The 72089-nt window shown below is 37.0% G+C and overlaps 2 protein-coding genes and 1 non-coding gene across 6 annotated transcripts; 1 reads left to right on the top strand and 2 right to left on the bottom strand.

The window, feature by feature from the left end:
* Positions 1–13712: 13712 nt before the first annotated feature.
* Positions 13713–36479, top strand: LOC147515593 (ubiquitin thioesterase otubain-like protein). Its single transcript, XM_086588473.1, has 9 exons — positions 13713–14264; positions 16608–16673; positions 16767–16850; positions 16997–17119; positions 21080–21132; positions 21239–21288; positions 21363–21463; positions 22978–23259; positions 36305–36479. Exons 1-8 carry the CDS (start codon positions 14100–14102, stop codon positions 23242–23244), a joined length of 909 nt encoding a protein of 302 aa, XP_086444599.1. The 5' UTR covers positions 13713–14099; the 3' UTR covers positions 23245–23259; positions 36305–36479.
* A 1881-nt stretch (positions 36480–38360) lies between these two features.
* On the bottom strand, positions 38361–38476 carry LOC147515592 (U5 spliceosomal RNA). The gene has a single exon (XR_015214704.1). It is a non-coding gene; the product is annotated as a U5 spliceosomal RNA (small nuclear RNA).
* Positions 38477–41525: 3049 nt separating this feature from the next.
* LOC147515591 (protein MEI2-like 4) lies at positions 41526–50636 on the bottom strand. Of its 4 annotated transcripts, none has more exons than XM_086588463.1 (15): positions 50126–50636; positions 49648–49827; positions 49498–49543; positions 47732–48085; positions 46707–47134; positions 46444–46602; positions 45994–46110; positions 45737–45885; positions 45073–45170; positions 44519–44956; positions 43514–44168; positions 42943–43027; positions 42752–42820; positions 42472–42651; positions 41526–42266 (listed from the first exon to the last, which is right to left on the bottom strand). In XM_086588463.1, the coding sequence occupies exons 2-15, from the start codon at positions 49723–49725 to the stop codon at positions 42105–42107; spliced, it is 3018 nt and encodes a 1005-aa protein (XP_086444589.1). In that variant the 5' UTR covers positions 49726–49827; positions 50126–50636; the 3' UTR covers positions 41526–42104. The 4 variants fall into 4 exon arrangements, with proteins under 4 accessions (XP_086444589.1, XP_086444569.1, XP_086444581.1 ...); XM_086588443.1 differs by having other exon boundaries at positions 45734–45885; positions 50126–50615; XM_086588455.1 differs by having other exon boundaries at positions 45734–45885; positions 50391–50514.
* Positions 50637–72089: the final 21453 nt, after the last annotated feature.

Here is a 72089-nt window from a genome sequence, read left to right as displayed (position 1 = left end):
TTCCTCCCACGTGAATTATCAAACCACATTGATTCATTTTTATCTACCACATTAAAACAAAGTGACACCTTGCCTTTTTTCACTATTAACACCTAATCTAATTTATTACATGCAAGGTGTCAACTTTGCACCAATAATTTGTTATCTTTGTCTTGACATGCTCCATGATTGATGACTCATCCATCTTGTGGCCCCACATAGTGTGGGTCCATGTGCAATCCATGGCGGTCCCAGATTTTTGGGCGTTGTTACAATTTCCGCCTATCGCGTAGAGTTCATCGCCTACGATTGTCCGAAATCATCTCGTGGTCGTGATTCGAGTCCCGGGTTCGAGAGGTAGGAGCTTTGGAAGTTTGATGCTTCGTGTGGATTTGGGAGAATTCAGTGATATCGCCGTCGCGGCTTTATTTCGTGTTTAACCAATATTTCCATGTTTACTGCAAATACCTGCAAAAGTATGAAAACATATTTATTTCATGATTATTAAACACATAATTAACCAAATTTATATGTCTCAATGGGGTTTCATAATACACTTTTGGGTGCTTATCACGAGTCAACGGTGGTCGCGGGCGTGGCTTGATCTTCTCCAGCAGCTCCAAGTTTCCATCGAGTACTTTTGGTGCTCCTCCTTGTTCTGATGGTGGGCTCTGTTTCAACAAACCTGTACTGAAGACATGAAAAGAAACATTAATACATGATATTTAAAATGAAAACATGAAATAAATTAAAATAAAAGAAGAAAAATGAAAAGAAGAGATTAGGAGTTGGTGTTTGAATCCATATTCCTCTCCAAGCTTAGATCCATGACGGCGCTGCCATTTGAAGTTGTTGTAATGGTTGAGCTATTGTGGGTTGTCATTGTTCATCTTAAATCTTATGTTTGAGAGAATGGTTTGATGGCTAAAAACAAAAACTTATCTAAAACTTCTCCTATTCATCTTTCTAATCTCTAAAAGGGATTGAAAGCAAGTTGTCTAAAATGTTAGGAAGATAAAAACATTAAAAGTTAGTTGCTTTGAATTAAAAACTTGAAATAACAAGGGAAGAAAAAGAAATAACTTGGTTAACAAGTCACACTCATTTGATTAATTCAAATGAGTGTAACATGCTTCTATTGATTGAAATGACAAAAGGAAAGTGTAGAAAACAAGTTGCTTGATAACAAGATTGAAAGACAAGTATTTAAATGCAAGGAAAGACTTTAAAGTAAAGAAATCATAAAGCTTGCACAATGGAAAATAACAAAACAAGAAATAAAACTTGAAATAAAATAAATTGATCTATCTATTTTTTACTCCTAGTTATTTCCTAAAAGCATGAGTAATGATATCAACCCGTGGTATGTCAAGCTAAGAATTGGATAATTATTTCTCTCTACACTTTTTGTTTATATACCCCTACTTTTATATTTATAGATTTGCCCTCCTCCTCTAGATGTAGGACACCTCTTACAATTGATTTTCCTTTTCCTTTTTGTTATATATTTTATGTTTTATCTTTTTTTCTTGAGCAAGCTACAACAAGCAAGAGCAAGCTAAGACCACTTTTGAGACAAGGACATCATCTTCAGTCTTTTAAGCTAAGGACAGAATCTTCATATTTTGGGTTTGAGTCTTTAACCGTTGACTTTGACCTTGACTTTTAAGTACTTTCTCATATAAGCTCGAGTCTTCCTACGCAGCGTTAATAGAGCTCCTTTTAGCGCTAAAGTGCATGTTTTACGATAAGTAGTCTGAAATGGCCTATAACCTGCAAATGATAGTAAAAGCTACGAGTTGTTTATTTATTATGTGTAAAAATGGCTGTAATGCAGTAATGTAAGGGGATAAAAATACACATTTGAGGTATGATCAGTCGCCAATGCAAATTTGTATTACATATATAAATACAAATACAAATTCACATATGCAAATACAAAATCACATATGATGACATCATCCAGTTTGTCCTTAGACCGAAATTATTAATGATAGTTGCTGACATCAACCCGTTTTTTGTCATAAAACCAAAATTACTGTTCACCCCATACTGTAGTTGAAATTCCTATTCAATTTATGTGTCTGGGCCTAAATTTGTGTTTATTCTTCATTAATCTTGTCATTTTTCCATGGTTTTCTCCTAACAATCTCCTTAGTAAGGGTGTGCATGGGTATCCAAATACCGGAAACCGAACCGAACCCGAATACCCTGGTTTTGGGTACTTAAATGCTATACCTAATTGATCAGTCCCCAAATGTGTGTTTAATTACATTTACAATGCTTCAAATATACCCTTCTTATGCTTAATGAACAGACAACTCATAGCTTTTGCTATATTTTGCAGGATACAGGCTATTTAGGACTTATACTCCTAATGCATGCATTTCGGCGCAAAAAGGAGTGCTATTGATGCTGCTTGGGAAGATTCTAGCTTAGGAGAAAAAGTGCCAAAAAGTCAAAGTCAAACTCGATGGTCAACAGTTAGGGACTCAAAATCAAAAGACGGAAGATTATGTCCTTAACCCAAAAGACCAAAGATTATGTCCTCAACTCAAAAGTGGGCATCCTTAGCAAGCTTGTTCAAGAAGGTACCTAAAGCATAAAATAACCCTAATGAGGTGTCTTATTTCTAAAAGACGAGGGCAAAGTTGTAAAAGTGTAAAAGGTGTAGTATATAAGCCAAAGTGAGAGGAGAGAGAACTTATCCTATAATTAATCTTTGGTCATTAGGAATAATTTAATATGTTTTAAATTAATAGTTTAATTGTTATTAACCTTGGTTTCCATTTTCATTACATAAAACTTGAAGCTTTGTTGAATCTTGTTGCTTTTCTTTCATTTAAGTTGTGTTATCTTGTTTTTTATAACAATAGTTCTTCAAAACATCTTTTATATTATTCATTCACCCAACCAAAGTTGGTTATACTCATTTGAATCAAATGAGTATAACTTTAACCAAGTTACCTTGTTTATATAAAGTTCATCATATTTTTCATTATCAAACAACTCTTATTTTCATGTTTTCATTGTCAAAACAATAATAGTTAGTTCTTAACATCATTAATTATACATAAAAAACCAACCCAAAAACAATAGAGAAATCAAGAAATAGGTGAGGTTTTCTCCATCACCATTCTTCCCACTTAGATCTAAGATGAACAACAAAAACCCCAAACCCCACGATCTCAACATGTCACCAATAAAAGTGGGTCTAAAGAACCGAACCATTTAAGAACTGAAACTGATGGGTAAATACCTGGTGATTTCATGGGTACCCGATGAGTAACTGGAAAAAATACACATATTTCTCAACCAATTTGGTTATTTGTCTGGGTCAAACAAATTTTCAGACATGGTGATTGATCATCAAAGGCCCATTCGTATTGGCCCATTAGTAGTGAAAAGCTATAGGCGGGAGTACAATAATACTTTGGCGGGAAAGTGCATAGCCAAAACAGAAGTAATCATAAAAAGGTTAAAAAGCTATAGGCGGGATTGCATGAATACATACAAATATATAATATTCTGGGCGGGAGAGATGAGCGCCAAAATAAAATTAACATAACCTTAGATAAGTGACTCTGACAGAACATTAAATACATTTGGGTTTTCATGGGTTGCCTTGCTAGTGACTATGAGCAACAAACTATCCAAATCTAAATATTCTTGCAAGCCCTTTTGAGCTTTGAGGTAAATTCCTTCACCTCTCTCTCTTTCTCGATCATCTTTGTTAATGTATGTATAAACTATAAAGTAAGGGCAAGTTTCTGATTTTGATTTTTTATAGCAAGGAGTGAACTTTTTAAAGAATGGTAGCAAGGTTAGAAATTTACGAGTGGTCCTTCGAATGGGTTAAATGGTTCGTTTAAATATTTCCGTGAAATGAATGTATATCAATTATCGAACATAGCGAAAGAATGATGAATTTTCAATGAAATTGAGTATAGTTTACAATCTCTATTGTGTACTTGTGTTTTAGTTTTAACCGTTATTGTTTAACTATCTTTGGGCAACTGAAAGAACAAGTTTACTTGATTTAAGGTAATTATTAGGATGAAAAGCTAATGATTATTGGAACTTATCTATCAGGTCATACCAACTCATCTTGGTCGTCGAAATTAAACCCTCAATTCGACGTTGACCTCAATTTGACGCCGACCAATTGTCGAATTTCACCTAAGTGTCTTTTAATGCTCTGGTTTTACACTACCTGCTTCACTTCCTGAAGGGTTTGGGACAAAGTTTTGTTTTCACTCAAAGTGCTTTGACCTTAAATCTTGTTTACGATAATGAAGCTATTGGTGAACATCTTTCTTTTTCACAAAACTCTTAAGTTCTCGTAAACTATAATCTAGTCTGTGAAGGGGAATTAATTCATTTCAATCTCACTTTCTTAGTTAAGTGTTTCGGTAGTAAACTGCTTCAACACAACGAGAGCAATGGTAAAGAACGCACTAAGAAACAGAGAAATTTGATGTTAGGGAAGATGAAACTGAACCAAGATAATGGCTGCCTACGTACCTAAGATCTATTCTCTAGGGATCAAGTTTCAACATAGGTCCTTATGAAAAATAGTTTTGTATTTATATAGGTAGAGTAGAGAGTCCTTGTAGCTCAAGTAATCTTGTAGCTTAAGTAATTGTGTTAGACTATAACTCTCAACTGATAATTATCTCTTTGATAAGAAACGAATCTGGACATAAATTAATGTACAGCTAAGGTTCAGCCTTAGACACATGAGTTGATGGGCCTGTACATTAATCCATGGTATTGCAAATTGGGCTTTAGCTCTGTTGATTAAACGAATAAAGTGGAGACTCCTACCAATTGACGTTTGCCATGTAGGTGGGGGTCGAAACATTAAGTACACAACCTTTGCTTTTGATCGTTAATAATTCCTTTGCTTTTGATCGTTAATAATTCCTTTGCTTTTGATGATGAGTCAGACTTGTAACTTGCTTTGTATCGCCATGATCATGTAGAATGTCTAAATCTTACGTTTTTTTTTCCATGATCATGTAGAATGTCTAAATCTTACATTTTTTTTTTCCATGATCATGTAGAATGCCTAAGCAAAAAAATGCTAGCGATTCAGCTGAGGGTGATCCAAAGTGCAGAAAAACTTCTCTTGTCAGGAATGAATATGAAGAAATTGAAAATGATGGAAAAGTTATTTCAGCTTAGTGTAAGCATTGCAAAAGGATTTAAGTGCAATTACTACAAATGGGACTAGTAGCCTGAAAAAACCACTTTCCTCGATCATGTAAGGAGTTCAAATCCAAACAAGGGGGATACCAGACGACCTCAAATATAGATGATGAACAAGGAGGGGTGAGTTACCAAAACTTTTAGTTTGACCAATCTGTAACTCGTGAATCAATTACCAAGATGATTGTTTTGCATGAATACCCTTTTTCAATGGTTGAACATGTGGGGTAGAAAGGTTCTGAAGTCAATGTAGCCAACATTCCAGTTGTACAAGAGGACCACAGCTAGAAGGGATTGTATGAAGTTGTACGAAAAAGAAAAGAAGAATCTTTCTGTGAGTTTGGGAAAGCTCCAATGCAGAATCAGTTTCACAACTGATTTCTAGACATCAGGTCAGAATATCAGTTATATGGCTTTAACCGCACACTACATAAATAACAAATGGAAGCTACAAAAAAGGATTTTATGTTTTTGCACTGTGAAAGGTCGACATACGTTACATGAGAAAATATTGGAAATGTTGTGTTGGAAAAATTGTATGACTGGAATTTAGACAAGAAGTTGTCAACTATTACGCTGGACAATGCAGATTCAAATGACGGTGTAGTGCGTGAGATTTTTTGGAAACTTCAACCTCAGGGGACACTTTTTTTGGATGGTCAATTACTTCAAGTGCGTTGTTGTGCACACATTTTGAATTTGATTGTTCAAGAGGGATTGAAAGAAATAGAGGGGAAGCTTGAAAAAACTCGATCTACTATCAAGTTCATCATAGGCTCACCTCAAAGACAACAAAAGTTTGAAGGTGTCTGTGCCCAAGCTCAAGTCCCAACTAAAAGGTTCATTCAAGATGTTGATCTGCACTAGATGGAATTCAACATATGAGATGCTTGATGAAGTAGCACTCCAACTGAAAGATGCATTAAAATGTTATGCCGAAGTTGAACTAGATTTTAAGTGTGGTCCTTCCGAAATGGATTGGGAGAATGCAGAACTTGTTGCAGATTGCTTGAATGTATTTTTTCATGACACTCGAATTTTATCTGGGAGTTCCTATACTACTGTGAATCAGTATTTTGATATGTCGTGTGACATCTATTTGCAACTCTTGGACTGGTGTGCTTCCGGGGATCATTACATTTGGGCCATGGGCATAAGGATGAAAGAAAAGTTTGTGAAGTATTGGAACATCACAAACGTGGTCTTCTCATTATCGTCAATATTAGATCCACGCATCAAGATGAAGTCAATCTCTTTTTACTTTCCTTTGATATATGGCATTGAACTTTCTTCGGAGAAGATAACAGATGTTAGTGATACTTACAAGTTTGTACAACGAGTATGCAGCTCGGTCTTCTATGCCAAGTCAACCATCCCCATGGAACACTAAGACTAATAGCAAGGCTCCTGGCAGTAAGAGGGATATTGGCGGTGCTAATGCAAGCAAAACTTCTAGGCCAAAGCTAAGGCGTTTTGAAGCATTCCTTGAAGATAGTTCAGTGGGTGTAGGCTTGAAGAGTGAGTTGGAGATATATTTGGAAGAATCTGTCCCCCTATTGCAGAAAAGGATAGGCTTGGATGACAAGAATTTCAATATTTTAAGCTGGTGGCAATATAATTCTCCAAAGTATCCTATCATGGGTAAAATAGCTCATGATATTTTAATTAGCAATTCCTGCATCATCAGTTGTATCTGAATCTGTATTTTCTACTGGTGGTAGAGTAGTTAATCGATACCGATCGACTATGCGATCACGTACTATTGAAGCATTGATATGTACTCAGGATTGGATTAGAAAGAAGTTGGAAGGTAATAATATTTTTTTTATATATGATAGGGTGTTAATAGTATTAGATGTATATGGTAAGGTGTTAATCTTTTCACTACTAGTGATTCTTTTTGTGAAGACTATTGTAACAAGCAACCATACTTGGAGAGGGTATTCTCTTTGCTTGACAATGCTTTATTTGCATGTACATAGTGCATGTAAGGCTTTTGCTATATATGTAAGGTTTTGCTAAACAGGTGGTGTTTAAATGAAATTAGAAAATTAAAGCTTTATTAGTATTTAATGTTTAATTTGCATATGTATCTATCTTTTATTTATGGAGATGTAGCTTTTGCCTTTTTGGGAGGCAGGCTTTGGTTAATTGTTTCATGGAGCTACATGAATGTAATTCTCATTCTTTTACCATTATGTAGTACTCTATTCTTGTATGCAACTTTTGGCTTCTGAAGCAAATATATGTTATTACTCTATTCTTGTAAGTGCATATTTATGCCACCTGGTATAAGGAACTTACCTGATTATCCGGTGGTTCTAAGCGGTTTTGGTTTTGGTTTTTGTAAATATAATAATAAACCCGATAGAATCGGAACCGATGACGTCAGACCCAAACCCAAAACCGGTAGAAATCGAATCGGACTATACCCATGGGCACCCCTACTCCTTAGTTTATTTTCCATGTATAATTTATTTTATTTCAACATTTATTCAACTCCAAATGAATATACAAAACACAAGTAAATAGTAATAAAAAATAATTGGCCCAAACATAGTAATCAAAGACCATTAATACTGAGTAGTTGAGAATGCTCCCAGTGACCCACGTCAGCCCCCTTTTTTTCTCTCAGACTGACACATCAGATTTTACATAAAAAAAAAGAATTCTACGCCTGATTTCAATTGTTCGTAGCCCAAAATGGTTAAAAACTTCTTTCTCTACTATTTTTTTAATTCTACAAAACACTCCCAACTTTCAAAAAAAAAATTCATCTCTTCAAACCCTCTCTCTTATTCTTCTCTTCTTCCAACAGGAGATGACATTCTAGGTCATCGACTCATCACTCTTTCCAGATTGCAAAACTCGGGTTTAAGTCTATTGCTCATTATCTCAAACCAAACCCGGCCTTGAGACAAATTTAGATTCAACTAAGAAATTGTTCAGACAAATTCTGGTTTTCTTTTTCACTTTCTGTAATTTCCCTTCCCTTTTTCCTATACTTAATATACAATTCTCAGCTCACTTAGCAAAAAAAAAAAAAAAAAAATCAGATGATAGAGTGATATCAAAAGTACAGAAGAAGATGTTGTTCTCTGGCAACACCTCTCAAATCCCTCTGTACCGAATTTCATTTTTGTTGAAGGTATGATTCAAATGACTTGCACAAAGAAAAAAGAAAACCCCACATTCTAATCTAATTCTAATCTAATGAAAGATTATGGTTTAAACACCGAACAAGCTTCTCCTTTTGGTCGCCTCTATCTCTCGCCCTTATTCTAAATGATTTCTCCTTGAAGCCCAACTAAATTACTTTTATTTGTTTTAAGTTCATCAAAACCTTACTTTATGACTTTTATCATTTTCAATTCTTTTCATGTAAACAAAACTATGTTGTGCTGATGTGAAATTTTTTATGTGGGTGTTATTGAATTGGAATTGGTTTCTGTCTGATGTATGTGTGACAGAAATTCGTTATGTATGTGTTTCCCAATTCACAAAGTTATCCTTAAAAAAAAACGAGGATTAGTTTGAAATGAGTTTCTGTTATGTATGTGTGACCTGAGTTTCAGCATTGGCAATTCCATGTTGGAAGAAAATTGGCGCGACATGAGCGTAAAAACGCCGACTTGAGGAGCCGTTGAGTTTAAGCCATTCGGAAGTTGATGAGTTCGGGAAATGTTTAGTTGCCCAAATGGCATTGTCTACTTCCATAGAACTTAATCTGAATCAGTTACTTACGCTCACTTCTTTTTTCACCTTAAAATCTCAAGTAGCAAAAAGTAATTGGTACGAGTTACTGAAGGTTTTTTTATTCTTCGTTTTTTTCCTTTATATTTAACCTTAGCTTACCAAAAAAAAAAATTTGCGGTGATGATATTTTTAAGTGCTCATGGAGTGCCACTTGCTTATGTGGAAGAAGCATGTGACCCTTACAAAGCAGAGATGGAAGAATGTGTGGATTTGATAATGGAAGAATTAGAGAAGAGAGGAAAAACTAATCCTTTTACTCTTGCTTATCAGGTACCCGCTCAATTTTATTTTATTTAGAAATATGGATGGATTCTCAGTTTGGTGACTCTTTATTGGAAGTCTCTGGTGATGCTATATAGTTACTCGAGGATGAAAAAGAAGTCTATTTGTAATTCTATGAAAAAAAGTAGTCTCAACTCTCAACTCTCAACGTCCATACTATTCCATACTTCACAGTTTATTCTTTTCAGATTATGAAGAATACGGAAGTTTTTCTATCCTTAATTAAACATTGCTTTTGATAGCTCTACTTGAACATTTATTTTTTCTTTTCCTTCTTTGTATCTGCTTGAGTGCTTGATATAAGAAACATCTTTTTTTTTTGAAACAGCATGAGGAATATGTCGATAGCACCATGTCTGAAATTCACAATACGTAAGATCTATATATGATCACACAGTGTTTTCTGATCCCTTCGTTGACCTAGACACAAAAATAAAGTAGGGGAATGCAATCATGAGAATTCTAATAAACCAAACCAAATATACTGAGAGTTTTTTACATTATGTATGTGTGACCTGAGTTTCAGCATTGGCAATTCCACGTTGGAAGAAAATTGGCGCAGCATGAGCGAAAACGCGACGGAAGCCGTTGAGTTTCGCCATTCGGAAGTTGATGAGTTCGGGAAATGTACTCCTCACGCTTTTTTCTGAATTTGGAAGTAAGATAATGGATTGAGACGTGCGATTAGTGGATTATAGAAATGTGTATGTTAAGACTTAAGAAAGTGTACCTGATAAAAGAGAACCGAAGCCACTGATGGAAATATAGCCGTCGGATGAAAGTAGAGATGCGAAATCAGATTCGTTGTTGAGTTGGGTCCAAGTTTTGGTAATTGAAATTGATTGTGCATTGTCGGATGATCCATGCTGATGGTGGGGTGTGCTGATTTTTTGAATTTCAGAAGAAAGAAAATTCTTTGGGTGGTTGGAGTAGAGGGAAAGAAAGGGAGTTTGGAAGGAATTGGTGGTTTGTGGCACATGTGTTGAGCATGTGATATATTTGAAGGAAGTGGTCAGAGAGAATTGGCATGGATCATTCTTTTCTCTATTGGTTGCAGCTTCAGGGAGTGAATTTTAGTAGTTACCATTTCAAAGCTGCTGCTCATATAGTCATATTCTCATATGTAGCGAGTAGCTAGGTGGCAAAGAAGTGAGAATTACGTTCTTGGAATTTTGTAGAACCCAGGTCCTCTAAAACTTCCGATAAAATTAGGCACTTTTCAAGGATGGTAGATATTTCAAACAATTTTCAAGTGAATCTGTCCAATGTGTATTCGCTTATGCTCTTTTCTTCCGTAAAAGGTACTGCCCATTTCTTTATTTGCAAAATCAAATGCTTTTAATGAATTGCTTCCTTTAAAATCGATGTATGAGGATTAGGTTCAAATGGCTTATGCATCAAGGTATAATAACTCTCTTTCTTTCTCTTGGTGTTTAAATATTTGAATATTTGGATAAAAATGATTGCTTTTTGTTGTGGGTTTGAGTTGTTAGCTACATTTGGATAGAAATGAGGAGACCCGTATTAAATCTAGATGTATTATGAGCTTTGGAACTGTTTTTAGATTTTAAAGTTGATTGGGCATGTGATATTGTTACTTTGATTTTGAAGTTGTTATTATAGGAAAGCTTAAATTGGACTTTTGTATGATTTGTTGTAGATAATGGTATTAAGTTCTAGGGTGTTTATTAGTTATTGGTACTGGAGTAGATATGTTACTCCTTGAAAAATGTTTATCCTTTGTGACTTTTTAAATTATATATTAAAGCTGTTATTATAGGAAGTTAGAACTTCGAAAAATATTGATATTTTTGGTATGAGATTGAGTTGTACAGTAAAAAAAATTTGATTGAATGGACTGTTGTCTTTTTTACTGGAGTACGTGTTTTGTGTAGAATTGGGCAGTCTTTTTAATTAATCAGTATATAAGTGTATTGGTATGAAGTACATAATAATCTATGTAATGTCAGCGATAGGATTTGATCATAGTAAGCATTACTTTGAATTCAAGCATTTGAAGTTTTAATGGATTAAAAAGAAAGGATGACCAAGGTTCCTAGCCGTATCAAAATGAATAGTGGTTTAAGTAGCTCCATTCTTTAAGCAAAACTAATGAATATGCTACCCGGCTCTTATTGTTAAGTAAAACCGGTGAATGTCTTTGAAAGTAACTAGCTCTATCACTAAAGCAAAACAGATAAGTGTGCTAACCGGCTCTATCGTTAAGCAAAACTGATGAATGTGCAGCTGGCCTTTTCGTAATTACCATAATGTTTGGCACTATATTGATTTCTGAATCATTTGTGCAAAATGCAACTGGAAATTTTTCTTCGGGTGCCATTGCAAATCTAATTGATGAGGTTGGAGGTGCTGTAGTTCATATTGAGGGTCTTCCAGTTAATGTTTCAGTGGACATGTCAATCTCCTTCCTGTCAACTGCCAAGATCTATATAAGATAGACATTCCTTGACTCTTTCAATGTTCTTTCTTTTTCTTCAAGAAGTTAATGACGTAATATATAAAGTTGGAAATCAAGAGCACCACCGGACATAGATCATGTGTTCCTTCTAGCAATCTCATCTGAACTACGTTGTATGAAATGAATTATGACCAAGCTTTTTTCCTATTTCTATGGAAAATTTCGTAAGTAGGGCATGTAACGTACACGTGGTTATACTAACATTGCTCTTGAAATGGCAGGATGAGTTGGAGATAATAACAGCCCACCAAAACTTTTGTTTTAACAGAAAAAAAATGGATGAATTCATTTATGTGCTTTCCAAGACGAACTACTGAGAAAGTACACAGCTCCTTTCTAAGATGGACCACGAGAAAAGTACACATCCCTATTAAGGCCCAAATCTTTGAAGGACTTGCATAGGATTTTGGGTTGGTGTATTTCTTCACGACCTTTGTATCTGTTTAGAGTTAAGTGTGAAGACTTAGCCCTTGCAATGTACTAACGCTTAATCTAACACTTCTAAAATATTACAAGGCATGCATTACTTATGCTATTTTATACTTTTTTTTTCCAGAAATTATTGTTAGTTGTTAACTCAAACTATGATATGTCCCAAACTCCCAATGATGTTGTCTTAACATACATGCAGGCAAGCTATTCATACTAAGATCATGCAATGAGGCTACACTGAGTTTGGTAGCCTCCCTCATCTTCATTCGCTTGAAATTTGCGGAAATTCATTAGATGCTTTTCTAATGCAATTGCTGCGAAACCTTACTTCTGTACATACTTTGGTGATCAAGGACTGCGAAGAACTAATAAGTCTACGTAGGGAATAAAATGTCTCCACAAAGACTAACGTGGATGTACATCAAAGCGTTGTGGATAGTTGGATTCTTTTCGGAGGGATTAGAAAAGCTCGAGCGGTAACATAGCTAATGATTGAGGGATTACCGATGCTAACATCTCGCTTGATCCACCCCCACATTTAACAGCCCTCCGAGTCGAGACATTAGAACTCAAAGATCGGTCCGAGATTGGAAATATCAGCCCACGCAATTTCAGCATCTCATTTCTTTATACAAAAGTTTTCTTTTTCAGATGATTTTTTTTCAATAGATATACAAAAGTCTTCTGATTTATACAAAATCACAAAGCTAGCTATTGATCAATCATATGATTGTTATAACGTGGATTTGTGATGATATTTTCATGGTGTGTTTTCTGCCAATTTGATTTTCGCACTGCAATTTGTCAATTCTTTTTGGTATTCTAAGAGTATTCTCGAAAGAAAAAAATAAAGTATATGTATGTAAACTGTTGAACCGGTATGGCGATCGATATCTTAGACGACCTTTACCTTTCCTCTGTTCTAACCGACCTAAAGTTAGACTGATGGGGGTGACTTCTTTCAAATAATTAACTTAAAGGGGTTCAAGGCGATAATGGGATCTAAAGACAACAACAATGCGATAGTGGCAATCCAAATTGACCTATATACCGTCTTAACGAGTGTGATAGTATAGTGTTGACTTTAATTCCTACTTCTCTCTATTTGTGTAGGGAAGTCATGCAATTAAAAGGTGTAGAGGAAGGCTTTTTGCCCCTTTGCAAATGAACTAGAAGTGCCTCGGGTTTGGTTGCCATTTGATTATGCCCCTAGATTAGCAACCAGAAGGGCCTTCGGAGATTTTTGTTTGAAAGATTACAAGGTGATCTCTATACTTGAATTTTCTTATAGGCTACTAACAGAGAGGGATCAATTCATTGTTCTTGCATTTGATGGGGTAAGTATTACTTACCAAAAAAATATTTACATATTTACATTTTTTTTTGGGTGTTGTATTCATAGACGATTCCAAAAGTAACCCTAAAACAAGAAGTGCAACAACACATTCGACAAGTGGTGTAATTGTCTTTTTTCTAAAAGCATTTGTGTTTGCCCAAAAATAATTATGTCTCAGACGTCTAATTCTTTCCCCAAGCAATTATAAAGACCAACATTCCCAACTAATTTTAAAGCCCAACACACTAGAATAATAGGCTTGAACTTTTTCTTTTAAAACATTGAATAGTTAATTAGTTTATCATCAAAACAATAGCACAATATACAATTATAATAGCCCAGAGTAAATCAACTATTAATATAGTAAGCCGGCCACAGGCCGGCATATTGGCTAGTGATAATAATATTTGAGTTATAAAAAAAATAATCATAAGCGGTTTAGTTGTGCAAAAGGGCATTACCAGCTTTATTATTTATGGTGCACTAGTCCGTAGAGGACCACATGAGTCGAGTAGGAGTGGGTCAAAATTGAAGGGGCAAGTCAAGTCTCGTGGAAATTCAACAGCCGGTTGGCCAAAAAGCAAGTAAACCCTAGACCCTACTACTACTTGTTGTCTGGAGAGAATGATGAATAAGGGGGCGGAGAAAGAAGATGGAGCTGGGGAGGAGTTGAAAACAGAAACATTAATTGAGGAGGATTGGGGTAATTATAGAGATGATGATGTCATGCAACAACACAATGCTATTCAAGCTGAGGAAGCTCACAAAGTTATCTACGTTGCTGACAAGGCAAGTCCCCCACTACTTTTATTTATTAATTAATTATAATGCATTTCTATATAATATTAATTGACATCTACTATAAAGGGCCTTCTTTGTAGATTTGAGAAGCGTTTATTTTGAATATTTAGTGGCGAGATTGGGGAATATTATCTTGATTGGTGGGTTTGTACAGTCTTTGAGGATGCCTTCTTCCTTTTATTGTAATTTTAGTAACATGGACACGCCATATTTCAAACATTAACGGAAAGGCAGTCTATGGGGGAAGACAATGGAACAAGGAGAAGAATTTAAGGACAAAAACAGAGTATAGAGAAAAGGAAAATGGTACTATCTAAACTATTATTTGTCTCTTGTGTGGGGAAGAACTTAACAAAAGAGGCAAAATAACCAGTAACAGATGTGTAATGTCGAATACATCCGTTGTGAGGAAACTATGAGCTCTATTTATCTTTTCCTTACGCGCCAAACCATCTTTGTTGGGAGTATTCTAGAAGTTTTGAGTTGTTGGTCATGGTCTAAATTTTCATCTACTGGAAGAGAGAAATGCTAAGGTTCTACTCCTCTAAAGTGGTAAAATGGTTATACCCCAGTAATGGACAAAAGAAGTAGCTAGGCAAGTTGTTTAGCCACTTGAAAAAATTAAAACAGAAAAAGAAAAAGAATAATTAAAATAGAAAATCTGTTCAACTTCTTCTTCCTTTCTCCTTCCTCAATGTTCATTCGTTGTACATGCGAATGGATGTCTATGCCATAAGGTGTCAAACATCTTCAATGTTAGATCTTAATGTGTATTTCACTAAGTTACATTGACACGGATACGTGTGTCTAACACAACGAAATATAAAAAATTAAGGTATATCACTTACAGTGTGTGTCCGACACGGACACACGGATACGTATCCGACACGGACACATGATGCAACTCTCTTAGCATTGATTCAATTTCGTTGCTAATAATAATAACAAAGTCTCTTAGCAAAACCAAAAATTCTTTTTCTCGTGTAAGTATTTTCTACCAAATGTCAAATATTAGGTGGAAGAGAAGGGATAAGGATGAAAGGTAAAATTACATGACCTGATTCCGGAGGGTGGTTGTCAATGGTTGTGGTTATAACTCAATAACTAATCCACTATATAAATTTAACACTTTTGCATCAGTTTAAGAAAAGGAGTGAAGGATCTTGAATGATTAGATGGGCATTGGAAGAAATGAGAGCAAGTCAACTTTGCTGATTTTACTCCGTTTTTCTTTAGGTATATAGAAATTTGTTTAAAAGGTTATTAGGTGACTTATTTTGTCAGTTAGCAGGTCAGAACTATTCTACCCCCTTAAGGGGGATGCTAGCAATCCTCACTTGCAGATTGTTTTGGAAAACCTTGTTTCATGTGATCATGTGGAAAATATGGCCTCAAGGAAATTGTTGCATCTCTGAAGACAAACTTGCGGCAGTCGATCAAGTTGTGGTTTATGCCGAAGGTGTTATTTGGGGTTGGGTTTCACATCTGCCTAATTTTATTGGTCTCCAGTTGATGACCTTCTCTTGACATGGGAAAGTATTGTACTACCTCCGTGTTGCCCGCCAATTCCTTGTACTCGTGTTTGTAGTGTGACCTACTTCATCACACTATTGTGTTTTGGTGAGAAAGAAGATAATATTTTTTAATTGTGTGATCTTCTTCGGTGCATGAACAATGGCAAACATCCTTTGCTTTGCTACCATTGTTATGAGCATCCCCTTTTTCTTTTACTGATCAACCAATAAGCACAATTAGCCGCACAATTAGTCACTTGCATAACCTATTAGGTACAGTTTCAGCTAATCGGTTGTAAGTGACTAATTCTGCTTATTGGTTGATTAGTATTTTACTATTGTTTGTTCAGTAGCGGAAACGCAATGAATATTCATCAAATAGTAGTAATCCAAATTTAATTGCATAGATTCTTATCTCCAGGCCGAATATTTTAATGGACATGGAAATTTTTTCATGCACCTTAGATCCTATCCTATCACTCGCCCCATTATTAATTTTCTTCTCAAACATTCCCATGTTATCGATCACTGCCTGATGGAAATTTGCAATTCTGTTGTGGCTGTCATTTTAACTTATTTAGAGTCTCAAGGAGAAAAAAGATGTTGGAAAAAATGGTTTGGTTACTGGATTTAGAATTGACAGTCGGTTGTATGATAGTTCAGATATCCTTTTGCCATCAGAAGTCCAGTCCTTCACCCAGCTTTGATTTCATTACACAAAATATAGAGTATACTCTGTATATACTCTGGATATCTTGCCTATTCCTGCATATTGTTTTGTTAGTCTGAACACTGATATATTTTTTTTAAGCTGCAGGATCCTCTCTCTGCACTAGCAGCCGAGTATCAATCTGGAAGCCCTGTCATTCAGGAAAAGATAAAGGTTCAGTTTGTGTTCTTGACGGCATTTTCTTCTAACAGTTCTGAGATAAGCAGTTCTTGGAATTAACAACACAATTTTGGGTCACCATTGCAGATCTTAGGTGAAACATTTGCTGCCATTAGACGAACACGGGGAGATGGAAACTGCTTCTTTCGATGCTTTATGTTTGCATACCTGGTATTATCCTAATGCATTAATCTCTATTCTTGAAACTTCTTTTCTGTAATAGTTTGGGCATCTACCCTCCAACATGCTGTTGGAGGAATGTTAATATGCTGCTGTGGTTTTGGCTACTAAAAGAAATTGTGAGATTGCGAAATTAGGAGCATATTCTGGAATCACAAGACAAAGCGGAAGTTGATCGTATTAAAGCAAATGTTGAACAATGCAAGAAGACTCTACAGAACCTAGGATATGCGGATTTCACATTCGAGGATTTCTTTGCGGTAATTTTTTTATCTTCAAAGTAGCTTCCGTGTCAAAATATATATAATTTCAGCTTCCGCTTCTTTACGCTTTTGTTTGTGGGCTGAAAGTGAAAAGTAACTGTTCCTTAACAGTTATCTTAAGCGTTTGGTAAGGTATCCCTGAATTGAGTCCCAACATTATCCACTCTGTCTATAACGAATCCATGTCTATTGAAAATTGGAATGATGAATGACTTGCAATTGTATTTCTGAAGTTTAGGAGTGATTTTGTTGATGTATTATTATGTGTCACTTTAAGCATGATTTAATATGACCACAGAAATGATTGCAATTGTTTTCTTTTGCACTATCCTCTTGTTAATTCCCTGTAAGCTCAACTTTCTAACCTAAGTATCACACATATTTCACTTTCCTCTCACTGGGATGTTGAGTTTATGTCTGTTGTTGATTGGTGATTTCCTTCCGGTCTTTGTGTAGTCTTGTCAAGTTTCACAGTGATAAACTTTATATATTGTATATATATTATATTCATATATTGATACATGGTCTCTTAGTAGTGAGAGGGAAGATCATTTTATGAAATCCGTTATTCGAAAATTTATCCATTATCTTTATCAGCATTCAATTGTGAAGATGCTTATTTGTTACTCGTGTTGAGATAGAGTTGAAACTTGTCCGGAATTAGGAGGTTTGTGTGGTTCTAAAAGGATTGCCTTGTTTCCCTCGTATGTGTTTCCGGATACTTTTTTGGTGGATTTTACCAATACCTCTGATATAACTTATAAGCATGGACCAAAATATTGCCGATATATATCAGTATTTTGGTACACCGACATCGATGTTTCCAATATATATCCACCGAATATAGAACCCTTTTTTTCCCGATATATATTGGAATTTCCGATATAAAACTTTATATCACCGAGATAATCGATATATCCGATATTTACGATATATATCGTTTGACTTTTTGACCATTTTTTAATATAAATCCGATATTTCCGATATATCCGATATTTCTGATATTTTAAATAGTTTGGACTGGTCACAAAAAAAAATGGATATATCTGATATATCCGATATATATCGGTTTTTGGGTACACCGATATATTAACCGATATCGATATTTTGGTCCTTGCTTATAAGTAGTTTACCAAAGCATAGTTTTGAACCTTAAAAACTTGTAACCTGTAATAACTTTTGTACTGTGATTTCAAAGGTCTGATAAGCTGGGATTGCATCTCATAACTATGCTGTTCAGCTATACAGTGATGGAGAAATTGTTATGAATTGCAATTTTAATTGCCGAAAGTTGAATCTGGTGGGGAACAATTTAAATTAGGAAGAACATGACATCTCAAATAATAGCACCAGGTTGTATGCAATTTATTGATTAATCCCAAATCGCAATTCAAACCAAAACTTTGGTGGTTCAGCACACTTGCGGGGTAAACTAGAAGGATAGGTGAGAAAACTCTAACCCATTTGCAAGCCTATTATGTCCTTGTCGGAACATACGATATTTGGAAAATGTTTTGGGACTGCACACACCAAAATAAAAAATCGAAATAAAAAAGAACAAAAAGGGCTCTTCTTTAGATCTTGGAGTCTTGGGTTTTTATGCAATATGGTGTTTCCAAACCCTTAATTTGATTCCCAGATTAGCTTTTAGGGATCTTTGAGAAGTGGTTCTACTATGACTTCTAGGTTATGTAGGATAGTTTTAATTTTAGGCTCATTTTAATTCAGAGTTTCGTTACTATTAATATCCTTTCTCATTCAGTATTGGGTTTCTGAATTGTAAGCCATCTGAGGACTGAGGCTATATATATAAAACCTTGTAAGCCTTTGGCTAAATTGGGTGGTTGATTATTTATGTAGTTTTGTTATGTTAGAGTGTGTATACGTTCGGACGTTCCCTTGACACTTTCCAGGGAGATTACAAGGAAGACCGTATCATCCCTTCATCAAGATTGTGAGTTTTAAGTCTGATAATTAATTTTCCTCATAAAAGGATTTCGGTTTCTTCAATCCCCCACCGAGTGGCTTTCTTCTCTTGGTCAGCAATCTAGGGCGCATCCAAACGGTCAGACAAGCTTAATGGAAGAGGTATGGATTTAGATAATGTTTGCCCACTTTGTAAGGAAGTGGAGGAGGAAGTGTATCATCTTCTTCTTCTTTTTCCAGATACTCCAGTAGAAAAGTGAGTGTGGAAACATAGGCGCACGCCTATGTCTTCACAGCAACTAACTCATGTTCTACATCAGTTTTTCTTGTCCCTCAATGGATTTTCGAATCTTCTGGGGAATGTAGTGGAGGCTCTTGGTGGTGACATTGTCATTAAGGACCTTGGTCCTAAAGGTAGATTGGAGAGCTTCTTCCTAAGGCTAGTGTGGGGGATCTGGAATTAGAGTAATCGGAGAGTTTTGGAGAACATGGAGAAGGAAGTTCATAAGATATTGTGATGAGAATTGCATCGTGATTCTTGTAGCAGGCAATATGTAGTTATTTTACTATTTTCAGTTCTATTTAGATTCTTGCTGATCAAGTTAGGTTATTAGGCAGGATTTAGTTTTCTTGTTTGATAAGAAAGAATGTGAATAGAATTGGAAATGGTAAAAATAACTAAATATTGCTGGCAACACGAGTCACTATACAATTCTCATCATATTGGGGGACATAAAGGAGCTTTTGTATGATTGGTCAAGGAGTGTCAATTTTTTTAGGGAACTTTGATTTCACGATTTCATGTATAATTGGGATACTTTAGTATTATAAGCCACTGTTCCGGGGTTGTTACCTGCTAACATTTGCTTCTTGCTAAGGTCGCTACTTTTGTAACAATTCTATGGAATGAATATTCTTCTTATTGATGAAAAAATTGTGTTGCATTTATATCCTTTAATTGCAAGCAAGCACATCAATTGGGTGTCTGACAACGTTTGTCTTTGTCTCCCCATCACCACTTGCAGTAGCCACTGTCAACACCACATGACCACAACAAACCATATTCTCCTTTTTGCAGCAGTCCCTATTGTCTTCACTCTAAACTACCAGTGACTAGCATACAAGCTATTGCAATAATTGTCAATCTGTTGAGTTTAAAAAGTATCTAATTTGGCATTTGTGCCGAAACCCCTTTCACTTGGTTAGGATTTTGTGCATAATATATGGAGTTGGCTGATATATCATGTTCATCTAGCCGTCTATTATTTTCCTCCTACCATTAGCTATCCCACTTTCCTCGTATAGAGAGACTTGTGTGTGTAAGAGAATAACAAAAGGAGTAAGCAAGGATGACTTTTGACACAACACACGCGTGTTAATCACTTAATTTATTATGGCAACTATTGGCATTGAGTAGGGCGGTGACCTAAATTGCACTTATCAAGTCCTTGCCTTCTTTTATTACCAACTATCTAGTGCCTGCTTTTAGTTGCTCTGATCGATATTATTTTAAATCCTTTATAACTGTGTTATTAACTGCTTCAGTCAATATCAACTTAACTGGAAAAGTTGTTTCACATTGTATTTACTATGTATCTTGAGTGAGTTACATGTCCTCCATAATAGATATCATAACATGTTGGCAAGTTAATTCAAGAAAAACCAGAATTATATAAACTTGATTATCGGAATTAAGCCATATAGATAAGCTGGTCAATGTATGTTGGTCATGTAAGATCTTCATGATAACACATAGGTCTCCATGCATCTAGCAAAATTCACAATATTTTACAGTTTTTATTCCGTCTTTTACATCTGAGGAACAATTACTTACCATCTGCTTTTCTTTAGTCCAAGTAGAACGGTCTTTCTTTTTATTTTTATTTTTTTTTGATAATATTGAATGGGTCTTATTTTGGCAAAAGTTGAAGATCAGTTGTATTAATCTTCATGATAGTATTTGGGTCTTTGTGATTTCTTTCATTTCACTGTCATGAATTATGTATCTAATTAGTGATAGGATTGGTTCAGTTATTCATTGAGCAGCTGGAAAGTGTTATGCAAGGAAACGAAACGTCCATAAGGTGATATAACTTGGCCTATTTATTTAAGTATGAAGAGAGTTCACTATGTTAGTAAATGGCCAAATTTGTAGACAAGTGAAATGAACACAATCTGTCATTGTTTCAGTCATGATGAACTTGTGAGCAGAAGTCGGGATCAATCAGTTTCTGACTATGGTGAGAGATGTTCATTACATGGAAATAATGATATGTCTTATATTTTATTTCTCCTAATAAAGCTTGTTGTCCAGTGGTAATGTTCTTCAGATTTGTAACCTCTGGAGAAATACGAAGGAGGGCTGAGTTTTTTGAACCATTCATTCTGGGCTTATCAAATATGACCGTGGAAAAGGTTTCTCTTTCTCCCTTATAGTCTTATATGTTGTTGTTATTGTTACACAGTAGTTGCGTCATATTAATTGTCTGTGCATGTCTGTTGAGCTTCTTACTGGCTTGGAGACATCTGTTTAATTTTCTCTGTACTGTCCCCTTGTTTTTCTTGCTCCATTATTGATGTAGAAAGCTTGTGTGCTTATGCTTCTGATATCAAACGTTTTGTTTTTGAGATAGAGAATTAAGATAGAAACCTCAGTGTCTTATTTATCCATTTAATTTAAATTTGATGCCTGGGAACTTTGTAGTTTAGACAGTTGATTCTTTTTAAACTTTTAGGGGGTGTTTGGCAACATGTCTAAAAGCCACTTTGTGGTTTCCCATGAGGATAAAAGCCAAAAGCTTGTTTGGTATTCTCCCAAAAAATTCACATAAGCATAAAGCTAAAAAGACAACTTTTTTAGAAGACCGAAAGTCACTTTCTATGTAGCCTATGTTTTTGCTATTTCCTTTGGCCTTGTGGTTTTTTATACATGAGGATTTTGGTAGGGGAAGTCAAGGATCTTCTATTTGATTGGGCACTTGCTACTCTATTGTTTATGGGTGTAAAATTTGTTGATTGTGATGAGATGTGCAATCTTTTGTAATTGGGGATTTGGGGAGGTTGAGTGTGGTTGATTAGCTCCTTGCTTCTTGGATCCTTGAACGTTGTAGTATTTATTATCTTTCTGTGAGTACAAAGTGAATTTTACTGATTTTTTCTTTTCTTGCAAAAAAAATAAAATAGAAAAAAATCATATCTTATGAAGTAGAGATTGACCAGTTTATATTAGGTGGCTCAACCTAAAACGCATGCTCAACTTACAAAATATAATTATTATGTGGTGACATGTGCCTTCTGCCTCGCCGCGTCTTCTGTGTGCCAAAGGAGGTCGTGCCGCTAGCGTTATTTGGCTCTCCTACGAAGGCTATGTCTTCAAAACAGTGATTTAGTCCATGAAGACCATAGCTTTCGAGTTAGACACACTTTGCCTCATCTATGAAGAATAAAAAAGCATTCACTTTTTGAAGTAAGAAACAAAAAAGAAGTAAAGTTTGGACAGCCTGGTTCATCGGAAAAGTCTCTTCAAAAGTGTTCCATACTTTTATATATGTAGATTTTGTTGAAAACGGACTCATGGATCAAAAGCATCCTTTCTCTGCCACATGTAGCATTAACTCCTTGCCACTTGTCACATGTTTTATTCCTTTATCTCTTAATATTTCATTGCCTTTCAAAACCATTGCACTTAAATTTGTGCAGTTTCTTGGTAGTAACTAGTAAGCCATAAATTGACTTGAGAAAATTAAGGGTGAGGGTTTTGAGCTTATTAGAAGAGAATTGAATATAGACTCTTGGATCATTGGTGCTTAGGTATCCACATTAAATGCCAAAAGCTCCATATGATATAGATCTAATCTGATTTGAAGTGATTTATTTTGTACTCTCTCTCTCTCTCTCATGGCATTTTTTGTTTAATTTTTATGTAACAGTTCTGTAAGGCTTCAGTGGAACCCATGGGGGAAGAGAGTGACCATGTTCACATTACTGCTTTGTCCGATGCACTAGGTGTACCTGTCCGCGTGATGTATCTCGACCGCAGCTCCTGTGATACGGGGGGTATTAGTGTAAACCATCATGATTTCATACCTTCTTCCAGTGAGTCTCTGGATGCAACCAAAAACAGCTCGGACTCTGTGAAACCGGTCATGACATTACTGTATCGACCAGGGCACTATGATATTCTCTACCCCAAGTGATCTACTCCCAATCAGGTATGCTCTTGAAACAATTAGCAGTTGTTATCACACATACACATACATAGGATAGCGTCAGGCTCCGGGAGTAAACTTGTATACCACAATCTTTAGGCATTCAATGAAATCATTTACACTTTGTGTGCATCTAACATATGTAGCAAGCAATTATATGTAAAGTGATAACTTGTTTCTGACTTCAAGTTTAGATGCTGTAAGGCTTGGACCGAGCTAAGTCCCACCACCTTTTCTATCTCTGTACAAGTTTACAAGATACAAGATAAAAATGCATTTTCAGTGGATGAACTGACAGGTCTTACTCAGACTATCAAGAGAAAGAAATCTTTTTCTTTTGAAAAATCTGTCTTTTCTGTGTTCTTTCTGCTGAAGCAGGGTAGAGAAGAACAGAAATAATCTTGGTAAAGAAATTGTTAAAGATCCTACGGTATCATGTCCAGATTTTACCTAATATATGTTACCATATGTATATTTTGAGATGTTTTCAGTGGGGTGTTAATATTTTCTCCGCATATATCAATATGCTCCTCCCCCAAAACTCCACTTTGCCCTCTCTCCACCACCAACTCCAATTACCAACACCACTTCCTCACGTCTCTTTTTTTCTCTTCACTTCGATAGAGTTGAATGGCCTCTAAAATACTTAGTCCTGGTCGTCTCTCCAACATGGTAATACACGCATGCGATATCTTATATGTTAAGATTCTGCAACTGAAAACCATATGCTGTTGATAATGAAAAGTTAATTGAATCCCGTCTTTATCCTCATTTGTTAAAGTCTTTCAGTATCCTTAGCAATCAAAAGATGGCTAAGTTTTTGAGTTCATTGAACTTTTAATTCAATGACATTCATTAGTTGAGGTGTAATCAAAAAGTTCAAAACCAAAGGACTTTGCCCCCATTGCTTCAGAACTTGAATTGATTTTAGTTGGACTAAAATTAGGTTAGATTCCTTTTATTTGTGTCTGAACTGTCTCATACCAGTAAGCAAGAGTGAGTGGGGAAGAATTAAAAAACAAATTATTTTTAAGAGAAACATAGACGGAACATGAGAGAGGGTTGGTGGTGATAATAAGGAAAGGGGGTGGAGAAAGGGTATGATAGGCAATATGTAGTTTCAAGGGTGAGCTTGTAGAGGTGTTACAATGAAAATATTTGCACCCTTTCACTATGGTGTAATTTTGGTTAGGGAAATCTTTCTTAAAGTGTAGACATGAAATCTTTTTTGAATTGTGCAAGAAGCCATGTATAAAAGCATATTGTATTTTGATTATAAATTAATTTATACTACATTTCTTCACATGGTATCTCTTAAACTTTAGGAGCATACTAACTGTTCTGTACCATTTGTTATGAGTGAGCAGCCCCAGGAACTATATGTTGTAGTGCAAGGCTTTAAATTCCCAGTGTGGGATTAAACATCTCAACACTGACCCATGTGGCGTTACTTGAGCCTATCAAGTGGACCATGATTATGAATGGAGTGGTCCCATGAACTATATACTCCAGTGCAAGGCTTTAAACTCCCAATGTGGGATTAAACATCTCAACATGCCCCTTCACGTATGGTGTTCCTTGACCTTTAACACATGGACGACCATCATTGGGTGACGTGGAGCAAACGGCCCGCCCAAATACCAACAACATCAAATCGCCAGTTACTCTAAAAGCTCAAACTTGTAGAAATGACAAATTTTATAAATATTAGGAAGAGGCTCAGAATTGAACATAGGTGGGACACACCTAGAAATGTGGTGTAATAACCTCTAACAATATCAAGAGCTTTAGGTTTCTCTTTTTGTTTTGATGCTTTGTTTAAATATTTTTAGTAAATTGGAATTATAATAGTTGTTTCATTATGCACGACATGTCTTTCGTTTATATATTAGTTTTATGGTTTCCCTATTGTATGCCAAATGGACCAACACCCAGGGTACTCTGCTGCTATCTGCCACCGATGGTACCCCATCCTCCATCCGTAGGTACTGTTTTCACACTATCAACTTGCTAGCCGACACTATCAACAATATGATTCGAAGTGATATCTTGACATTGGAGTTGCTCACCACATAACTGTTAAAGCTGGTCATATGAGCCAACAATCTCCCTATGAGAGGCACCATTGCCAATAAGACTTGGTCAAAGTCAACGTATGGAGATCGTTGGCGTATACGACCAACGTCAATTGTCATGTGGGGAGCAACTCCAGTGTCAGGATACCACCTAGAATCATGTTGTTGATAGTGTCTCTACCAAGTTGATAGTGTAAAAGGCACTACCAGTGGATGGAGGGGGGTACCATTGGTGGTAGATAGTAGTAGAGAATGCCCTAGAAATAAGTCGTTGGTGGCGGAGGGTACCAATGTCAATAAGACTTGTTATCCGGAAAAAGTTTAATCAAAACAAAAAGAGAAACCTAAAGCTCTTGATATTGTTAGAGAATATTACACCCCATTTCTAGGTGTCCCACCTATGTTCTATCATGAGTCTCCTCTTTATATTTATTGAACATGTCATTTCTACAAGTTTGAGCTTTTAAAGTAATTGGCAATTTGATGTTGTTTGGCCTGGCCATTTGCTCCACGTCACCCAATGATGGTCATCCACGTCGTAGACTCATGTAACGCCACACGTGAGGGGGCATATTGAAATGTTTAATCCGACATTGGGATTTTAAAGCTTTGCACTCCTGGGCCGTTCCATTCGTAGCCAATTGGTTTTTAGTTGGATGGCCAAATATAATAGGTTTAGTAGAGGTGCTCTCTCATGGGGAGAGAGTAGCAACTCGAGAAAAGATGTGTGGTTTTGTTATTGGAGATCAGTGGCAGTGATACGTCGTGGTTTCTTGTTTGATCATCATGTGTGCCGATCTGCAAGAACCTCAACACATTGTGAACTCAGGATTCTACTAGATCGTCCTACTTGTGTTTAAAGGTATTTATACTTGAATCACAACCGATTTAGTCTCGTCCTTCCACTTGCTTCTTCACCTTTTCTTATCTAAATGTCCAAGATTGGGTGCTAGATCTACAGATCCACTAAGGGTTTTTAGTGGAGATGGGGATAGCGATTAGAAGAAAGGTCTTTGACTTGGAATCGAGTGGTATTGCTGGCCCAGTGCAATCTCCATCATGGAACAGATGATTGGGGTGTTGTGAAGGGGTTATTCTTGTTTTTTTTTGCTCGGTAAAAGTGTATTTATTAAAATTAAAATAAAAAAAGATGAGATGTCCTTATGCGTACAAACAAAAATGGTGAAAAGAACCAAAGGGGAAAGAAACCAAAGAAAAAGAAACAAAACGAAAAACCTCTATGGGAGTCCTCATAGCATAATGGACTCCCATCTACAGACATAACTCTCAAAAGGTATCGTCCGGAACTCATCATAAATGCGAAGCCAGAAGCAAAGTAACGCCTTGATGGTCAACACCACCTTCTCCCTAGGCAAAGACACCCTATGATGCACGGATACTCCTAAAATGTCATTGCACTCATATCGATCGGCTACGATACCGATACGGGTACTGGATACTTCTAGGATACTTCCAGGGTATTGGAATCCCTGAAATAGACCTGATCCGACAGTTCTACTCCATTGAAATGTAAATTGTTCTTGAGGCTTCAAGTTGTATTGACTTTGACATGTGTTATAATAGTTTTTCACATGTTCCTGACTAACTTTACTCAAAAAACTACTAACATAATTTTCAAAATTAAAATATTTATATTAATTAGTACCCATAGGCTGTACCCGTATCCTAATATTTCAAAAAAGCCATATCGTACACCATACCGGTGTCGTCGTATCTGTACCCGTACCCGCATCCGTGCATCATAGAAGACCCCCTCAAAAATGCGGTTATTCCTCTCTAGCCATAAACCCCATAAGATAGCAAAAGGTAGTATATTCCATGTGTGTCTCCCTTTACGAGAATAGACATCCAAGTGCCAAGATGCTAGTAAAGCCTTCACCGACTTAGGGCATACCCACGAAACACCTATTCCAAGACAAAGAAACACCAAATACTCCAAGAAAAAGGACATCTAAGAAGGATATGATCGACTCACCTCCCTTCAAACACGTATGAAAATTAATAAGCATCTCTTTAATACGCCTTTTCCTAAGATTATCCATAGTCAGAATCTTGCCTAGAGATGCACACTATACAAAGAAAGCAATTTTCAAAGGGACTTTAGAACACCATATAATATGACTCGGGAAATCATGCAACACTCTCGTACCTAGACATTGAAGCGTTGAATGAATGATGGAATAAAATGATCTACAAGAAAAAATTCCCTTCTTGTCGATGAGCTACAGTCTTTTATCTCTATCCGGTCTCACATTAGGAATGAGTTCCAACTTTCCTATAAGTGCAGCCACACTAGCAATGTCCCTGTCACAGAGAGCCCCATATATCCTAAGGTTCCAAGCCATTGAACCATTATCTTCCCGCATGAACCAGCGATCTGGTTTATTCTTTGAGTCAGATAGAGCATATAACCGAGGTAACGCCATCATCAGAGTTCTCTCCTCCAACCACACATCCTCCCAAAAGCGGATACTATCCTTACTACCTAGGTTGTAGCCAATGTTCTTGAGAAAAAATCTCCTGACCTTCTGAATCCTTTTCCATATTCCGCATCCATAAGCAGTATGAACAGGCCCGCTCTCCCAGCCCCCATTTCTTTCCCCAAACTGAGACACAATAACTCTTCTCCAGAGACTCTATCCTCCCAAACCTCCAGAGCCACTTACCAAGAAGCGCTTGATTAAACTGCTCTAGACTTTTGATACCCAGTCCTCCATCATCTTTTGGCTTGCAGGCCCTGTCCCATCGCACGAGGTGAAATCTGTGTCTATTATCGTTGTCGTCCCACAGAAAATCTCTCATGATCGATTCCAATATGTTGACAACAGTGGATGGCATATAGAATAGAGACATATAGTACAACGGAAGACCCGAAAAGATGCTCTTGATAAGGATGACCCGATCACCCGTGGACAAAAAACAACCCTTCCATCCTGACAATCTCCTGCTAAACCGATCTAGAAGCCTGTTTCAGATGGATACAGATCTGTAAGAAGCCCCGAGAGGTAAGCCCAAATATTTGGATGGGAGATAACCCATGTTACACCTCACGGAGGAAGCCATAAAGGTCAGGTCCTCCTTTCCCGTTGCTCTAAAAATGGTGCTTTTCCCTATATTAACTTTGAGACTCGACACCGCCTCAAAACAACACAGAATGCCCCGAAGATACCTCAACTGCTCTAAACTATACCCCGTAAACACCACGGAATCCACGAACTGGAGGTGCGATATCAAAACCTGATTTCTGCCCACCCTGAATCCTTCCAACACCCCTAGACAATTTGCTTTGTCCACCATCCTGCCAAACACCTCAGCCACCATGATAAAGAGAAGAGGGGATAAAAGATCCCTTTGTCTTATACCTCTGGAGCTCTTAAAAAAACCCGTTGGCGTTCCGTTTATGAGAATGGAAAAAGATGCGGAAGAAACACATCTCCGATTCCATCCCCTCCATCTTGCCCCAAACCCCATCATCCTCATGATGTTATCAAAGAAAGTTCCAATGCACATGGTCATAAGCCTTAGCCAGATCAATCTTACATACCATCCCCGGCCTATCCATCTTCCTTTGATCGTTTATGGCCTTGTTAGCAATCAAAACTCCGCCCATAATCTGACGTCTAAAGACAAAAGCCCATTGTTCCTGAGCTATGACCTTCGACAACACTTTCTTCAATCTGATGGATAAGACCTTAGAAATGATTTTATACGCACTACCAATGAGGCTAATGGGACGTAAATCAGATATGTCTTCCACTCCATACTTCTTAGGAATCAACTTGATGAACGTGTTGTTAAGACTGTGAGCTAAGAAACTTGTCTCATAGAAGTCCCGAACCATTTCCATAAAGTCCAGTCTAACCACTTCCCAAACTGTTCTGAAGAACTCAATCGGAAAACCGTCCGTATCTAGAGATCTATCATTTTTCAAACTCTTCATAGCCTCCCAAGCCTCTTTTTCCTCCATAGGAGTCTCAAACTCGTTCTGTTCTTCTTCAGAAATGCCTACCAAATCCAAATTATCCGCCCGAGGTCTATAATTATGTGGCTCTCTATACATATTCGAATAATACTCGACCACCCTCTCTCTAAGACTGTCATCCCCCCTCACCTCTTCCCCCTCTAATCAACTTATCAAAAAAATTCTCTCTGTTCCTAGCTTTCGCACACTGATAGAAGAATTTAGTATTAAATTGTGTCTCATTTAACCACCTCTCTCTCCTGACGTGCGTCTCCATGATGTTTCCTCCATTCTAGCCACGCTCTCAAAATCTGCCTTAAGGTTTATCCGTTTGTTCCACTCTTCCCCTGAAAGATTGTGGTCCTCCTCTTTCATATCCAAGTCCTTGATGTTTCTCATTAACGATTCTTTTCATTTTTCCACTCTCCCAAATACTGTTTTGTTCCACATCTTGATCTTATCCTTGACAAACTTGAGTTTCTTGGCGAAGATAATACTCGGTCGGTCTCCTTCTTGATTCTCTATCCACCACCCCTTAAAACTATCCATGAAGGTAGGGTCAGAAAACCACATGAGCTCAAAGCGAAAAGGTGATGGTCTTCCTACCCCTGCCTGTTTTACCAAACAAATAGGATGATGATCCGACGACATGCTTGGGACCACGAGCTGAATCAAACGTGGCCACTTTAACTCCCACTCAACTGAAACCAGAATTTTGTCCAAAGTAGTCAAAATAGGGTCATCTTGCTATAGACCTTAAGGCAGCAAAATAGGGTCCCCTAGCTCGCGAGTTGTGGAACTGGATAGCAGCAAAATTTCATGTCGCAACAGATTTCTGGAACTTCACTGATGCTATAGACAAAGGGAAGAGCTCCAATTCTTTAATTTGTAACATTTGGATGGCGGCTATACTAGGGGGTATGGTGGCGTTGTGGAAAAACAGAAACAAAATTTTTCATGAGAACTCTCAAAGTAGTCTCAGTTTTTGCAAGAGTTTTGTAAGAAAGTAGATTCTCACAACTGCCTCTCTTTCCAAAAGCTTCAGCAAGCCACAAGACAAGGACGTTCTCCATAACTGGGGAATTGATGGTAAAACAAGAAATGCTCCACGCATTATGCCATGTAGATGGATTTTGCCTAATGCAAATGTGACTAAGGTCAATACAGATGGAGTTGCAAAGAAGAATCCTGGAGAAGCTAGTGTTGGTGCTGTTGGTAGAAACTCAAATGGTGAGTTTATCTTTGTCTACAGTAGAAACATTGGCATTGCAACAAACTACATGGCCGAGTGTACTGCTATACTTGAAGGCATGGAGATTGCAGTCAGTAAAGGTCGAACATCCATTTGGGTCGAATCCGATTCAAGGGCAGCAGTAACAGCATTCAACTCTGGTAAAATTCCATGGCAGTTGAAGCAAAGATGGAGAGAATTGCAGACCAAATTGACCTTTTGTACTATCACTAGTACTTGGCGAGAGGTGAATTTTACTGCTGATAAAGCCGCAAATTTTGGAGTAGAATTAGGTACCAGTACCAGTAACACTTACATATGTGATGGTAGATCCCCATGGGTCTATAAATGGGAGGTACCAGACGAAATCTACTATAGATTTACTTGAGTGTGCACTGGTGATGTAGGAGTTTAGCACCCCCTTACTCTCCAACACTGTACATTTTTTTTCTTTTCTGTTTTTCTCATTAATGAATTTCAATCCTATTTAGCAAAAAAAAAAAAAAGGGTCATCTTGCTTATTTGACCACGTGAACTTGCCTCCAGTTAGAGGGATGTCGACATGCTCACATCTCCTCACCCAATCATCAAAACAGGTCATACTAGGGGTAATGCGGCTACCCCTTTTTTTCTCATGCGAAAATCTAATCACATTAAAATCTCCGCCCACGCACCATGGTAATCCTCTACTGAAAGCAAAAACATCATCCAATTCACCCCAGAAAAGGGCCGGAGACTCCCTATTCGAAGGCCCATAGACTGCAGTAACTAAATAAGATTCAAATTCCCCACCAAACTTACACACAGCAGACATAAAAATAAAAAAACTGCCAATCAAACTGTCAGAAACCTCCACTTTGTCCTTATCCCAGAGAACACAGATGCTGCCCTTTGGTGTGGCTCCCACCGCCGGAAACTCAACCCACTCTATGTTATTCTTGCCCCAAACCTCCCTGGCATACCTAACAGAAAAGCTTTGTAGTTTAGTCTCTTGAAGGAGCGTCGCTCTTTCTCTATCACCTCCTTTATGCTTGGCCTTTTTCTATCATCTCCCAATCCCCACACATTCCAATTCAGAATTTTGTGATCCATTAAAACAAACCTTTTTTCCCCCTTCTACTACTTCCCTCTATGATGTCCTCGCCATAATGAATGGTTGACGTAAGTCTAAGTAACTCCTTTGTCATCCTTTTTCCTTGTTTAACCCCTGAAGGAGAAGCCTCTCTGTCCTTATTGCTCTTCCGAACTCCCGACCCTTTAGATTTTGTCCCATGCCCTGACGATATATGGATAGAACTGTAAATAGATTTTAGCATCTCCAGAACCTCCGTCTCTTTTCCTTCACACGACAACCCCAAAACCCTGATTAGGTCTTCCGTATGCTTAGCAAACCATGATGACGAAGACTCTTCTATCGCATGCTGATTCGGATCTATCATGTTAAGCGGTAGCGGTTCCCATACCCTCCATCAAACTATCACCTCCCTGAGACTCGCCCTCATTCTCCTCTGCCCCCCTTCTATCACCGCTGATATCAAAGAACCCCACATTATTTGCTCCACCCAACTCGCTGAAGGCCAACCCAGATTCATCCTTTTCCTGAGAAAGGATAATGATGCTATTACCGTGCTCCCATTCAATATCCGGTCTCTCTGTTAGGGGCCAGGAGCTAGGTGGTGCTACCATGCGTGAGAAGTTGGGCCCATTCCTATCAATGAGACCCTGATCTTTATAAAAGCCTTCGGTCGCATCAGCAGAAGGTACCTGATGAAAAACACATCCAAAATCAGAAGAGACAAGACTACCAAGACTAATACGATGAGAAAAAGGACTCCCGACACTAAGAATGAGAAGCAACAGATAAAGGTAGCGCAGGGAAAGAAACTCCTGTTTTAAGACTCATAAATGCGACCGCATCCCTTGGTGAAGGTTTACTAGCCTCGAGGCATTCTCTCTTCTTTTCTCCTTCAGGCTGTCCAACTGTATGCATAAAACGATCCTCTATATTTTCTTGTACTTTCGCCCATATTCGATCAGCTAAATCATTCATCTCCTCCATAAACTTTCCTAACACGTCCGACTTACAATCCGTACACCCATTATCCTTTTGATTCGAAACATTCCTGTAAGCCTCTGCGGTACTGCATACATATCGCAAACTAGCCGGTTTAGCCTTTGTGTGCATTGAGATTATTGCCCGAGCCTCATCCCTGTATAGAGCACTTTGTGGGGAGTCAGGAAGTTCTAAATCTGACTGACTCTGCGCACCCACCCCCTCATATTCCGGATAGAGATCTCTCCTCAAACCCATGAAACTCCTAATCTCCTCCGATTCAAACTCCTCTCCCCCCACACCCTGCTGTCTCTCGGCACAGGCAAAATCCTCCTCCACATCTTCGTCAAGAACTTCCACAGAGTTATACAAAGATTCCCTCCTCTCTTCATGCTGAGACTGATCCTTTGAAAAGGGGGGACGAGAAACTAGATTGTTTACTGGAGGTGACCAGCCACTATCACCAACCTCGTCATTTTGCTGGTGGTCTCTCTGTTATCTCGGGTAGATCTTAATGATCAGGAGACCCGGAGGATTTGTATTCATTCGCCTCCCCCTGCTCACAGGCCCGCTGCTCTTCCTCTTTCCCTGAAGCGAGGTCAAAACTGTTGTAGGAGAGACCTTCCTCTTGGGCTTCGTGAGTCTCAGCACCCAAACCCCTGCCTTGGGCCGCATGGGCCTTATGAAAGAAACACTCTGCTGGATCTTGTTGCCTGATATTTGTCACTGGGCTTTGCCCAGCATATGGATCCAAATCTATTGCAGTGGGCTGAGCCTGAAAGTCTTTTACCGAGTCAGGTCCACTGTCCCTTAAGGGAGAACCGATATCCACGTGTTCCCCATGTGCTAGCACGTGTGCACCTGTTATTTCCCCCTGCTCGACACGCGCATCCTCCAGATCACCTCTTCTGGGGTTTGTTGTTCCTCCCTCTTCTTCAACCTCTAAAACAGCCGCCGCCGCCACCACCAGACTTGTACTCCCTGCCCAGTTTAAAAGGTGCTCCAGTGGATCCAGATCAATGAAAGCCTTCACGATGGTACCGTCGCTCTACACCATCACAGATCTGGGCATATCTTTCCCCCTTGTCTCCACCTCCACAATAATACCCTCTTGATCAGAGACAATGCAAATAACTCTCTTTGCACTCGGAATGTCTTTCCTCAAACTCTCAAAGGTTTTATGATTCCACAAATTTGAATGCAGACCACAAACCGCCACGTATTTAGTGATTGACTCAGTTCCAGAACAAGCACTTGTTGGAGCAGTCTGCCTACCTCGAACCATATCAGCGAAAGTCACTTCCTTTGTAACTTTGGTTAAAGCCAGATTTTGATCCATCCCTCTATCCTGTTCTCCTCCTCTGCAAGAAGGCCCTGCAGTTGTTTTGGCCAGTCCCACAGCAAAAGATGCCCAGTCATACCTCTCTCTCCCTTCCGGCACGACAAGATGCTTTGCTTTACCTACCTGGAAATAAGCCGAAATCAGCACATACTTTCCAGCCTTGTTTTCCTTGCCAAAACATGTGATGGTCCTTCCGTTGAACGTGTTCTTGAACCATGATCCTCTGTCAAAACCCGACTCGCCTAAAGCCCTGAAAACCTGGACAATCCACACTGCTTCATCCAGCTTAAAAACGGCACTTGTCTTCCATTTTCTCCCTATCTCTGAGATTTTGAATGAGTTGGACCTCACCACAGTCTCAAAGGCAAAACTCTTTGAATCAATGCTGATGGTGGTCATAATGATCTTCAGACTTTTAGTACTAATCACACAAACTAATCACATAACATTGTTTCACATAATTAGGCAGACTTCTCACTATCTCCTCGTTATGAGTTTAAGTTGACATCATTTTGAGTTCAACACTAACAACAAAGACAATTACAGAAGACTTTAACAAACTAAGGTTTCACCATCCCAACAGACAGCAATTATATTTTGAGAGAACGGGGTGTAGTTAGCTAAGAAAGTGGAGTCATGCTATGAAGCCAGAAAAGGGATAGACTTGGTGGTTAAGGATAAATGGAGAGACCATCAAGGGGCAATTTTGCTGTCTTTAGAATAATATAATCAAGGGAGGTACTTGAAGAGTTGTGGAAGGTAAATTAGAAGCCATTTGCTTGCCTGAAGAGGTAGGAGGGCAATAGTGGTTTCTGCTTGGAAAGGTCTGAAGGAGCTCATCTCTTCTGGAAGTGGAGAATGAGTAGATCGCGGTCCCCAATAAGCAAGGTTCATCAATGCATGCAGCTTCAGTGATCATTTATAAAGAGGTGTGAGGTAAACAGGTGGGGGAGAGAGCAACAAGATGCAAGGTGAGGGGAGGCAGTGACTATTAGAATTGAATTAGTGTAGACTAGAGGTCAGTACTCCAGTCTCGGCAAGATTTGTGGAGCAGGGCGGTGGTCTGTGTGATATCTTGACCAATCAAAGGATGGATGTGGGTCGTGGAATGTCATCAAAATGTTTTATTTCTATATTGAACCAAGGATTCTCCTTTTTTGAGAATGGCGAAGTGAACATCATTGTAGATGGTCCAATGATCAAGGATGTGATGTGGGAAGTTAGGGAAGTGCAAGCATGAAGGTTTGGTTTGCTGTTTGGTGAATGCTGGCGAGAGGTGAGCCTGCTCCTTGACAAGTGGTTCGTAAGAAAGAGGAGATTTCTCACACTGTCATTGCAGACCCACCAGAGACACTGATCTCCTCTTTAAAATCTCCTCTAAACAACAAGATTTCTCACACTGCCATTGCAGCTTCCAAGCTTTCAATAGAAATAGATCATTACTTAAGTGGCTAGTGTTCATAAGAAAGTGGAGATCGGTGTATCTTGTTGTTGAAAAATTGTGTTAAGAGTGGGCAATTTCCTTCTCTCTGCGACACTAGTTAACCCCTCTTCAAATCACTTCAAGTTTCAGAAACTGATCACAATTTATATACCAAGCCAATGTCACTATCTAAAGTAGAATTTTTATATCACTGCTTTACCACCTAGACACTGCCAAGGACACATAATGATAACGCCCCGTCCTTTCTTTCTCTTGGTCCCATATGTATATTATACTATATGAATACTGAGTATAATAGTATAATTGTCCTGATATACCGATATTTCAAATATGTCCTCCCCGAAATCTAGGCAGATATAGTCAATATTTAGCCCTCTTTGTACGATGGTTTAAATTTTTTTACAGAACAATCAACTGTCTTGGAAATATTTCTCAATTACAGGATGCTGATTTCAACAAATCGGTATATATCGGGAAATAGCATGATATATTTTGTGTCATGTTGTTTTATGCAACAAGTATCAAGGAATTCATGGAGTTCTAGCATTATGTGGCAATATCTCCCAATGACATAAATAATGATAAATTTGTAAAGTTGTGTGGTTTGAATCACTTGAGAAGAGTTTTGCTTGAAGGCACAAAAGGTCAAGTGTCTTTGTTACCATGTCAGTAAAACTGCAACTCTTGGATGTGCATTTTTTGGACAATGTCGTAGTGTGGAATTTTCTGTTTAAATGAATATTTTATGATCATGCTAACAAGCTAAATTTTGGTTGAAATTGCTTTTTGTGCAATGTAGATGTGAGCATCAAAATTACCATGGGATTTCAAAGCTTAGTCACGCATTCTAATTAATTAATTGTTTACTTGTTTATCGTATGTAATATATCCTTATATACTTTTTTCCCTTCTGCCTCACAGGCAATGAAAAGTTCAACTTTGTGACTAGCAAAATTGGTCTTCACAAATGTCCGTAAGGTTTCAGCTCCAGTGCCCTGTAATGACTTGTGCAAACTCTTGTATGTTTGTCTTCAAAATGAGACAGCATAGATAAAGAACAATACATTTAACTTCTAATGTAAGAGGGCATTCATCATGTTCTAGTGGGCTTCTGCTTCTTATACCCTTCTGCTTTTCATTTAAGTAAAAGTGCATATATACATGTGGGTTGTTGACAGGCAAAGCAATCTAATTAACTGGACCTTCAGTTTCTGTTCATATTGCTTGTCCTTCTTGTGGACTCGAGATTTTGGTTTGTGAATCACAGTTTTATTAAAATGATCTACAGAAATCTATGTTTACTGAAGTATTCCAGTCATTCAGTACGTGAAGCAGGTGGAATGAAAGACTGCATGTGATATTTTCCTTGGTCAGGTCATTAGCTGCCTTTTCCAAATTTACTACTTTGACTAAGTTGAAATGATCTGTTTGAAATTTATGACCTGTGATTTTGGAGGATTGGGATTTGTAAAATCTAATTTCACCTTGGAATTCAATGGAAAATTTCTGCATCTCAGTTTATCTGTCTTGATTTCATCAAATTGATGATGAAATGCCACAAGTATGAAAAGCTATAATTTCTGAGACTGCGTTCTCTGTAATTTTTACTTCCTGTAATTCTTAGAGCCGGAAGATCAGGAGGAAGAGTTGGATGGTTTCACATGTAAGGTTGTATCAACAATGTAATAAAAGAAAAAAAATGGTTTTCCACATCTGACTCGAACATCAGGAGGGAGAGTTGGATGGCATAACGAACACAGGTTGCAGGTGCCTCGAAGATCTGGAGTTGCGAACATAGTTAGATAATGTAGGTTAACATGATGTAAGAAAAGGAATTGGAGAACAGAGATGCATTGAGATTTGAGAGACGAGAGTACATTCAATCTGCATACCATATCTGGAAATTGCGTATGTCTCAGAGACCCAGATGCTCGTCAGCTGACCTTTTTCTCATCGAATATCGTAGTATTCATGGTCCGACTCTTGGATTTTCAGTTCTCGTTAAACCAACGTGTTTCCAAATTACTTAAAAAGTCATTGTATGGCCTGAAGCAGGCACCAAGAGCACGCTGTTCTGAGTTACTATCTGGCTTACTTGAGGTGGCTTTTTAACTTCCGAAGGTACAATCAATAAATCCAAGCTCAGCAGCAGATTTCCAATGAAAGCACTTGGGAGAATTGCACTTCTTTCAAATGACACGTTAAGGTTTACTTTTCAGTCTCTCCAAGTAAAGTTGTTGTCCTTCTACATAGAGACAACGTGGACAGAATTGTGCTAAACGACGCACAGATCTGTTCACGCTACTTTCCAGTCTCCTTCATGGTATATTTCACAGAAGGGTCTGGCAATCTCACTGCTTATTGTTGCTGGTTGAAGTGGAAACAGGAGAGCTACTCGCAGTTATTGTTATATTGTATTTAGATGGGCAATAATCCTATTTCTTGGTCAGCAAAGAATCAACTAAGTGTTTACTAGCTCCGACTGCAAAATGAACTTGGACTTGCATCCGACTCATCAGCTTACATATGCAACTTAAGGACGTACTTTACCGTCAGAATACTAGTGCTCTTGATTTAGCATTGAATACTACAGAGTTAGTGACATACTGACATACACGCTTCTTCAAATCAAGTATCTTTGTTCTCAAAATCAGGTTGCTGACATCTTTATATTCAGGATTTGGCTCTTACTAGTGTCGTGGATGTACTCATCCTAATTCAGCGGAGTTGCACTGTACATACATACAACTATGCTGAGCAGTTTGTTATAAATCATTTTCACATTGTAAATAATGGAAGTAGAGCTGAGATTGTTAGTTGTGTAATATGTAACCTACTCAAAGCCATCACGTTGCAAAACTTGTGCAAATGTAGCAACCTTTTACTTCTTAATATAATAGCATGCATTCTCATCACACACGATCAAGAACCCAAAAGGCTAACAATTGTTTGAGCAAATTTGTAAAATGGAATTGTGGGATTCCCTTTCGGAAGACCCTTCAAAAATAGGAGTATGCCGCTTTATGCAACGAGCACACGGTGTTCTTTAGTAAAAGGCGAAAGAATAGTTCGCTCTGTGCTTATTGCACGGCTGCTTGAGTTTTCAACAATATGCTTGCTCCCATTTTATATCATTTCTCCTGGGCACATATTTTCATCTGGTCCATATGGGACTAAACAAGCATTACTTCTTTGATAAAAATTTTAGCGTTGATTAAAAAATAAGGTTAAATTGAGATTTAAAATCTGGCGGAAGCCCTACGAGTGAAGTTGTGATAGTGTGGGTGTATTGGACATAGATTGAGCTATTCACATGGTGGGAGGCATAGTCCACAGGCTTAGTGTTAGTGGGACTTGCCTGCTCAGAGAAGCACCCTAATGAATTATGCAACAGCTAGAGTGGACAAGATTGGTGAGTTGATTCCTTACCTGGGTTGAGTTCAGAGGGCGGATTGGCTAATTGCCTTAAGAGTTGAGGATATTCATAGTTTGGCGGTTGGAACACAAATTTGCTTTTGAGGCCTAACCCTGTGGTGTACGTGACGACTTGCAAATTTGGTCAATGCAAATTGCGAAGGTTGGTTCACGGCGGACTTGCTGGCCAAACAGGGAGTATCTTTGACGGAGAATGAGGAGTGTATCACTGTTGGTAGGCCAATCTGGCTGCACAAGTGGGAAGCTCCATTCCAAAAAAAATTCCGATTTGTATGAGTTTGTAATAGGTTATGATATAGACATGACTTGTAAAGAATGAAATAGGGGGGCAGCATGTCGCCCACCCTATACACCATCCCCTTTTGTACTTCCGTTACAGTTTTAATGAATTCAAACTTACCAAGCAAAAAAAAAAAAAAAAAAAAGGTTGGTTCACTTACTCAACAGGACACTCAACATATGGCCGCATGGTGATTTGATTGTTTCGGCTAGAAAACTTGAAGCGTGATGTTTATTAAGCGAAGATATTCACAACTTGGAATCCTAGTGTTTCACATTAAAGAAATTCGAAATCAAGCAACAAGATTGACTTCATCAGGAGCAGGAGGAACCACAAATAATCTCATCATGCATCCATGCACGCTCCTTCAGGAACAGGTGCACGTTGACCCACACACACAGCTCCACGCCTCCACAACTGCAGGTGCTATGCCATAATGCGTCTTTCACATCGGGTTCATTGTTCCCTAATCCCTACTGTGTTTTGCAGAAAAATGGACATGGACTGAAACAAGTTTGGGGAATTACACGACAAGGTCAGCTTATAAAGCTATCAGGAGGCGAGAACACAGTGGGATGGAGTAATCTCTTATGGGGAAAATGCACTCTGCCAAGACACAGCTTCATCATGTGGCAAGTACTCTCGGGAGACCTTTTAACTCGAAACAAGCTGGTGCAACTTAAGATTATAAACTCTTTAAGTTGTATCTTCTGCAAGTCCGATAGGGAAGGAACTCACCACCTATTCGTTAACTGTGAATACACAAAGAAGATATGGGTGGAGATCACCAGACTCATGGGATTTCAAAGAGCGGTTCTAAGAGCACGAGCAGAATGGGATTGGATATTAAACATAGTCATGAAGAAGAACCAATTGTCTGGAGTTTTTAAAGCTTGCTTGGGAGCAACCATTTACTGGATTTGGAGAGAGAAGAACTATAGAAGATTCAGAAAGCAAGCTTGTAGTGGGAATATTTTGCTACAAGGCTGATAAGAAGAATTCTGCAGAACAAGATGGGAAGAGTAGTTGATACACCAAGATTCAGGGCTCTAACAGACAACATGAAGATCAAAGTAACATATAAGAGGCACCAACAAACGCTCACTAATATGGGAACCACCTAATCCAGGTGATCGAACTTAAGCTAAATACTGATGGAAGTCTACAACTAGACAGAACACGAGTAGCAGGCATCATAAGGGATCACAGAGGACATCCTGTTCTTTGTTACACAGCAGGAGGAGAAAAAGCCGTGTTGAATCAGGAATTGATAGCCATTGTTCATGGCTTAAAAATATGTGTTCTTGAGGGATTCAACAAGGTGAAGATTGCCACGGATTCAAAACGAACAGCCCAGATAATAAACAAGAAGGAAACATTGCCATGGGCAGTGGAAAATGAGGTGCTAGAGGCCTGGGACTTGATGCAGCAACTTCACCAGATACAAGTAGTTCATGTCTATAGGGAGGCCAACAGAACAGCTGATGACGTACTTGAAGGTCCCAAAAGCTGCATTATGAGCACAAATCCACTAGAGGAGAGATTGGAAATGTCTATAGGGAGGCAACAGAACAGCTGATTACGTACTTGAAGGTCCCAAAAGCTGCATTATGAGCACAAATCCACTAGAAGAAATGATATTGAAGGATGATAGGAATGCTAGAATATATGTAAGACTGAGAGAGAGCAGTTGTAAACCATTCTTTTTTTCAATATAAAATAGGAAAATATACCGCTTGCATTAAAAAAAAAAAAAAAAAAAAAGAATAGGTCCTATAAACTCATATGATCTAGCTTTTTGCAAGCATGTAATCCATTATCCATACCACTGATGCTTTGAACTGTTTGAAGCTCCACACACATTCTTCAACTTCCAGACAGTAATCACAAAGTCTACACCTGATACTTCTAAATTAGTTTTTACCTCCCGGCCACATCTCAAACCAACATTTCAATACCTTACTAGCAATTCAGAACCGATTCTGTTTTTATCATCGTTCAGCTCAAATTGAGAATCTTCATCTTCTGTATATCTGATTCCAAATAGACAAACCTTCCTTCGATACAGTAAACAGGACTGGTTCTTCAATTTCTTTGATCATTTCAGGCCAGCATGTATACGGAGAGCTCTACAATTGCTCGAACTGTAGGAATTGTGCATTGTTCGTCATGTGGAACTCGGCGACTTCCAACCCAATCAAGGAAGCAAAAGCATTCATGAAAGAAGACAACCTCAGTTCCTCCTTTGTATCAGAATAGTGCTTACGTTCCATACATACATAGCCTCTCAGAGAGGAAGACGTATGGAGCACAAAATTCATACGCCAATAATAAAGAGTTGGCAAATTATTATTTTTTTAACAATAAAATACACTACAAAAGTAAACACTAGGAATTTGCATGAAATCACGAGTAAAGTAAACAACATAAAAAGAAGTATCAGAAATTATCGGAAATTAAGTGTTATTGAGTACATCTCATGACTTGGCCTCAGGATGAAAAAAGTACATTTCCTGAACGGCGCTGACAATAATACAAGTACAACACACAGTATCCGCACCACAAAAAATTTCACAACAACAGACTCTCTCTCTCTCTACAAACTTCTGTTTAATCTAAAGACAGAAGCCATGGGATACAAACCCAGAAGCTGTTAACAAGGTAAGAAAGAAACAAATACAAAATAAAAAGGTGGAAACACAAAAAGGAAAGATTAAAATGAAAGCCAAGGGATATCTTCCAATCTCAGCTACGCTCAAAACTTTTTTTTTTCACACTCATACAAAATCTCGAAGCCACTTTCTCCAATTATCTGTTCCAAACTTGGTTGGCTTCAAATTGAAAATTAAAATCCCAAGAAAAATTTACAGTCTCTTACTCCGCTTATGATCAAGCACTCCAGTTCCCAGTATTGGAATATGGAAGCTTGCAGCCAACTTAGAGATTGGGATGGATGGAATTATTATACAGTTTTAGTTATAAGGTTAGGGGGGCCCAACTGATGCATCAGTCCAAGTCCTTCACAGAACTACACAACGGGTCAATTCCAATCGATGATTCCTCCCAAATCGCAGAGGTCGACGGGCTTCCTGGACTATTCTCCTCATAACTACTAGTCCTGGGTTTGCCTGCTCTAGACCGTATATTTGCACCCATTGGGAAGGGCTCCTGCAAAGACAACATTAAGATTTCCTGATGGTTATAATATTTCCTTCCATAAAAAACAAATTGTTTCAATCATGCTAGACGCATTGTAAAAATCAATGAAATCTATAAAGAAAAAAGTTTTAGTAATCTTTGGGAAGAAGAGAACCGCAAATAGCATTAAAGATAATTTTGAAGAGCTTTGCAGTATTAGTTTGGCCCTTTATACCTGGTCACCAGCATTTGGACCATCAGAGTGAAAGAGAATAGGGCGGCATCTTTTATCCTCATTCATCAAGCTGGAGTTTTGGAAATGAGCTACAAGAGCAGATTTTCCCTGGATACGAGCATATGCAAGTGATGCCACCTTCTCGCTATTAAACTTCTCCCACTTTTTCCCATTGAATGCCTGCATGTAGATTTTTCTTGCCTTTAAGCTTTTCTTTCCATCTCAAAAATTTATAAGTATGGGAGGATGGTAAAAGATCCAATGAAAATAAGACACGAACCTGATAAAATGGAATGATCTGGTGAGGATCGATCATATTGATGAATGCATAGCCAACATTGCACTTGTTCTGTAAAGAGGTAAAAAGGAACAAATAGAGCTGAGTTAGCATAATTGCAGATCGAACTCGTAAGGTAAATGGATGAATTCCTCCAAAACTAGAGTTATTTAGTTAGTCACGAATTTGCTTGCCTTAAAGTCTATTGGCAAATAAATAAAATCATAGGTTCCTCGATGGCGTTCATCAATTGCAGCCAAAAGCATCTTTGAAGTGTACCTGTGTATATTATCAAGTCAAGTCAAAAGCAGCTCAACATAAGATGAAGAAAATCAATTACTGGCTTATTTTTCCTTGTGCAACAATATAAAATAATTCATAATATTCAATAACACAAGGAGAACATGCAAGAAACCCATGCGTCCTCCTCATCAGTCAAACATGCGAAAAGACTCTGGTACTATGCATGCCAAAGTTATGCCTAGCTAACAAGCATTGCGATGATTTATAACCAAGAGAATGGTCATTCTTGGAGACGGAACTACTCTGTTCCCTGTTTTGTGTCACATAGTCAGTTTTCTACTTTAGTGGTCCAAGAATATAGAACATTGTTGTCAAACAGTTCAAAACAAAAATGCAAACATTAACATGATAGCCAATAACTATATGAATGATGACGATGCCATAATAACAAAACTCATTAAGAAGATGACAGAGTATGGTCAATTTTAGGGGAGTAATCTTGAAAAGAAAAATCATGCATACTTGTTTGGAATGTTCTTTATCATGAGTGTCGTCCGGAGGTCATCACCACGTAATATGCGGTCGATGTCAAGTTCAAACAGTTTTTTGTTGTCGACCTGACTTGAAGCAGCTTCGCCCCTACGGCTTCGAACCCGTTCAGTAGGCCCATCAAATGAATTCGGCATAGAGATAATTGAGTTTCTGCTAGGGAACATGTGAAACCTCTGTTGAGGTGAGTTCAGTCCAATATTTGATGAAACTGAAGGATCGATACAGTTACCACCAATACGTTGAAATATATCATGCGAAGGAAGTCCCAAGGAATGCAATGGAGAACTTCCAGAAAGTCCTAAGTTCCCAAAAGAACCTGCCTGGAACCCAGATGCTTCTGGCGAATCCCTTGCATAAGCTTGGCGCCTGTCCCAGAGAGACGGATTAACAGCTGGTGCTGATCCTACATGGTGATGGTGTATAGGTGCACCTGTGTTCATCATTTGAGATGGCGCTCTGGGAATTCCATGCACTTGAGGTGGGGGGTGAGCATGAACACCCACAAATGATGGAGAATGAGGCAACATCATAGGGTTTGGCTGAGGAGGGAGATATGAACTTGAGTTGCTCCACATAAATTGCTGTCCATGAAGAGGGCAGCTTCCATTTCCAGCAGAGCCCAAAACTACAGAACCATGATCAGTCATTAAAATGCAACACAAGGAGAAATGTGCAAACATATTCAGGTCAAAATTCGAGCAAAGGATTAGCTTATTCTTCTCTATTTTCTTTTGATGTGTGCACTTGTGCACATCTTTCATCAAACACCAAAACAACTAGAAGAAACATATGTACATTAAAGTGCAGTCTAGTTGTGCACGGTATGAGCAGTGCTGCTCAAATGATCTAAATCACAACTTCAATCATTTGTGCATGTGTTTCGAACCATTAAATATAAGGGGATTAGTTGCTAAAATGTCAACGACTTGATATTTGATGAAGCAAATAAAAACCAGGAAGGTATGGACATTGTACCCAGTGATTCATTGTAGCTTCCAACTTCATTACGTTCTCTAGGGTGCCCACTTGCACCAAGCCTCCGCATGTACTTAATATCAAGTCCTTCAGACGGCCCAAAACTAATGCTTCTGGACATAGTTGTCATGGTGCCAGGAGAGTTATATGGCACACCATTGGAAAAAAATTCATGGTGCTCAGGAAGCGAATGAGGATGATAATTAGGAGCAGACTGAAATCCAAACTTCATTTCACCAAGGGAGTGACTGGGCTCACAAGATCCAGATTGGTTGCTAGCTGATGCCACCCTCATTGGAGAGGTTAAACTGTGAGGAATTGCAGAAGAGATATTGTGACGAAATCCATTTTCAATAGGTGGCCCAGTTGCAGGGTGTAGCTCGTGGAAAGACCCCATCTCCACGCAATCAGATGTGATTTCCTTATGTAAAACTGATTCTGGAGGGAAAAAATAAATAAATGGTCAGAGAGCACAACTTTTTAAAACAACTGTTTTTGTGCTTGTGTACGATAAACAAAAGGTCGCACTAAAACTATATGAAGTGAGGCTGTACCAAAGCATACTGATGGTGAGTTATTAGGGGGGCTTCCTTGTTGCTGAAACACACCAGATTCCTCTTGCTCCAATTCGGGGGAAAATTGTTGGAGCATACTGCAAAAAAGTAAGATTCAGCTAAAACAATTAATGCTAATGCCGAAATGCACAGATGGTATACGATAATAAGAAACATGCAACAAAGGAAAAAATGAAGTACAACCCCAAAAGACAAGTGGCAAGCAGGTTTACTCAACAGAAGTCAGAAACGATTGGAAAGGAAATCAAACTGGAAGAACAATGTTTGCTTGGCATATAGAATTTTGAAAATTGGTTGTTCATGAAGGGTTGGAGAAAGAGAGTGGTCTAAAGACCATTAAAGCATTAAGCGTCTACACCCATTATCTATGTTATATGGACACCATATCAGAAAACTAATCCGTGTCGGATACATATCCACGTGTCTGTGTGGGACACAACACGGACACATATTGTATGTGATATACCTCAATTTTTATATTTTGCTGTGTTGGATACAGTCCGTGTCAATGTAACTTAGCCCATTATAAATTTACTTTAATTTATATACCCAAGATACAATGTGCAACCTACAAAGATTAGACTCGAGAAGGAAAAAAGGAGAAAATTACTAAAGAAAATAAAAAAGGTTTGGACAATACCACCGTCTTGCACCCCCAGGGCGGCTTGGTTCAAGCTTGATCCGCTTGCCTCCAATATCAGTGCGGTTCAATGAACGGAGAGCGGTTTCTGCAGCTCTAACATCATAAAACTCTATGAATTTGTGATGACGCTTGTGAGGAGTTTCACGGATCTGCAACCAGAAAGTAAGTTTATATCATCTCTTTTGTCCCCAATTATCCTGTAAGACGTCAAAAGTTTCTCATAGCTTTTCTGTGATACACAAAAAGATCCAACACACCTCCTTTATTTCTCCATAATCACCAAAAATCTGGCGGAGATCATCATTAGAAACAGAAGAATCAAGATTGAAGACCACAAGTGTGCCCTGGTTAACATCTCTATCCGAAGGATTATCCTGATGAAAAAGTAGCAAAGAGTCAGATACTAACCTAACAAAGAAGATACAGGGTAACATGTAATATTAATGATGCACATAAAAACTGGACGAAGGCAGAGGTCAGGGATACAGAGGGATAAGGAGATGTCAAAGAAAATCATACTTTCTGACCAAACACCACAAAAGCTGAGACACTGATGACAGTTAATGACGATGCTGATGGTGTTGAATGTTCATGATGAGGATGAGCAAAAACAACACAACAACTCCAACTAAAAAAAAACAACACAACAATAATGCCTGCACCATAAAGCCATAGGAAAATACTAAATTACCATCTTAGTATCATACCTTTGGGATTGAATAGTGGATGTCAAGCTTTCTACGCCTTAATGGCTTATTTTGGAGTGCTCTCATTGCATTCCGCGCTGCTCTTATATCATAATATGCAATCATAACAAATCCACGATGCTTGCATGATGTATAAAGAGCACGTATATCTCCATATTGCTGAGGCCACAGAACACCAGAGTCAGTATGATAATATGACTCAACACCAAAACCTATAAATGATCTAGAAACTGGCACTGAAAATAAGTTCAACCAATGTTTACCTCGAAAAGAAGCTTCAGTTCTGAATCTTCAACATTGCTATTGATATTTCTCACAAAAAGTGTTCTAGAGGGGTGTTCACCAAAAGGGTGCTCCCCAGCTATTGATCCGTTAACTCCACTCTGCTGACCATTAGAAGTCCCTCCACCTAAGTCCATTGAACTATTACCCCCATCCTCTCCTTCTAATTCCATCCCTCCGCCACTGCTGAATAGATCAAAGTCTTCTATGTCCTCTCCATTACTGGGTTGGGCAATATGATCAAGCTCATGAAACACTCCAGAAAGCAAGTCATCATCATCAGGTAGGAGGTTCCCAATGGTCTGGGCTTCCATTTCTTTCAGTGACTCAAAAGGCTCCTCTTCTTCAAAGTGTGAGGTAGTAGCACTGGCAGACTGTCCAAACAGAACATCGTTTGATGATAACGTCACTGCACAGGATATCCAAATAAAAGGGAAAAAATTAGGAAAAACCAACAAGGAGAGCATCAGGCAGGAGTATACAGTAGCAGCTGATTCCAGAATAGATGCAATTGTAATTGCTTCTTCTTCTGTTTTTCTATTTTAGCGGGTTGACTTTTATCCTGGCCGGTAAAACAGATGGTCGTTATAAATTTCAGAATGATAATGCAAACAGAGAGGACTCTCCTCACCAAGACCCTAACTGACACACACCTAAGCAGATATCAACTATGACATAGGAACCCACACACTTCATCGAAATTTAGTAAAGATCTGTAGAAAAGAGATAATTATTGCTTAACGCTCTAAAAAAGGGTGGGGGCAATTTTAGTGGGTAGAACAGTATTCATTTATTGCATAGAGTTGGAGTGGGGTGAGGAGGAACGGTCCAGATAAAATTGAAAAGCAGGGGAAAATGGAAAACAGGTTAATAAACAGTTTTAATGCTGATTTATTTTTACCAATTAACAAAAATAGAACAATGAAACAATTGAAGATCAGCATCCAAACATAAACAATGCATGAATAAGAACATAAATACATAATTATAAGAGAAGGGAACTCACATTTCTTATTAAATAATTCAGACAAGGAGCTTGAAAAGAGACTATTCTCGTGTTGGTCCCCATTCATGTTAATTGTATGGCTTTCCACCAATGAAGAAGGCTGCAGTATATTTGACTTTGATCGGAGACCATGGCCGATAGATCTCCAGGAACTCATAGAGACATTGGCTTTTCTCTCTGATTCAGCTACATGCTGCTCAAAGGTGAGCATAGCGTTCTGATCTCTAACAAAAGAAGACCGGGGAAGATCTGCAGACCCCACTATCTGTGCTCCCATGAAATGAAATCTATCCAAAGGTGAAGACACAATTGTCTTGCTTACTGGAGTTTGAGACATTCCATCCACACCTAGTCCTGAAGGGGGGAGGGGGTTATGAGCTTTCTAACTAGAAAAAATCTTTTTTTCTTTTCATGTCAGAGTAGGAAAGTAGAGCTAAGCCTCGTAAATAAAGAAGCGCAGATCAAGCAACTTTAAACAACTCCATATAGCGTTTGTCAAGCAAGTAATAACTTAATACATGCCCTTCACCAAAAACTGGATATAGAACCACAATTATTGGATTTCAATTATAAAGTAAAAAACCAGATTCTAATAACTAAGATAAATGGGTCATCACCTCACATCTCAAAACATAAAAGTTAGAACCAAAGAGACGTACAAGTCCACCAATATTAGTAATGCTCACCAAGTAAAATGACTTCCTCAAACCAGTGAACTATTGAAGCTTCCATTTGTTGATCACTACTCTCACGCATTTTCCATTTACTTTGTATTGATCATGTAAATTACTCCATCCATTCAATGTGCCAGAATAATTAGCAATCCCGATAACAAAGTCATCAAAAATGGATGTTGAAGGTCAACTGATTTTAATAATTAGAACTCATATAATGCTCTCGTTACTAAATGTTGAAGCTTCTTTTAATACAAAACTGATACTTCCAGGAGATCAAAACGAATTCCAGTAGATGGATTCGTATTTTGTACACAATTAGCTCTCCAAGTGTTTGTCTCTTTTAATTAAATTTTACTTCTACCCTTACATCTAATGTAATCATCAAATAAAACCTCCCTGAGTTGGAGAAAAAGGGAAAATGGCAGATCATCAATCAAAGAAGAAAAAGAACAAACGAAAAATTACTAGGTTGGCGAGACCTGCGGAAATGCGGGGAAAACAGGATAAAGAAAAACAGAACACCGCATCAGTTCAAATTATTTTCCATGCACATACATTGCTATCTACATTGAACTCAAGTATTACAGCTTTTAATAACTCCAAAAAAGGCTTAGTTCCATAGAAAGTGAGAAACTTCAAACTTAAGTGCCAGCACAGAAGAATCCACATGTACTATAGCAAATCTAGTGTCATTGTTAAAGTGAACATATATTTGATTTGTGATTAGACTATTAATTTATCAAATTCACTGTGTTATGATATCCATTAGTCAAACTAGCCAATAATGGTATTATTGCATTTTATATGTTTGTGCTTTAAAGAGCAAGTATAAGGACATGTCTCACCAAGTTATAGTAATTCCTTTTATGTATTTCAGGATACTACGAACTATGGTATAACCATTTAAAAACATCTATTCTTTCTCAGATTATCCTTACATTAACTAGAAATCAGGGTGGTGGAAAGTAATAGGATCCCTATTTGATTGCAATTTCATCCGGAAAAAAAAAACTAAGAATCACTCGGTTTCAGCTAAATCGAGTCCAATACTAAGACATTAGACATGTTTTACAAGAAGAACACACTCACCATGGTGACCAGGCACTGATTCAGATTTCCAAAATCCAACTTGCCTCTGAAAAACCACAAAATAGTAAACAGTATTAACCCTGAGAGCCAATACAAGTTGCTAAGTTGCTCTCTGGGAATTCAATTATCATATAAACTCTGCAACCATACCTGGGCAGGAAAACGGATTTCGTCGTAGAAGTAAGATGACGGAGAAAAACTCCTTTCGTCCATAATCTCAAATGGCATTATGCAACACAAAACACTCCTTAATAAACAGAGCAATCAACCCAAATATGTCCTCAGCCTTCTTACGCAGCCCAACTTTAGTATTAATGATGTACTAAAAACCTACATAACAACACCAACAATCCAAAAAAATGTCACATAATGCAAACTTGAGACCAAAATTCAAACCAACAAACAACAAAAACATAAAAATTACCACAACTGAAAAACACACGATTTTACCCAACTTGGATCAAACTCCTTGACTTTCTAGAACAAAAATTCACACACCCAAAAGCCATAATTCAAACAGAAAACAAACAATTGGGTCTTCTCATTCAGTGAACACTCAAACACACAAAAAGATCATTTTTTTAACTCATAAAAACACAATTGAGTCGCATAATAAAAAAAAACTCACCAAAAACAGCTCCCCAGCTTGTTGAAACAAAAAGAGAGAGAGGGTAATTTAAACAAGAATTATTGTTGGAATGGATTAAAGAACAAGGCAAGGAAATTGAGGAAGGGATCTAAAGCATAATAATAATTTGATTTTTTATTAGTATGCCGTGTAAACAACTTCCAAGACAAGAAGAAGAAAAAAAAAATTCCCTCTCCTCTAAATTCCCCTGCATTACAAGCTAACTAAAATAACTAACTTAAAAAAAAACAAAAAAAGCAAATACCCAAAAAAGCCCCACTCTTTTAAACTTATTCCATTATTGTTATTATGTGAAGTGGGGACTTTGCCGGAATCAATGTAGGTTCCGGCAAAGAAAGAGCATTTTTTTATTTGGTTTTTTTTTTTTCTTTTTTTTTTAAAAAATTTATTTATGAGAAATAATAGGAGAGAGAAATAAAAAGGGAGGAAATATAGGTGGTGGGTGGTAGAGACTAGAGAGAGAAGTGGTGACGACCTTTTTTGTTGACACAAGCAATAAAGAGGAACACTTTTTTTTCTTTTCTTTTTTTTTTATCTTATTTTATTTGGGTTTTGAATTATCAGGTAGACTTTCTTTCTATCTATGGACAACTGGACAACGATGCAAATGTTTATTTGTTGGATTGGGATATATAGACATATAGTATATGTTATCTTTCAAAATTTGGTAGAATATTAATATTGTACTACTTTATCCATTTCCACCTAATCAAGGATGATGACATATTTTGCTTGTTTAATTACATCATTAATTTTGTTTTTCCTAATTTTAGAAGACTCTTATCTACGGAGTTATAGAAGAGGGAAGTGAAATGACTGCAACATTTAAAAGATTGTAAGTTTTGTAACATTATTCTTGTATGATGATGATTTGCATTTTGTCAAACTAGTTTCACTTGGTTCCAATTTTTATAATTTTATATATATCACACCGTTTGCATCTCATCAATCATCATGTAGAGTTGCTTGCCACACCGACTCCAATCTTTCTTGCTTGAACTCCTTGAGGCTGAAGGTCAGCTTTAATAGCTGACTCTGTGTATCCTTCCCGTGATGCTGTCGTCACTCTTGATTCCCCTGTGATTCTTATTTACAACTACAAGCATCGTGCATGACTATTTTTTTTTTGCAAATATTTTGGTATGTACAAGGTGTCTCACACTCTCATTGTCGCAGTTAATACATACATGTCTTCGTATATCAGTGATTTAATGTGTATTTTTATTTGAAAATTCTGGCTAAGACACTATGGTAAGTTAGGAAAGTATTTATTTTTTACCAGTAAAAGACTAGATTACTTGAATTAACAGTGTGTTTTCAAGTGTTCTGGCATAATAAATGACAACGAAATAAGATAATGACAACGGCACTTGAGCATTTTCTGATGGTATAAATACGAGAAGGTGTCAAGCATATCAGCATGCCAGACATGAGAAGGAAACGTATCATATTTGACTTATTCATCAACTGACTAAAGCCAAAATGCCCTTGCTCCATCTCAAACAAAAAAAAAACAAGTAAGCCTCTGCCGGTTCCGATTTTCCGCACACTAGAATACAAGAACAAAAAGCAAGTGCACGCTACGCGACCCTCAGCTCACTGCTATTTGTCAAGACGTAGATACAGTATAGATAGACATCACATGGAGTCCCGCTTAAAATAAGCTACAAAGGAATTGTCCTTACTGCAAGGAACATATCTGACAGCCTAAAACTGAAATTTGAAAGTGAAAAAACTACTAAACAAAACAAGAAATAAAGTGAGATCAATTTTTAAAAGAGGACGAATGAATGTATATAGGAACATGTGAATGCAATCATTTACATCATCGATAAACTATGTGATCAATGTATAGCTCTTTAGTGCCTATTTTATCTAGTAGATTCCTCCTACGTATTAGTCCATTCTCCATTCCCAATAATACTTCTTTCATCTAAATTTTTATTATACTTTCACCACACACCAACTAGTATATACCTTATGCTATCAATTCACTTATTTTGGTGTGTGATCCAATCCGATCTATTTATTTTTAATTTTTTATTTCTACGCAAGCGAAAAACTAAGTACACGCCCCAGTTTCTAAGAGGGCACTCTCCGATCCGGAACTGGTTCTGATTAAAAGAAAATACATCCGGTTCACTAAAAACAATAGAGGGGCACACTCTTTGTAACTGGGTGACTTGGTCTAGTGGTTTTTAATAATACATTCTTCGATTACCAATAGTCGTAACTCGTAAGCAAATTTGGAACCGTATCTCTCTTTTCACACTTTCTTTTTGTCTTGATCAGGTAATCTCTCTCTAAAAAATAGGTGCCACTACAAGAAATAGGGTCATTGGCGACAAAAAAACCTGTTGCTGAAAATTGTCAAAACGTTGCCAATTACATTTTGCGACGGTTTTTGGAGTGTTGTTGTCACAATCCGAATTTCTAAACAATTAAAAAAAATGAATATTTGAAATATAAATATCTCAAACATCACTTGGTTCAATTGTCTAAAAACCCAGACTATGACGGGGTGGATACAACACATGTAAAAACCTAAAACCTACATCATAAAAGAATCTTAACAACAAAAATAATCTCCAAAATTCTCTCCGTTTCTTTATAAAAAAAATCTATCTTCCGTCCAAATAAAACATCAAACCACTCTAAGAATAACAGGTCTTCAACACCGTATTTTCAGGTCATATGAAAAGAAAACTATGTTATTACATACTTCCAAAAGAAACAGACCTAACAAACTAACATTTTGCCGCCCGTGCAATCGAATCCCAATCACACGCCAAGTAGCTTCCATCATGTCTTCCACCAGTGTTCCCAAGAACACACCCACGCGTTAAAAACAAAGCAAACATGGGTCGACAAAATGGAATTTGCTGGTATGAGTAGACTAATCACATAAAACATTATCATACTTTAATTATCCAAACAATCACGTTATATTTCCCATAACTTAATCTTTTTCAGCTTGGAAGACAAGTAGTTCCGTCATTTCAACCGGCATAGTTTCTTCTCAAGTAAAACTTCTATATTATTAACTCATTTTAATAACTCATTTTAATATCTAAATACTTGAATTAATACTTACCAATATCCATTGTTGTATAAGGGTAGGACCGCGTCCCTGCACAAAATGTTATTAAGTCCTACCCTCCTGCAAAAGAAAGTTAGAACTTCTATATAACATATGTAGATATTATATTAGGTATTCAAAAGTCAACCCCAAATACTCGCATAATCAAAGAATACAACTAACCCGCAAGACGAATACCTTAGTTCCTCTCTAGGGCAGTCCAAAGAATCTGGTCATTCATGGCACATTCAATGAATACCTTTATATAACACTAACGGGCCATTTATGGCACATTCAATAAATGTCCACTTAACATATGACATCAACAGTCATAAAACTAAATTCCAAAACTTGAGGCATAGAGAGTTCTAAAAGAGGTGGTAAATTTTGTTTACGCATTATTGAAATTTTATTGAATAAATTATCTCCGAGAACGAACGAGTATCTTGTTTCATGTATTTTTGGTTACGCGTTATTAATATACCGATGTCTAAGTGTCATAACGTTGTATATCATAAAAGACGAAAATCTCACATAGTAGTTAATACACATACACACGTATATATAAATGTCTTAGCATAAAGCCAAGCAAGCTAATAGCCCTAGACCTATCTTAATAACCCAAATCATAATCCGAGTTAAAAGATCAAATTGAGTTAACTGGTCAAAGTCAACCCTAGTCAAAAGTCAACTCTGGTCAAAGTCAAAGTCAAAGTCGACCTGCCAAGGGTCAACAACAGTCACCCAGATCGGCCACCACCAGTTCGGCCACCATCTCCACTCGACCACCCATTTTGACGCCGCGGTTTTACTCCTTATCAAAAACCAAACACCTTTAATAAAAACAACAACGCCCAAATCATTCAATCTAAACCTCACCCAAAACTAGATCTAAAAGTTTCTGACCGCCATTAATGGCTTCCCCAACCTTCACTCGACAGCCCTCAATCGCAGCACTCCTCCCCTCAATCAGTCCTCCTAATCCCATCCCCACAACCCATTCAAATACCAACCAAAACCTAAACAACAAATCGGGCGATTTAAAGCGCCAACGCGTTCTCTCCGAGCTTCGACGATACCGTTCAACAGTTCAACCACCTATCCAACACTTCTTAACAACCATGCATAAACCCATCTTCACCATAGCAAAACAACAAAAAAATATACAAAAACGAATCTTGGGGTTTTCATTTGCCCGGCATGACGCCTCTGTCGAAGCTCCCAACAGGTTCTATCGGATGGATCAACACCCCCGTGATCACGGTAAATATAATCCTAAAAATTCAAATAACAAAACTAGACGATTTCTTCTGCTGACTTTGGACTCGGCGTCGCGCATTGGCGACTTAGAGTTCCAACGGTTGCAATACCGATTTCGAGATTCAACGGTTCAAATCAAATCTAAACATATCGTGAACTAAAATTATAAATAAAACCGGGTCGGAAACACTTTCGGCGGTAAAAAATACGTAAATATTAAAATGCATGAAAATCATAGTTTTAGTAGTGGTGAGAGATAAACTCTATTCACCTGTAGCGCTCTCCGATTATCAACCAGCTACCAGGAAAAACCTTCCTTTCCTTCCTTCAGAAAAATCCTGTTTTTCTGTCTAAAACTCTCGCTGTGTTTTTCCCCAAAAACTCCACGTGAGAAAACTCCCCGAAAAACAAGGACAACACTTATCAATTTTACCTACGGGCTTTTATCCGTATCTGATAGTTATCTATATTCAGTTTAACATATTATTATTATTATTATTAGAAAAATAAAAGAATAAAACACGGGGTGTTATAGTTGTGTCAGCGTCGCTAATGCTATAGTCGGCAATGATATGGGCCTACGATTTTTCAACGTCGCCAAATATCATATATTCACCGACGATTCCTAGTGTCGCCAATTACCTAATTGCGTCGCTAACTCTTTTCCGCATTCTAAATGCAATAACGTAGCAAAAGATGGGGTTTTTGCGACATATTTAAAATCGTCGGTAATGAGGATTACTAGCTACGTTTTTATCGTCGATAAAAGTTCAGAAAATTTGAAAATTTTAGCGTTATTAGCGACGTTTTTATCGTCGATAAAAGTTAATTTTTTTTGAAAATTTTAGCTTTATTAGTGACGTTTTAGTCATCACTATAAGTCCAAATTAAAAAAAAAAAAAAAAAAGGTAGTATTAGCAGCGTTTTTAGTGTCCCTAGAGATAACAATAATTTGAAACTTTGTTCATATAAGCGATGTTTTTATCGTCGTTAAAGATTTAAAATATTTGAATTTTTGTGTGTTTTTAGCAATGTTTCTATCGTCGACGAAGCTAAAACGAATTTAAAAAATTGGCATCATAAGCGACGTTCTAATCGTCGTTGGAGTTCAAAAAAGTCTATTCGTTGTGTTCATATTCCGACACTACATGCGCCGCAGAAGACTATTTTTATCACTAATATCGTTGCCAATTGTACCCCATTTGTACAAATTATTTCCCCTCCCCCCCCCAACTATCATTTAACAAATAAACCTAAAAACAAAAAACATAACATCAAATATCTAATAATATGTAATAAATAACAAATTTTCAATAAATAAAATTAGGTCAATTTACTCTGTTATAAACAAATGAGTTGCATATATATTTTTTTTCTAAACTCTTCTTAATAATAAATGTATTAACTTAACAAAAACAATTCTAAACATCCCCCAAGTAGCTTTCAAATAAAACTATCTTCACTAAAAAGCAAAAAAAAAAAAAAAAATGACATAAAATAGCATATAGATTCATCTTAGGCCTCTTGCAATTCCAAACCGCCATTTCTTCACTCCTTTTTTGATGTACGTTTATCTGCACACGAAAATGTTATCTATTAGACCTTTTGCATTGTAGAGCATAATAACATGAGCAAGCAATATACAAACAACTTAAATCATAAACAATATTAACACAAGGTTCTTCGTCCTGTTCGTTTAAGCAAATAAATTAAAGTTGTGATTATGACTGAAGAATCCCAAGTTTAATCGAACTGTCCAAAAATGAATGTGGGTGCGAACATATAATATATGTCACCATAAGTTGGTAGCATATATCTGCTACTGCCAATTCATTTGAAATGTTCACTGCATGTCCACTCTTTATAGCATAATACTCGCAAACTTATACACCAGTCTAAAAGTTAATAATAGGAATGATTCATCAATGTGAAAATTAGCACAGGAATACAAGTTTAGGCCGCAGTGTTCAACGTGTTAGGTGTGTAGACTGTAGCAAATCTGCAAAGTCCAGCATCAGGGAGGCTCTCACCCCATAGCCTCATAATGAACCACTCCAAATTTGCAAAGTCCAGCAAATCTGCAAAGTTGTGATCCTTCACTTAACATGCATGCGACTAGCTGTCCATGTTAACTTGAAGTTATCTAAAATGTATGGAAACGCAAAAAGGTGTAATACAGTAATACTGTCATGACACATTTTTAAGCTATAATCTCTTTTTCTGTCTTTTTCTTTTTGGTAATTACCAGATATACATGTATTAATGTATATATTTAAGGTTCCAGGCTTACAGAAGATCTATCCCTCTCTAATACATCAATTAACCAGGGTGGAGGCATAGCTGTCCACTCCACAGTAGAGGGGATTAAATGATATAAGAGGTTGTCGGGTGTGCAACTTGGTTATCAGATCTATGCACCCATTTGATGCAAACATGTTCATATGACCATATTATAGCTATTGCATCAGTTAATATTGGTTCAGAAGTCCCTGAAAGACTGGACTGTTGTTGCTTTAGGTAGTTAGTAGCACCTGCCTCAGCGTCCACTTCTATTTCTAGGTTGGTGGCGACAAAGTTCCTGCTCCATGATATTGCTCGGGCGTCGGAGAATTCCTTTGCATTTTGCCTCTTCACAATTTCTTGTTTTGTCTCTGTCAGATCCCGCATCAATGAAAAAACCATTATAATCACGCAGTGCATATCCAAAAGAAGCCTCACTAGTTTGTTTGTAGCTTGCAATAATCCACATTGAGTTTAAGATGACTCATAAAAGGTGGTGTCTAGACGTCTAGTTACTATTATTGGCCTGAATTTTTGTCTTCACTTCTTTTGGTTTCAAGACCCTTGGATCATCAAAGAACTTCTGAGTGGTGTAGGCGTGTAGCTTACTCTATAAAAATCTAGAAGCTTGTGGTTAGCCAATATATTACATCTTTCTAACCAGATATTCCAATAGATCATCAAACAAAATGCCTTCCAGATGTTTGTATCAATAATAGGCCAATCTGTTGGTGGATTAAACCAATGATAAGTTCTCAATATGGGTTAGTCTTATGTGCCATGGTATAGACTATAGAGTACCAGCGACTCAGAGAGCCTTGGTATAAGAACGAGTGAGAAGAATGTGTTGAATAAATTTTATTGTCGTTCGACACAGAAGATGAGTTCTGTCAGGTATGTGGAAGAGCCTAGCAAGGTGCTCTCTAGTGGGTACTATACCGTGGACTCTGGTAACATTTCCAAGAAAAGAGGGAGTCTCAAGGATTGTTTTCATTCTGGCAGAAGGCCATGTTTGTTTTATTAGCGATAGTGGTAATAGACTGCGTACATATGACATGATTCCCTAACACCAGCCTTGGGCTCCATTGGCTCTACCGCTGTATACTATGGAGTTTAAATAACTACTGTTGAATCTCATTTCACAAAACTTGACCAAGTTTAAATAACCACCGATGAGTCTTCCATAACTGATAACTCCATTGGCAGTTAGATTCCACCATGGCGCGGGGGCTTACCTCAAAAGGCCTTGGGGTGTAGTATTTAGGGATTAGAGTCCACTCTTTCCATTGAAATACTTCTTTATTGCTTTGCGAGACTAGCTTTCATAGAGATGATGATCATCTAATCAATTTTGGGACTGATGTACATGTCTGAGTTCGCAGTACAGTACTCAAAATGATACTACTCATGGGTTGCATGTTACTAAAAGGCCACTTTTAGGAATCAACTTCGGTTCCCAATCATTCTATCCCCTTCTAAGTGCAACCTTACATACTACAGTGTGCCCCCTTCCCTCCACGTAATCTGATACCCTTCCTCTTTTATTGTTGGTTAAGATGTACTTTTCTCCAAATTGTTCCTTCAAAGGTCTTTCTCCAACCCAAATATAATCCCAAAAGTAATTAGATTCAGCCGTACTAGGTGCAAAAGCTACACCTTTGACGCCATCCCAAAAACACCCGGCGGCCTGTGGGCAAAACTTGATAACAACTGAAATTGGTGCCCTAACCATGTCTTGCTCAGTATAGCCACCAAATTTTGGTTAAGATTATATCATTCACCACAGATCTAATAACACCGGTCCATCAATTTATCTGAAACCATCCTAAAAAACACCTTTTTTTTTACAAGGCACATATTATTATTATTTTTCCTGTTTTCTTTGTTTTTATTGGCAAGCAAGGTTGTTAACGGGACCCCTACCCTTGTCATTAATAAAATAAAGCTGGTTACATTCTCTCATAACCTATTTCTCTACTCTTTTTTTTTTGTAAATATTTTTCTAATATCCTCAGAAAATGAGCTTGGTATAACCTCAATGAACCTAGCAACACAAATGAATCTTTGCTTGTGCTGCTCCAATAGGATATATGCTTGCCCCCACAGAGGACTTTTCAAGGGAGTTTACTGTCAGGTTAGGAGTTAGTAAGAACCTGAAATATACTAACTCCTAACATCTACCAAGAGAATGTGGCGGCAGAAAATAAAGCATGCAGCCATTGGTAAAATTACTACTACATATAGAGAAAACTGGTAAACTATTAAGTTATTTTACACGGCATAAAGCTGGTAAACTATAACTTGGGGACAACTCAATAAAGGCAACCTAAAGTATAGTGATGCCTTATATGGAGGGTTATTCATTCTATGGGACTTCAAACAACTAAAACCCAATCAAACAACACCAACACATATCAGAAAATAGTTAAATTCATAAATCATACCACATTGAAGTAGGACCACCAAGCTTCTCCATGAGATAGTCCAACTGGCGTTGTTGTTGTTGAATTTGCGCCTGGTGTGTTGCTTGTGTCTCTTGAGCCGCTTCCTTCCATTCTCATGAACTCTTCCAAATTTGAGACTCTGCCTCCTCGCCCTTGCTATCAACTGATCCACATCCGGGTGCCCATATCCACCACACGTTTACTACGGGATGGGGGTGCCTCGCCATATCCAAGACCACGTTTATAACCAGGTCTTACGCCCAAGACTTCATCAAAAATCTCTTCTTCAGTCAAAGGGTTAGAACCTTCTGGTGTAGGTTGATTTTGTAGTTCCACCATTCTCTCCTGGAAAGAAAACAAATAGATATAACTATCTCAAAAAAGTACAATTTAGCTAACTTAAAGGGTAAGTACGAGTTAATTACATAATTATTTTCTGCTTCATGAGAAACCCAGCCTTTTTTCTCACTGAAATGAGTCTTACGATATAGTGCGATCATCCCAGCCTCTTGTTGAGTCTTGGGATCAACCGGCTGTGTCATTTCAAAAGACAGGCAAACTTCCAAAGTTAGTACTTAAAAAAAAAACTATTTATAATATCTAAAATTAATCAATTAAGTGTACTATGTCAGCATGGATCCGCACAAAAGATTTTGAACCAGCACAATGGTTGACGACGAGGCATGAGCGGCTGTATTGGTTATGCGTACTAACATCCTGGGTTAAAACAAATAAACAATGCATCATAAAAAGAACTATTATAATGTGTATAAGTACAACAACCAGCCTTTTAGCACTACCACTTCCCACATTGAATTTGGCCACCATAACCTCTTCTTTAAAAAGAGGAGTAAACTCACTTACCTTGAACTTATCTGTTTCCCACAGACCGCACCATCTTTCCCAAGAATCTTGTGATACACCATTAAATGGGTGTTGATGTTTGTTCACATTATTTGGAATCCTCACGTAGTACTTGTGAAGGGCACACCTATGATCTCTGAAACGATCCCTAATATAATTATTAACAGTAGTTTCGACATGTGGTAGATGGATGTCCATGTCAAACTTTTCCTACAAAAACAAATAAAATAAAATACAAACAAAGATATCATAAGGACGTAATTTTCAGCACGATGCTTTAAAGAGTTTAGTAAAAGAAACAATTAATAAGCAAACATCAATTACCAAAACAAGCTTGTGAAGGCTTTTCCTTTGATCATCAGTCACGTTGATAAGTATAAAATGATAGTTTACCTACGAAATGAGTGATGAATTCACAACGTAAGTAAACTAAAACTTCTCTTTTACTATCTATTATCAAAGCTTCTACTCTCGATGCGAATTGCACTAAGTGGAGTAGGAAGTTCGTTCCACTCCTAGTTCCCTAGCATGGATTGTTTTCTAAGTCTAAGAAATCTCTCTTAAGTCAATGAGAGCTTTACGAAATGTTATGCTAACAAGACGCGTTAATTTAAATAACAAGATATAATAAATAATAAGATAATATATAACTTAAACTTAATCTACGAAATCTACGGAAATGCGATTGTTTGAATCTAGATAAAGAGATTAGAGGGGAATTGAATCCACCTCGAATCCAACTTAATAACCTAGTATAGATTGTCGTATCTCGATTCTTACGTTTTCCGGCGGCAAGTATTTCGAGTCTAATCCCTAGTGTTCATGGCATTTCTACCAAGTACTAACTAGCATGTGAGGTCGTCCACCCATTCTCATGGCGAAACACAACCTTCTAGAGTGGAATAGAATCTACAACCAATTCTATACTAACACTAAGTTTTCATCAAGGCTTCATCAACCCCTCTAATGGAGGGTTTAGCCTTGAGTCATCAATCTAACATTTCCCATTGAATCTAAACTAAACATAATGTGAGAAATTTAGATTTACTTAATTAAGCAATAATGAATCTAATTTAATGGCTAGAATGGAATAAGAACAAGAATTGAAATTAGATCTATAAATGAAATGACAAAATTCGAACTTGATAAAAATACTACTTTATTTATCTAATCAATCAAGAACAATGATTCAGAGATTTAATCTAAAACAAGAAATTAAATGGAGCTAAAACTTAATTTAATTAATAAAACTAGATCTATAATTCTATATTTTAATTTAGGTCTAACTAGCTACCATTAACAAAGAGCTAAGCTTTTGTTTTTATACATTCAGATCCAAAAATCGTGCATGGGCTTGGAGCCATGTTTTGGGCCAGAGAATCAGGCCCAAAACCCACTCTTCAAATCAAAAGGCCTCTTCAGCTGCAGTTGGCTTCCACAGACTTTTCGTCCACTTCTGCTCCTCTGATTGGGTCAAGGCTTGGACCATTGCAAAGCTCTTCTCTCGAGCCGGTCGTTTTGACATAAGGTAGGCCCAATTCGAGTCTGAATCCAAAGATATGGCATTCGAAGTTCTCACGACTTTTGCTCCTTTATCTCGCTAAAGTGGCACATTTCTGCACATAATGGACTTTGAAGCCTGAAATGCATAAAAACACGTAATCAGTATTAACTCTTACTTATTATTCACATAATTGGTCTAACAGTATGATTATTAAGGGGTTAAAACTACAGTTTTGGGCTCTTATCACACGTCTTTCCAGTAATGGGCAAAAGGCGGTATTCTAAACCTAGCAATGACGCCAAGCTCGGTGATCCATTGTTGGCTCCAATTGCATATAGGCCTATCTTTCCCAATAGCAATCTCTATCCTCGGTTTTCCACCCCCTCGCGCTAAGTGGTTCTTCATAATTAGGTTTTGGGTCTTCTTTCTAGGCTCCCGTTTTTTGGCTTTAATAATTATTTAGAAGACAAGATATTTGTTAGTAAGTATTGTACCAACACTAGCAGAACCGTAAAAGATTAGTATGAAGAAGAATAGTACAAAATTAAGAAAGAATTATACCAACACTAGAACCATCTTGCGTGGGCTGAGTGGCCTGAGACTGTGATGTAACACGAGTACGCGGTGGATGACCAAGTTCCATAGCTACATCAAAGCAAATTAAATAGTAATACTTTTAAACAAAAAGCAATAAAAGAAGAGTACAATATCAAAAGGGAATAAAAGAAAAGTAAGAAAAGTATAATACTTTTAAACAAAAGGCAATAAAAGAAGAGTAAGAAGAGTACAATATCAAAAGGCAATAAAAACAAAGCCTACAAGTATGAATGTGTGATATACATTTATAAGTATTTGAGAAATATATATTTTTATAGAAGAAAAATAACAAGCTTTTACATTGATTATGATTAATCAATATCAGTATCATTATCACTCGAAAGAATCTCCTCTTCAGTACAATATTCTATCAATGTATTATCTTCTTCAGTGTCATAGTCATTGGTCATAATTGTATCGTCAGTCTGGTTAGAGTCCACAATATTGTTAAAGACCTCATTTGCATCAACCTTTTCAGCCTCATGTAGGTTCACATCATCTCTATTTATTTGCACAAGCGTAACTTCATCACTTTGAATTTCATCAACTATGAGTTGCTTCTCTTGTTGATAAGTCTCAACATTCTGATGTACTCCGATTTCTTCCTCTTTCTCTAGAACATCAAACGTGTTCCTATGAACTATCTTCTGTGCAACTTGCCAATCACCATGCAATTTGGTGTCTGCAACATAGAATACTTGACTTGTTTGTGTGGCCAACACAAATGGATCATCTTTATACCACTTCCTAGACACATTAACACTAATGAAATATCTATCTACATGGATTCCTATTTTTTTGTTACTAACATCCCACCAATCACACTTGAAAAGCCAAACTCGTTTTCCAAATATATATTCTAACTCTATAACATCCGCCAGGACACCATAAAAGTCGATATCATTTGATTGGTCATCCCCTTTAACAACCACACCACTATTTTGAGTTCGTAGAGTTTTCTCACGATCCTTGGTATGAAACCTAACTCCATTGATAATGCAACCACTATATCGAGTCACACGATGATCGGGACCGCATGATAGTGAATACAAATCATTGGTTGCCTTAGGAGATTTCTCATAATATAGTTGTTCCATCTATCAAATGGAAAAAAATAATAATAATAATTTAAGATCCTTCGTAATCGAGTGAACCTAACTGCATGTCAACTTAATTTAACACTTACGCGAGCCCGGAACCATTCAACAAAATGTTGTTCCTGCCTTTGTTCCAAATCATGAGAGCTGTGCTTTTGTAGCTCAACCATATGCTCACTGCAAAATGAGTATTATTATCTTTTGTGATTGATTTAACACAATCTACACAAGACACATCTAGTCAGAAAAGACACTTACTCTAAATATGATGATATTTCTTCTGAATTGTTTAACACATAATATCGAGCCTTGTTGAAATCCTTTGAACTCATTGTTATATAATTCGGAGCTCCTAATGGTCTAACATTATGTGAGAAAACATGCAACCCCTTGGTTTGTTTCACTTGACCACCGTCGTAGTTACGATCTTCACAGTTGAACCGCGTTTCAATTCCTTGGAGATACATTGAACAAAAAGTGAGACATTTATAGTCAACGTACGCTTCTGCAATGGAACCTTCTGGGTGTGCCCTATTACGAACATATTGTTTGAGAGTTTTGAGAAATCTGCGATAAAGTGTTATATAAGCAAAGTTAGATGAGGGGTATCAAAGTATGATAGTATTTTAGCATCAAAATGAGTAGAATATAATTTATGAACATCACCTCTCAATAGGATACATCCACCGGTATTGTACAGGTCCACCAACTATTGCCTCACGAGGCAAGTGGACCATGACGTCAAAGAATGCTGGTGGAAAAATCAATTCGAGCTTACAAAGTATCACTGCAATGTCCTTTTCCAATTTCTCGAGTAATTCTACTTTTAACATTTTGCAGCAAAGCTCTCTAAAGAAGAATCCTAGTTCAATTAGAGCGAAGATACGCCACTAGCCAAAAACCACGGTGCAACCGAGAACTTCGTTGTAAAAGTACATGACAATCATGACTCTTTAGTCCATGTACTTTGCAGTTTGTAACATTTACACATCGAGAAATATTTTACGCATAACCATCTGGAAACTTTACCGTTTTCAACCACTCGCAAAAAATCCTTCTTTCAGCAAGAGACAATGTATAACATGCAGGGGGTATAACAAATTTATTACCCCTTGGAATTAGATGCAACTCTTGTCTAATACCCAATTCGGCCAAATCCAACCGAGCTTTTGTTGAATCTTTTGTCTTCCCATCTAGGTTCAACAATGTCCCTAAAACACTTTCACAAATATTCTTCTCTGTGTGCATAATATCAATGTTGTGGGGTAATTTAAGGGTACGCCAATAGGGTAATCGAAAAAATATGCTATGTTTTGTCCAGTTCAACTCAGTCTCAGTACGCTTCATCTTCTTGTATTCTGGATGCTTTCCATACCCTTGTTCCTCAACATGTTCTAACTGCTTTAACACATCTTCCCCAGTCAACTTGTTAGGAGGCAACCTGCTCCAATTGTTTCCATCAATAACGCCTAGCACGCTTTGTCAAAGGATGTCGTGGCTGCAAAAACCTACAATGGTTCATATAACATAACTTCCTGCTATTTTTCAAGTACATAGAACATGTATTCTTGTTGCAAGTTGGACATGCTAGTTTGCCTTTTGTAGACCAACCGGATAAATTAGCAAATGCAGGAAAGTCATTTATAGTCCATAGTAATGCAAATGCAACCGAAATGTTTGTTTAGCATTTACATCGATGTATCCACACCATGTACCCACAGCTCTTTCAGTTCCTCTATTAATGGTTGTAAATACACATCAATGTCATTTCCAGGAGCTTTAGACCCAGGGATAAGGAGAGACATGAAAATGAACAGCTCTTTCATACATTTCCAAGGGGGCATATTATACGGCATAAGCAAGCGATCGCCACATGCTATAGATAATCGCTCATGTCAGAAAAAGGGTTGAACCCGTCACTTGCTAGGCCAAGACAGACATTGCGGGGATCACTAGAAAACCACTCATGTTCCTTGTCAAACTCTTTCCAAGCTTCAGACCGGTGGGATGTCGAAGTATATTCTCCTCCCCAACTTCGCTTCTCCTTGTGCCATCTCATGTCCTCGGCCGGTCATCCTCGACATAAATAATGCTTTGAAGTCTTGGCTTAAGTGGAAAATACCATAATACTTTCACGGGTACTTTTTTAGTCTTACCTTCATTAATTTTATACCTCGATGCATTGCAAATAGGGCAATTTTCAAGATCCTTGTTCTCTGTCCCCCAGAAGAGCACACAATCATATTGGCATGCATGTATTGAGATATAACCTAGGCCCAGATCCCGCAGTAATTGCTTAGCCTCATAATGAGATTTTGGGAGCCTCTCACCTGCAGGTAGTGCTGACTTAACCAACACAAGGACCATGTCAAAAGATTTGTTGCTCCAACGATTAATTATCTTCAAATGGAACATCTTCATGAGAAAATCCAACGTACTATATTTCTCACACCCCGGATCGAGAGGTTGACGCTTTTAAGAGTCTATCAAATGACATTGTATTTCCATCACTTTCGTATTATGATGGCGGAGCAAATGCACCCCGCGGTTGCATCGGGTATGTAACTACTGCTAGCTTCCCCATGTTGGATGTCCGACGCTTGATTGTCTCTATGTGTTGATTGTCTCACATCTTCAAGCATGTCATCCAAACCATCATAGCGTACACCTTCACCACCTAAATCAGTATCATCATCGTCGTCATCACTTGCCATGTCTAAAGGTTCTCCGTGGTATATCCAAGAAGTATAATCTTTGTCAAAACCATTATCATACAAATGATCTTTTACTTCTTGGAAGTGTCGGTACATCCTATTATTGCACTTCTTGCATGGATAACGGGCCCTACCTGCACCGTCTAAATGATTGCTAGCAAGAGCAATAAAATCCCTAATACCTTGGGCATATTGAATAGGCCTATGTGGCATATTCAACCAACTCTTATCCATATTTGTTCCTATTAAAAATTCATTAGACAAAATGATCATTTAACTAAAAAATAATAAATAAACAACAAACACCATGCATTTCACAACATTTTCCACATTAACCATATTGTCTCCTTATGACTCGAGGATTTAAATGTGTGAGCCTATTTAACATATCACATTCTAAATTAAACGTAAGGTCGTGTTTGTTGGTATTTCTCACCTATTGATTTTCTAGTATGTTACAAGGTTCTAAAAGCATGGTGTGGGACTAAAAACAAGCTATTTCCCTCTCACTACATGCCAAATATATAGGAAGCAAAAATGAGGCTGCTACGACATGTACTTCAAGGCACTGGATTCAAACTCCATTACTAAACTCATTTAAGAATAACAAATACTAGGATGCTACCAGACCTCAGATAAACTTGCAATAACTCGTCACTAATTAGACTATTACGAAACTAACTCATAGGTGCCTACAGAAGAAAATGGGTCAATATAATCTTGTTAAGTTATGTAGCGTCCTGACAATTCAGATTAACTAAAGAGACTCACAAATCCATTAAGCATATATATCTAACGAATTAACTTATCATACCAGTAATTAAAAATGAATCCTAGTATGCAAAAAATCAAAACTGCAAGAAATAATTTATCTTTCAACATATAAATTATGTCAAAAAACATAGAACATACGCCTTTCAGTAGTAATCATTGAGCAAGACAAACTAAACAAAACTTTGTAAAAATATTTAAGAACAATAAAAAAAGCAATAAAAGGTGAAGGCAAAAATAAGACTTGCAAAAATTTAAGAGAAAAAAAATCTGCTCTATAAAATGTAGGCTTTGACCAGTAATTAGAATGTTCGTTCCAAAATTGAAAACATAAAATTATGAGGGGTATGAAAACATAAAAATCAATTAAATCAAGTAAGAGATGCAACCATCAGACTATGTATCAGCCAAGCTAATGAAATCTATTTTATCCAAACCTATTATGTTCTTCTATCCCTAACCAAATCACATATTTTCACTATTGTACAGTATGAAGTGGCTATCATATAATATTAAATTCTATTTTATAGTGCTAATAAAAAGGAAATAAAATAGGTGAAGAAAGTGGGTGCTGTTTCTTGTAGTGGCTTCACCTTTGTTTAATTTCAGAGAAAGGGAGAGATAGATAGAGAGCTCCTGTTGTTACTTTGACCTTTTGTTACAAACCATGCTATTAAAAACTAGTGAATATAAATTTCTATGAAGCATTTTATCAAACAGTAAGGAAAGGATATCAAACTAACACAACAATACAAAACTAGTCAAGCCTCACTTCATAAAACAGTTCATAGGTTAAGGGGTTTCATAATTTAAGGTTTCTAGAAGATGAACGAGAGTGTAAAGTGTAGCAATTGATAATGAAGTTTGATTTACGCTGTCAATGTACAGGGAAGTTAATGCTCTTCACCTTTTGTTAGCGCAAGGCTAATCTGAGAGCTCCTATCTTTGTGTAAGAACCTGCGAAACAATGTTTTATCAGATAACCAATATTAAGGTAAGGGTTCTGGTAGTTGGGATTGAAATAGCCTCACCTTTAGCCACCTTAAGCCAAAGGTTGGTGTATTGATTCGAATGGTTGCCACGATTCAGTATTGAGAAAGATGAAGTGTGGGAGAAGGGGAGGAAAGACAGGTTTTAAATTTGGTTCTTTTCTATTTTGGAGACTTAGGGTTTCCTATTTAATTTTTTCTTTGTGTTTTCTTAAAACAATGGGGGCGGCAACAGCTAAAAAAATAGCGGGCTCGACCGAAAAATATAGCGTCATATATAAGAAAATTTTGTCACTAAACTAATTAGATATAAACTGAATTATAAAGTGGATTAGCGACGAATATTTTGACGTGGTTGAAATCCCATTAGTAGCAACAGTTTGAAAAAACATCGGTAATGAAATACAATCACCAACGCTAAAAAACGTAGCTAAATAGAAAAATCAATTTACGTCGTTGACTTCGTTGCCAAAATTCTATTTTCGTTCTACAAATAATGATTGCCACTTTTGGCTACGCTAAAAACGTTGGCAAAAATATTTTTCAAAAGCAAGTTAGAATAGTATGGGCAACGATTAAAAACGTCGCCAAAAGTGACCATTGGCTACGATATACTGTCGTCACTAAAATTTTTGTCGCCAAAGACCCTGTTTCTTGTAGTGTGCTACTTTCTTCTCTTTCACATCACCAATCACCAAACCCATCTTTTCATTACAGATATAGATGTTATGAAACGAAAGTGTGAAAGAAGCGATTTCATGAATCTCGAGTAATTTGTTTGCTAAAGGTTCAAACTTCTGCCCCATTAAAATTTTGTGTGCTCATTTCTTGGATTGTTTGTCATAGGCAAAGGCAAAGGCACCACCGCACCATATGGGATTCTAAATTGAAGACATTCCAATTACTGTTCAAAACATAATAAAGTGGTATCTAGTTGCTGATAATTGCTCAAAATAATGTTAGTGTTTAGTTGTTGAAAAATGTTGGTATCTAGTTGCTGAAAATTGTAATAGTAAAGCGGTAACCAGTTACCAAAATTAAAACTCAATTTCGGTATCCAGTTGCTAATTTGGTAAATGGTATCTAGTTGCTGAAAATTGTTCAAACTTTTGGTGTTCAGTTGTTGAAAATTGTATTTGTAAATCGGTAAATAGTTACTAAAACTCAATTTCGGTATCCCTAATTTGATAAACTTGCTCAAAATTTTGGTGTTCAGTTGCTGAAAATTGTAATAGTAAAACGGTAACCAGTTACAGAAATTAAAACTCAATTTCGGTATCCAGTTGCTAATTTGATAAATGGTATCTAGTTGCTGAAAATTGTTCAAAATTTTGGTGTTCAGCTGCTGAATATTGTATTTGTAAAGCAGTAACCAGTTACTAAAACCCAATTTCGGTATCCAATTAACGACTGAGTTCGTTTTGCCTGAACTAGAGCACCCACTGTCTTCATTGAGAATATTCCAAATTGCTTAAACATTTAGTGCTCAATTGATGAAAGTTGTTAGTTAGTCAACTACTACAATTAAATTAGCCAGATTCATTAAGACCCTTCATTAATCAATATTTATCAGTGTTCCATCGTAGGTATCTTCTGTTACAACTTGGGGGATGCCTAGTGACCCAAATGCCACTGCCCTTGGCATTAGCCTTAAAGCCCAACTTGTCATTGACAGTTCACGAGGTCGCCACCATTGCTTCATTGGTGGAGGAACCGGACATGCTTCTACAAGTTCAATATAAATGGTATCTAGTTGCTGAAAATTGTTCAAAATGTTGATATTCAGTTGCTGAAAATTGTATTTGTAAAGTGGTAACCAGTTATCAAAATTAAAACTCAATTTCGGTATCCAGTTACTAATTTGATAAATGGTATCTAGTTGCTGAAAATTGTTCAAACTTTTGGTGTGCAGTTGCTGAAAATTGTATTTGTAAAGTAGTAACCAGTTACTGAAATTAACATAAGATTGAGAAGATTACAACATTCTATGATTCCTCTTTTTTCCCCTTCCCTTTCACAGTAACTTTTGCCCCAAACCCATGACATATGTTGTCAACTTCTACTTCCAATTCCAATGTAAGCTTTCAATGTGCTTAAATCAGACTTAAATTCAACAAAAAGAAAATAGTTAGATATATACCCAACTTAAAGAAAACAATTGAAGTGGAGAAGATAAGTCAAACAAATTACCTTACAAGTGTGTGGATTAGGTGAGTTTTCATGCGCACCACCTCCCATAGTTTTGAGTTTTTGTAAGTTTCTATATTAGGAATGGAGAAAAAGTTTTTAAAGAGAAGTAGATTTGAGGGTGGGGAAAGAAAGAGAGTAGAAAAAGGGTTAAAATTTGGTTGAATTTAAGGGGGAAACCAAAAAGTTGAAAATGAGTTTTGAGTTTGATTTTGAGAGGGAAATTCAAATCAACCTAAAAAGAGAATAAATTGATTTCTAAATTTCGTAAAAACAATTGGGCAAAATATTGAAATAGTATTAAATTATTGAATAATTGTTCGAAATATCAAAATTATTTTGAAATATTGAAATAATTGGTCGAAATGAAAACTCAATTTCAAATGTCAAGATATCGAAATAATTGAAATATTGAATATCGAGATGTCTAACCCTAAACCCTAAATTGGGAATATCGAGGAATCTCAAATTTTGATACCATTACAAATTAAAATAACAATAATAATAAATATATATAATAAAATAGGTGTTAGATTAGATAATGAATATTAACTTCCAAATATACTAGATGTTAGATACTAGATTCAAAATATAGTTAGAACTGTATTGTTTTTGTTTTGTTTTGTTTTTTTTTTTTTTTTTTTTTTTTTTTTGAATATAGTTCTATTATTGTTAAAACTATATTGGCTAAACCCTAAACATATGTACAGTTGCTACATACCAATTATGAAATCTTAAATAATAACCAAAATGTTTTATTATGGAATGGAAAATGGGTTTAAATCACATCATTTAATCAAACTTTAATTTGTTGGTAAAACTTTAGATATTAAATCGATTCAAATAAAGTCTAGTTAGAACCGTAGTGTTTCTAAATCCTAAACATAAGTAAAGTTGCTACTAATTCTGAAATAAAAAATTACAACCCAAACGTTTTATTATAGATTGGAGAACGGGTTAATTTAAATAATTATATCGTTGAATCTAATTTTAATATGTTGGTAAAAATTGAGATATTAGATTCAAAGTGTAGTTAGAACTATACTAATTAATTCAAACCCTAAACCCTAGACATAAGTATAGTTGCTACCAATTCCAAAATAAAAAATTATAACCTAAACGTTTTATTATAGATTGGAGAATGGGTTTAAATTATATTATATAATCCAATTTTAATTTGTTGGTAAAAATTAAATGTTAGACTCAAAGTCTAGTTAGAACTGTATTTATTCAAACCCTAAACCCTAGAGACATGAACAATTGCTACCAATTCGAAAATAAAAAATTATAACCTAAATGTTTTATATTTGTTGGAACTAAGTTATCACCTAAAACAACTACAAATAAGTTAAAATATACTAATTATTAATTAAATTATTATCAAATAGATGATGAAACATTTAAATATTGGAATTTGACAACACAGCAACAAGATACCGAATGGTTTAAGAATTTTCGGTGTCTATTTGTTGTATCTTTACTTGGTAAATGGTAACCCGACATTTTAATTTATGGTTATGTTTCAACAACCCGTTACCGTGGTTTATGGTATTTTACGACAATGTGTTATCGTTCCTCAAAATAGCACATACATCAAGATTACACAAAAATTATTTTGAAATCTAAGATTCAAACTATCGTAATCCATTTAGTTTCAATTTCATTAGGCAATTTCAATTACATTAATCTCCAATTTATTCTTTTTCATGTTCAATTGGTTCTTCTAACATCATATAATCTTCAATTTATTCGACATTAAGATGTGGGTAGTTGTATTGCGATAAATCGTTCATTTGAGAGCTGAGTAATGATACATATTCCATTTGAGAGTTAAAATATAGAGGTATTGAGAGTTGAGAAGTAGAGGAAAATTGAGTTGAGTTAAGTCAAGAAAAATTGAGTTGGATGTAGAAAATTGGAGAAGGAGAGTATATTTTGATAGTGTATAGAGTTGCATAGTGCAAATTAGTTAGTTAAGGGCAATAAGAGGTTACCACTATTTTTGATGGGGAGTGCCCTCTTAGAAAACATGGATTTTAAGTTGGGACACAAATATAATAACAAATTTTCGGTCGGAGAGTGCCCTCTTAGAAATGGAGAGTGTATTTAAGATAACCCAAAACTAATTTGCAATTTTGCATTGTCCTTGCTCGAAAT

Source organism: Coptis chinensis, chromosome 2 (genome assembly GCF_015680905.1).
Source record: "Coptis chinensis isolate HL-2020 chromosome 2, ASM1568090v1, whole genome shotgun sequence".
Classification (NCBI taxonomy): domain Eukaryota; kingdom Viridiplantae; phylum Streptophyta; class Magnoliopsida; order Ranunculales; family Ranunculaceae; genus Coptis; species Coptis chinensis.
This window is presented reverse-complemented; position numbering and strand designations above follow the sequence as displayed.

What these genes read in the sequence shown, in the direction of transcription:
- LOC147515593 (XM_086588473.1), top strand. Translation starts at nt 14,100, where the DNA reads ATGATGAATAAGGGGGCGGAGAAAGAAGATGGAGCTGGGGAGGAGTTG. An exon ending in TCATTCAGGAAAAGATAAAG is followed by an intron (nt 16,674 to 16,766) that starts GTTCAGTTTGTG and finishes TCACCATTGCAG; the next exon opens with ATCTTAGGTGAAACATTTGC. An exon ending in GGAAACGAAACGTCCATAAG is followed by an intron (nt 21,133 to 21,238) that starts GTGATATAACTT and finishes TCATTGTTTCAG; the next exon opens with TCATGATGAACTTGTGAGCA.
- LOC147515591 (XM_086588443.1), bottom strand. Translation starts at nt 49,725, where the DNA reads ATGCCATTTGAGATTATGGACGAAAGGAGTTTTTCTCCGTCATCTTAC. An exon ending in AACTGAAGCTTCTTTTCGAG is followed by an intron (nt 46,603 to 46,706) that starts GTAAACATTGGT and finishes CTGTGGCCTCAG; the next exon opens with CAATATGGAGATATACGTGC. An exon ending in CTCACCATCAGTATGCTTTG is followed by an intron (nt 44,957 to 45,072) that starts GTACAGCCTCAC and finishes TTTTCCCTCCAG; the next exon opens with AATCAGTTTTACATAAGGAA.